Below are 72,089 nucleotides of genomic sequence, written 5' to 3' on the forward strand. Positions count from 1 at the left end.
TATAGAATCACCCCTGGAGATACCAGGAGTCCTCTAGCTATAGAATCACCCCTGGAGATAACAGGAGTCCGCTAGTTATAGAATCACCCCTGGAGATATCAGGAGTCCTCTAGCTATAGAATCACCCCTGGAGATAACAGGAGTCCTTTAGCTATAGAATCACCCCTGGAGATATCAGGAGTCCTCTAGCTATATAATCACCCCTGGAGATAACAGGAGTCCTCTAGCTATAGAATCACCCCTGGAGATAACAGGAGTCCTCTAGCTATAGAATCACCCCTGGAGATAACAGGATTCCTCTAGTTATAGAATCAACCCTGGAGATATCAGGAGTCCTCTAGCTATACAATCACCCCTGGAGATAACAGGAGATAACAGGAGTCCTCTAGCTATAGAATCACCCCTGGAGATAACAGGAGTCCTCTAGCTATAGAATCACCCCTGGAGATAACAGGAGTCCTCTAGCTATAGAATCACCCCTGGAGATAACAGGAGTCCTCTAGCTATCGAATCACCCCTGGAGATAACAGAAGATATCAGGAGTCCTCTAGCAAAAGAATCACCCTGGAGATAACAGGAGATACCAGGAGTCCTCTAGCTATAGAATCACCCCTGGAGATAACAGGAGTCCGCTAGTTATAGAATAACCCCTGGAGATATCAGGAGTCCTCTAGCTATAGAATCACCCCTGGAGATAAAAGGAATCCTTTAGCTATAGAATCACCCCTGGAGATATCAGGAGTCCTCTAGCTATATAATCACCCCTGGAGATAACAGGAGTCCTCTAGCTATAGAATCACCCCTGGAGATAACAGGAGTCCTCTAGCTATAGAATCACCCCTGGAGATAACAGGATTCCTCTAGTTATAGAATCAACCCTGGAGATATCAGGAGTCCTCTAGCTATACAATCACCCCTGGAGATAACAGGAGTCCTCTAGCTATATAATCACCCCTGGAGATAACAGGAGATATCAGGAGTGCTCTAGCTAAATAATCACACCTGGAGATAACAGGAGTCCTCTAGTTATAAGATCACCCCTGGAGATAATAGGAGTCCTCTAGCTATAGAATCACCCCTGGAGATAACAGGGGTCCTCTAGCTATCGAATCACCCCTGGAGATAACAGAAGATATCAGGAGTACTCTAGCAAAAGAATCACCCTGGAGATAACAGGAGATATCAGGAGTCCTCTAGCTATAGAATCACCCCTGGAGATGACAGGAGATATCAGGAGTCCTCTAGCTATAGAATCACCCCAGGAGATAACAGGATATATCAGGAGTCCTCTAGCTATAGAATCACCCCTGGAGATACCAGGAGTCCTCTAGCTATAGAATCACCCCTGGAGATAACAGGAGTCCGCTAGTTATAGAATCACCCCTGGAGATATCAGGAGTCCTCTAGCTATAGAATAACCCCTGGAGATAACAGGAGTCCTCTAGCTATAGAATCACCCCTGGAGATAACAGGAGTCCTCTAGCTATAGAATCACCCCTGGAGATAACAGAAGTCCTCTAGCAAAAGAATCACCCCTGGTGATAACAGGAGATATCAGGAGTCCTCTAGCTATAGAATCACCCCTGGAGATGACAGGAGATATCAGGAGTCCTCTAGCTATAGAATCACCCCAGGAGATAACAGGATATATCAGGAGTCCTCTAGCTATAGAATCACCCCTGGAGATAACAGGAGATATCAGGAGTCCACTAGGTATAGATTCACCCCTGGAGATAACAGGAGTCCTTTAGTTATAGAATCACCCCTGGAGATAACAGGAGTCTTCTAGTTACAGAATCACCCCTGGAGATAACAGGAGTCCTCTAGCTATAGAATCACCCCTCGAGATAACCGGAGATACCAGGAGTCCTCTAGTTATATAATCGCCACTGGAGATATCAGGTGTCCTCTAGCTATAGATCCACCCCTGGAGATAACAGGAGATATCAGGAGTCCAGTAGCTAAATAATCACCCCTGGAGATAACAGGAGTCCTCTAGCTATAGAATCACCCCTGGAGATAACAGGAGATATCATGAGTCCTCTAGCTAAATAATCACACCTGGAGATAACAGGAGTCCTCTAGTTATAGAATCACCCCTGGAGATAACAGGAGATAACAGGAGTCCTCTAGCTATAGAATCACCCCTGGAGATAACAGGAGATAACAGGAGTCCTCTAGCTATAGAATCACCCCTGGAGATGACAGGAGATATCAGGAGTCCTCTAGCTATAGAATCACCCCAGGAGATAACAGGATATATCAGGAGTCCTCTAGCTATAGAATCACCCCTGGAGATACCAGGAGTCCTCTAGCTATAGAATCACCCCTGGAGATAACAGGAGTCCGCTAGTTATAGAATCACCCCTGGAGATATCAGGAGTCCTCTAGCTATAGAATAACCCCTGGAGATAACAGGAGTCCTCTAGCTATAGAATCACCCCTGGAGATAACAGGAGTCCTCTAGCTATAGAATCACCCCTGGAGATAACAGGAGTCCTCTAGCAAAAGAATCACCCCTGGTGATAACAGGAGATATCAGGAGTCCTCTAGCTATAGAATCACCCCTGGAGATGACAGGAGATATCAGGAGTCCTCTAGCTATAGAATCACCCCAGGAGATAACAGGATATATCAGGAGTCCTCTAGCTATAGAATCACCCCTGGAGATAACAGGAGATATCAGGAGTCCACTAGGTATAGATTCACCCCTGGAGATAACAGGAGTCCTTTAGTTATAGAATCACCCCTGGAGATAACAGGAGTCTTCTAGTTACAGAATCACCCCTGGAGATAACAGGAGTCCTCTAGCTATAGAATCACCCCTCGAGATAACCGGAGATACCAGGAGTCCTCTAGTTATATAATCGCCACTGGAGATATCAGGTGTCCTCTAGCTATAGATCCACCCCTGGAGATAACAGGAGATATCAGGAGTCCAGTAGCTAAATAATCACCCCTGGAGATAACAGGAGTCCTCTAGCTATAGAATCACCCCTGGAGATAACAGGAGATATCATGAGTCCTCTAGCTAAATAATCACACCTGGAGATAACAAGAGTCCTCTAGTTATAAGATCACCCCTGGAGATAATAGGAGTCCTCTAGCTATAGAATCACCCCTGGAGATAACAGGAGTCCTCTAGCAAAAGAATCACCCCTGGAGATAACAGGAGATATCAGGAGTCCTCTAGCTATAGAATCACCCCAGGAGATAACAGGATGTATCAAGAGTCCTCTAGCTATAGAATCACCCCTGGAGATACCAGGAGTCCTCTAGCTATAGAATCACCCCTGGAGATAACAGGAGTCCGCTAGCTATAGAATCACCCCTGGAGATAACAGGAGATATCAGGAGTCCTCTAGCTATAGAATCACCCCTGGAGATGACAGGAGATATCAAGAGTCCTCTACCTATAGAATCACCCCTGGAGATAACAGAAGATATCAGGAGTCCTCTAGCAAAATAATCACCCCTGGAGATAACAGAAGATATCAGGAGTCCTCTAGCAAAAGAATCACCCCTGGAGATAACAGGAGATATCAGGAGTCCTCTAGCTATAGAATAACCCCTGGAGATGGCAGGAGATATCAGGAGTCCTCTAGCTATAGAATCACCCCAGGAGATAACAGGATATATCAGGAGTCCTCTAGCTATAGAATCACCCCTGGAGATATCAGGAGTCCACTAGGTATAGAATCACCCCTGGAGATAACAGGAGTCCTTTAGTTATAGAATCACCCCTGGAGATAACAGGAGTCCTCTAGCTATAGAATCACCCCTCGAGATAACCGGAGATACCAGGAGTCCTCTAGTTATATAATCGCCACTGGAGATATCAGGTGTCCTCTAGCTATAGATCCACCCCTGGAGATAACAGGAGTCCTCTAGCTATATAATCACTCCAGGAGATAACAGGAGTCGTCTAGCTATAGAATCACCCCTGGAGATAACAGGAGTCCTCTAGTTATAGAATCACCCCTGGAGGTATCAGGAGATAACAGGAGTCCTCTAGCTAAATAATCACCCCTGGAGATAACAGGAGTCCTCTAGCTATAGAATCACCCCTGGAGATAACAGGAGATATCAGGAGTCCTCTAGCTAAATAATCACACCTGGAGATAACAGGAGTCCTCTAGTTATAAGATAACCCCTGGAGATAATAGGAGTCCTCTAGCTATAGAATCACCCCTGGAGATAACAGGAGTCCTCCAGCTATAGAATCACCCCTGGAGATAACAAGAGTCCTCTAGTTATAGAATCACCCCAGGAGGTATCAGGAGATAACAGGAGTCCTCTAGCTATAGAATCACCCCTGGAGATAACAGGAGATAACAGGAGTCCTCTAGAAATAGAATCACCCCTGGAGATATCAGGAGATAACAGGAGTCCTCTAGCTAAATAATCACCCCTGGAGATAACAGGATATATCAGGAGTCCTCTAGCTATAGAATCACCCCTGGAGATAACAGGAGTCCTCAAGCTATAGATTCACCCCTGGAGATAACAGGAGTCCTCTAGCTATAGAATCACCCCTGAAGATAACAGGAGTCCTCTAGCTATAGAATCACCCCTGGAGATAACAGGAGTCCTCTAGTTATAGAATCACCCCTGGAGGTATCAGGAGATAACAGGAGTCCTCTAGCTATAGAATCACCCCTGGGGATATCAGGAGATAACAGGAGTCCTCTAGCTATAGAATCACCCCTGGAGATAACAGGAGATAACAGGAGTCCTCTAGCTATAGAATCACCCCTGGAGATAACAGGAGATAACAGGAGTCCTCTAGCTATAGAATCACAAGTTGTCACGTTGGTATGAGAATTGTAGAAGACAGGCTCTCTATCTCCACGTGATATACAGTGGATGTAGCAGTGGGGAGTCATTCTCGGGGAGGCATTGTATTCATCCCTAATAGCACCTTATTCCCTATATAGTGCACTACAGGCTCTGGTCTAAAGTAGTACACGTCATGGGGAATAGGGTGCCATTTGGGATGTACTCACTCTCTTCCATGTGATCTATTGATACTGATAAGTCCGTGTCTGTTTTGTGTTGTGTGGTAATCTTCTGTCTAGGTCAGGATGTCGAGTCATGTTTATATTAACAGAGACCGAATATACAGTTGTTACTCTGTCCACTGGTACTGCCAGGCAGCACACGGGTAGTGTCCCAAAATCGCACCCTATTCCCTCTGGGCCCTGGTCAAAATATTCTTTATCCCCTTACACTGTGTACAAGACAGTAGTTTTGGAATTGTTAGTTAGATTACTTGTTATTACTGCATTGTCGGAACTAGAAGCACAAGCATTTCGCTACACTCGCATTAACATCTGCTAACCATGTGTATGTGACAAATAAAATTTGATTTGATTTGATTTGAAGTAGTCCACTAGGGCACAGTGTGTCATTTAGAAAGAAGAACGAACACTGAGAATGTGTGGAATTTAAAAGCTACTACTGCTCTGTTCTTCTATCTCCTCTCTAAACACATTCTTCACTAAAATGGATCCTGTGTGGCTCAGCTGTCCAAAGCACTGCATCACAGTGCAAGAGGTGTCACTACAGACCCGGGTTCGATCGCGGGCTATATCAAAACCGACCGCGATCGTGAGTCCCATAGGGCGGCGCAATAAAAAAAAAGTTGAAATCCATTCTATTCCCTGTCCTCATTTTAATACGACTTGTGCAATTGTATTTGCATGATGTCGGCATATATTTAGCTATTTGTTTAGTACTAAAGTGTGAAATAATTTCACGTTAGTGTAAAGCTATTTCCTTACTCCTTGAGGAGGGGAGGGATGCAGAGACATCGTTATAAGATGTGTGTTATATTAACTTGTTGCATGTGTAAGTTCTGATAATATATATTGTGGGCTCTTCTGACACGTCTCCATTACAGACAGGAAGTAACAGAATACTGTGACAGCTGCAGGAAACAGAGGGTGCGGCACAAATGGGACCTTAATCCCTATGTAGTGCACTATATTAGAGGGAAAAAGTAGTGCACTATATAAGGGAGAAAAAGTAGTGCCCTATATTAGGGGGAAAAGTCCTGCACTATATTAGGGGGAAAAAGTCCTGCACTATATTAGGGGGAAAAGTCCTGCACTATATTAGAGGGAAAAAGTCCTGCACTATATTAGGGGGAAAAAGTCCTGCACTATATTAGGGGGAAAAGTCCTGCACTATATTAGGGGGAAAAGTCCTGCACTATATTAGACGGAAAAAGTCCTGCACTATATTAGAGGGGAAAAGTCCTGCACCATATTAGGGGGGAAAAGTCCTGCACTATATTAGGGGGAAAAAGTCCTGCACTATATTAGGGGGGGGAAGTCCTGCACCATATTAGGGGGGAAAAGTCCTGCACTAGATTAGGGGGAAAAGTCCTGCACTATATTAGAGGGAAAAAGTCCTGCACTATATTAGGGGGAAAAAGTCCTGCACTATATTAGGGGGAAAAAGTCCTGCACTATATTAGGGGGAAAAGTCCTGCACTATATTAGGGGGGAAAGTCCTGCACTATATTAGGGGGGAAAAGTCCTGCACCATATTAGGTGGAAAAATTAGTGCACTATATTAGGGGGAAAAAGCAGTGCACTATATTAGGGGGGAAAAGTCCTGCACTATATTAGGGGGAAAAGTCCTGCACTATATTAGGGGGGAAAGTCCTGCACTATATTAGGGGGGAAAAGTCCTGCACTATATTAGGTGGAAAAATTAGTGCACTATATTAGGGGGAAAAAGCAGTGCACTATATTAGGGGGGAAAAGTCCTGCACCATATTAGGGGAAAAAGTCCTGCACTATATTAGGGGGGAAAAGTCCTGCACCATATTAGGGGGGAAAAGTCCTGCACTATATTAGGGGGAAAAAGTCCTGCACTATATTAGGGGGAAAAAGTCCTGCCCTATATTAGGGGGAAAAGTCCTGCACTATATTAGGGGGAAAAAGTCCTGCCCTATATTAGGGGGAAAAAGTCCTGCCCTATATTAGGGGGGAAAAGTCCTGCACTATATTAGGGGGGAAAAGTCCTGCACTATATTAGGGGAAAAAGTCCTGCACTATATTAGGGGGGAAAAGTCCTGCACCATATTAGGGGGGAAAAGTCCTGCACTATATTAGGGGGAAAAAGTCCTGCCCTATATTAGGTGGAAAAGTAGTGCACTATATTAGGGGGGAAAAGTCCTGCACCATATTAGGGGGGAAAAGTCCTGCACTATATTAGGGGGAAAAAGTCCTGCACTATATTAGGGGGAAAAAGTCCTGCCCTATATTAGGGGGAAAAGTCCTGCACTATATTAGGGGGAAAAAGTCCTGCCCTATATTAGGGGGAAAAAGTCCTGCACTATATTAGGGGGGAAAAGTCCTGCACTATATTAGGGGGGAAAAGTCCTGCACTATATTAGGTGGAAAAATTAGTGCACTATATTAGGGGGAAAAAGCAGTGCACTATATTAGGGGGGGGGGGGGGGGGGGGGGGGGGGGAGCAGTGCCTTTCTGTCACCCTCCCCTGGTTTTAGAGATCACATGACACGTCACCAAACTGTCTCTTTCTTCCTCATGTCTTTGATAATGAAAATGTCCCGCTTTTTAAAACGGGCAATATGCTTGTTTCCAATAGGGAGGAGGGAAAAAGAGGACATTGTTGTACATGTGATGGGTACATGCTTCATATTTGTGGATGAGCGCAAACCCAAACTGACCTTACAATCATGCCGGTGATTTTACAGAAACATTGTCTGTGTCAATAATCTATCAGAAACATTGTCTGTGTCAATAATCTGTCAGAAACATTGTCTGTGTCAATAATCTATCAGAAACATTGTCTGTGTCAATAATCTGTCAGAAACATTGTCTGTGACAATAATCTATCAGAAACATTGTCTGTGTCAATAATCTATCAGAAACATTGTCTGTGTCAATAATCTGTCAGAAACATTGTCTGTGTTAATAATCTATCAGAAACATTGTCTGTGTTAATAATCTATCAGAAACAGTGTCTGTGACAATAATCTATCAGAAACATTGTCTGTGTCAATAATCTGTCAGAAACATTGTCTGTGTTAATAATCTAACAGAAACATTGTCTGTGTTAATAATCTAACAGAAACATTGTCTGTGACAATAATCTATCAGAAACATTGTCTGTGTTAATAATCTATCAGAAACATTGTCTGTGTTAATAATCTATCAGAAACATTGTCTGAGTTAACAATATATTATTCATAATCTATTAAACAAAATTACCAGAGTTAATTATCTATTACCCAAGTTTATAATCTAGTATTAATCATATATTAAACATTGAGTTAATAACAATCAGAAACAAAAAGCTAGAAACACCACTAGTTGACCCAGAGATAATCCCTGTTAAAATCCTAAATGTTGTTCTCTCTCTACGTACATAATCCAGCCAGGCTAAAAGGGGGCACATAGCATTAGATATCTCCTCTTTCTACCTCATCCCCTGGCATCCTGTTTCCTGTCCATAGATCTGGTCTGATGAGTTACTAATTTGCTAGTCAAATTAGATTGGATGCATGTGGTGGAGGCTCAACTGCTCGTTTCAGCCTCTCATTCAACACAACACATGTAGATGGTAGAAGATTGGATTTGATTTGGTTACTATTCTGACATTCGGTCTGGGATATACAGGCAGCATGCTAGGTAGCTATAAAATTACTACAGTTGTGCTCTGGAGCAGGGCAAGGAGTTAAAGACTAAATCTCTGAGTCTTGGAGCAGAGTGAGCTGGCCCTGCCTTGGAATCTAAATCTCTGAGTCTTGGGGCAGAGTGAGCTGGCCCTGCCTTGGTATCTAAATCTCTGAGTCTTGGAGCAGAGTGATCTGGCCATGCCTTGGTATCTAAATATCTGAGTCTTGGAGCAGAGTGAGCTGGCCCTGCCTTGGTATCTAAATCTCTGAGTCTTGGAGCAGAGTGAGCTGGCCCTGCCTTGGTATCTAAATCTCTGAGTCTTGGAGCAGAGTGATCTGGCCCTGCCTTGGTATCTAAATCTCTGAGTCTTGGAGCAGAGTGAGCTGGCCCTGCCGTGGTATCTAAATCTCTGAGTCTTGGAGCAGAGTGAGCTGGCCCTGCCTTGGTATCTAAATCTCTGAGTCTTGGAGCAGAGTGAGCTGGCCCTGCCTTGGTATCTAAATCTCTGAGTCTTGGAGCAGAGTGAGCTGGCCCTGCCTTGGTATCTAAATCTCTGAGTCTTGGAGCAGAGTGAGCTGGCCCTGCCTTGGTATCTAAATCTCTGAGTCTTGGAGCAGAGTGAGCTGGCCCTGCCTTGGTATCTAAATCTCTGAGTCTTGGAGCAGAGTGAGCTGGCCCTGCCTTGGTATCTAAATCTCTGAGTCTTGGAGCAGAGTGAGCTGGCCCTGCCTTGGTATCTAAATCTCTGAGTCTTGGAGCAGAGTGAGCTGGCCCTGCCTTGGTATCTAAATCTCTGAGTCTTGGAGCAGAGTGAGCTGGCCCTGCCTTGGTATCTAAATCTCTGAGTCTTGGAGCAGAGTGAGCTGGCCCTGCCTTGGTATCTAAATCTCTGAGTCTTGGAGCAGAGTGAGCTGGCCCTGCCTTGGTATCTAAATCTCTGAGTCTTGGAGCAGAGTGAGCTGGCCCTGCCTTGGTATCTAAATCTCTGAGTCTTGGAGCAGAGTGAGCTGGCCCTGCCTTGGTATCTAAATCTCTGAGTCTTGGAGCAGAGTGAGCTGGCCCTGCCTTGGTATCTAAATCTCTGAGTCTTGGAGCAGAGTGAGCTGGCCCTGCCTTGGTATCTAAATCTCTGAGTCTTGGAGCAGAGTGAGCTGGCCCTGCCTTGGTATCTAAATCTCTGAGTCTTGGAGCAGAGTGAGCTGGCCCTGCCTTGGTATCTAAATCTCTGAGTCTTGGAGCAGAGTGAGCTGGCCCTGCCTTGGTATCTAAATCTCTGAGTCTTGGAGCAGAGTGAGCTGGCCCTGCCTTGGTACCACAACACAACTACTATGTCAGTATACCTGGGGAAACATAGGCTCACTGGTATTCAGATGGATATTTAATTAAGAGAGAAGGCTACAGACAGTGGCCAATAGTGTCATGACTCAAACCTTATTCCATATAGGACCCTGGTGAAAAGTAGTCTACTATAAAAACGAGTTCTCGCGACGAGACACAGCCCCCCCCCACACCAACAGTCTTTTTAAAAATACTTTTGAAACAGTATTTACATGAGCTTGATGTGTAAATGTTCCTACATCAGTATAGCAGGTATTGATATAGTATTGATTGTTACCTCATCAGTATAGCAGGTATTGATTATAATGTTACCTGATCAGTAGAGCAGGTATTGATTATAATGTTATCTGATCAGTATAGCAGGTATTGATTATAATGTTACCTGATCAGTAGAGCAGGTATTGATTATAATGTTACCTGATCAGTAGAGCAGGTATTGATTATAATGTTACCTGATCAGTAGAGCAGGTATTGATTATAATGTTATCTGATCAGTATAGCAGGTATTGATTATAATGTTACCTGATCAGTAGAGCAGGTATTGATTATAATGTTTCCCATCAGTAGAGCAGGTATTGATTATAATGTTACCTGATCAATAGAGCAGGTATTGATTATAATGTTACCTGATCAGTAGAGCAGGTATTGATTATAACGTTATCCCATCAGTAGAGCAGGTATTGATTATAATGTTACCTGATCAGTAGAGCAGGTATTGATTATAACGTTATCCCATCAGTAGAGCAGGTATTGATTATAATGTTACCTGATCAGTAGAGCAGGTATTGATTATAATGTTACCTGATCAGTAGAGCAGGTATTGATTATAATGTTACCTGATCAGTAGAGCAGGTATTGATTATAATGTTACCTGATCAGTAGAGCAGGTATTGATTATAATGTTACCTGATCAGTAGAGCAGGTATTGATTATAATGTTACCTGATCAGTAGAGCAGGTATTGATAATGTTACCTGATCAGTAGAGAAGGTATAGATTATAATGTTACCTGATCAGTAGAACAGGTATTGATTATAATGTTACCTGATCAGTAGAGCAGGTATTGATATGGGTGTGTCCATGTTTACTATTAGCAAGCATGCGGAATGTCATTCACCTATCAACTTCAGCCAATGAGCATGGCACACAAAGGCAATTCCACCACGCTTGCTGACTAACCTATGGGATCACTCGTACAGTAAACCACTTCACTGTAACCAACCACAGAGAAGAGGCCTACCCCAAACTACTCAATGCAATTCCATACTGTCTCGGAGTACAGGCTTAACTAGTGAATGAGAGCAGTCTATATTTGTGGCCGAGTTTCCAGTTTTATTAGTCGTATGTACAGGATACACATGGTATACACCGTCCAACCAAATGCTTGCGTGTAGGTTCTCTCTCTACAACGCAACAACCAATAAGAATGAATAAAGTATAACAATAGGAACATAAAGTAAATGTCTCAGTAGAATAGAATAAACATTTTCTCATTAGTATAATACAGGAAGGCACAGTTTATAGTCCCAATATTTACACCTGTATCAGGGAAAGGGGGGATTGAGGGGTAAGTATTTAAATGTTGCAGTATTAGCAATCATAATAAGAGTCTGGTAGCAACAGTTGTGATGTGTGTGTGTATACTGTACATCTGTGAGCTCTGAAACCAGATCCTATACATGCCAGATCTGTGTATGGGGGAGGGGGAGGGGGGGGGGGGGGTTTGAGCATGCTTGTTGTGTTAATTGAAGATAGGTACTTAAGTACTGGTATCTTACCCTCAATACTTTGGTATTATTTGCCTTGGGAGTAACCATGAGAGCGGTCAGAAGGCTAATCACCCAGGAAGTACCTTCTGGCCTGTGTTCCAAATGGCACCCTATTCCCTAGAGAGTGCACAACTATTGACCAATCATACGGCAGCACATCACATCCTGCCCAAAACAAACCGTCGGAACAAGAGAGGAATAAGGTTGTAAGCTTTTCTCTCCATTTTAGTTGGATCAGCTTAGCATTTGTTACTTTATTCAAACCATATTTATGAACTCTTTGACCATTCAGTTTGCCCAAGGCCTCATTGAGATAGAATATGATGTACAAGTCAGTGTGGAGAATCTTTAAAAAAATATATATATAAAAAATTAAAAACTTTTCCACACCTTCATAGACAAATCATTGACTACAGCAAAAAAAACAGAATATAAATTGTAGAGCATCATTGGTGTGAGGAGAGTGAAATGACGATCGTTTATCGGTTCCTGTGTTGTATGACAACATCGGTGGTGAGACTTAAACCCGTAGTTCAGAAGTTATGTTTGATACCATCAATAGGATTACAAGTGCTTACGTGCGACTTGGAGAGACTTGTGGGCATCCTTATTATCATTTCAGAAATCACAAGTTATTTCCCCAATGTTTTCTCCAAGCGAATGGACTAAAATGGTTTTGTTATAACCCGTTTAAGCAGGAAATTGGCAAGTCATTTGGAAACTACGAAGTAAAGACCCGAAAATAAGTCAACTGATTAAAAAAATACCTGCAAATGTCAAGGAAAAAAGCTGAAAACATGAAACAATAAAATGTCCCCATTATCCCCACAAGGACCAGGAGACCTCATTTATAACTAAAAATGTTCTTAAGATTTATACTTGGTCGTAAAATAATTTCCGACGGTGTGCTTACGTTTCAAGCATGAAGCACACACTGAGCATGAAAAACCTTGCTTAGGCAGCTTCTTAAGAGGCCCATTTGTAACTTACGGCACCTGTCGTCTATATAAATCTCTAATTAACGACACCTGAAATGTGCCTTACAAAGCAGCGATTTCCCCTTATAGAACGATAGCACAAACGAGGGTTGAGACAGGAATTAGCCACGGTCCGAAAGACGAGATCGCGGCGATGGTAGGAGGAGATTGAAGACAGGCGTATTATTCGTTGGGACTAAATAATGGATTGACAAACAAAGCCAAACAGGTATCTTTGGGAGTGTGTCACTGCTGCAGTGAACGAGGAGGGACAGCAAGACAGTACTGAGGCTGATGTGAAAAATAAAATAATCTGATCTTAAACTGCAAGGGGGAAATATAGTCATATATAAACCCGCAGGGAAAATCACTTACGTCAAGTCTAGACTCTGAGTAGAGAGATACGATCATTTTTATAAATAACTACTTATACGTGGTTTTCTGGGTAAGTTAAACTTTAAGATCAAAATTGATCGGAAGTCCGTTTTATAAATGAGGCCCAGAAGCTTTTTGTCAGAATGGAAGTATGGAAGAATGAAACAATGCCCCCCTCTGGTTCACAGCAGGCATCACACCTCGGTGTACAAAGGTTATTCAGTATTATGGACAAGTTAGAATGGGTAGCACTGACACCAGACGGCACATTCTGCACCCCAAATGGCTCCCTATTACCTATGTAGTCCACTACTTCTGGCCAAGGGTTGTACATCCCCAAAATGGCTCCCTATTACCTATGTAGTCCACTACTTCTGGCCAGGGGTTGTACATCTCCAAAATGGCCGGGGAGTGGTTGTACATCTCCAAAATGGGACCCAGTAGCTAAAACAGAACCAAAGAATGACAGCTTCATTCAGATTTATTAAAACATCATTGGCTTCTCGATGACAAAGCATTTTATCATATTGTTTCTGTATAAACAGGCCTATAGGACTCTCTTAACAGATCCTAGTTGAAGGAACGTCATTCAGTTGTCATTTGCACTGGGACTAGGACAGTACTGCCACGTCACTGACATTAAAGCCCACCTGTGAAGAGAGAGGGTGAGTTCCACCAATACAACCCGGGGCTCCATTCAATCCATATCACAGAAGATCAGCCTTACGTCATGATTCTAATTTAAAAAGGGAATGTTTCTGCGTTATTACGGACACTCCAGTCACGGTAAACGCTGCTCATGTCGCTCTATCGGAAATGGCATTGACATTTGTATCACTCCATCTGTAAAGCTTGAATAGAGGCCCCTAAACTACCTAAATATACCTACCTAAATATACCTACCTAAATATACCTTATCTGCAAGGCGACAATATGATGCTGTTTTTCTACCATGTCTGCTACCAAAACGACAACCTATCCCCAACACAGTGTTCCCCCTATGGATCCTGATCACGCCCTGGTCCTCCCCCTTACGAGCCCTGGTCCCCCTAACCCCTCCGAGCCCTGGTCCCCCCCCCCCTCCCCTTACGGGCCCTGGTCCCCCCCCCCCTTCGTGCCCTGGTCCCCCCTCCCCTTACGGGCCCTGGTCCCCCCCCCCCCCCCCCCCCCCCCCTTCGTGCCCTGGTCCCCCCCCTTCGTGCCCTGGTCCCCCCCCTTCGTGCCCTGGTCCCCCCCCTTACAGGCCCTGGTCCCCCCCTTACAGGCCCTGGTCCCCTCCCCTTCGTGCCCTGCCCCCCCCCCCCCTTACAGGCCCTGGTCCCCTCCCCTTCGTGCCCTGGTCTCCCCCCCTTCGTGCCCTGGTCCCCCCCCTCCCCTTACGGGCCCTGGTCCCCCCCCTCCCCTTACAGGCCCTGGTCCCCTCCCCTTCGTGCCCTGGTCTCCCCCCCTTCGTGCCCTGGTCCCCCTCCCCTTACGGGCCCTGGTCCCCCCCCTCCCCTTACAGGCCCTGGTCAAAAGTAATGCACTATATCTATATAGGGAATCATTTAGGATGCATATGATGTCACTGACAGTAAATCCATAGAAAGCTAATGGAGGTTGTTTGTCATGTTTCCTGTCAGAACAAATACATGTTTACAGCTGCACATGGACAGACAGTGAGTTAATGAACGACAGACATGCGTAAGTAAGCACTTTAAGAGATTGCTACTCCCCCTTCTGAGTCAATAATGACGTGTGTGTGTGTATAATTTCCTATCAGATAATTAGCTCATCGTGGGTGAGATGACTTGGTAAGATAGCAGCTAGTGAGACTAGACCAGACAATACCAGTAATACAACAATGAAAATAAAAAATAATCACAAAATAAAATAAAAATCACTAAAGCCCCCCAAAGCCCAAATCTCTTCACCCAGGATCCAATAAGTACACTGTTTGTCCCCTCGCTCCCAAGGGTTGAGACATCTCTGTCCCCTCTCTCCCAAGGGTTGAGACAACTCTGTCCCCTCTCTCTCAGATAGGCATCCATCTGCCTTCATCCCTCTTTTCCATCCCCATTCTCCTTCCTGCCCCCCCCCCCCCCCCCCCCCCCCCCCATCCCCCCATTCCCCTTCCTGCTCCTCCATCCCACTCCCCCCATCCCCCTCACCCATTCCCCAGTCTCTTAACCCAGAGTCTTAGCTAGTGGGCTGTCGACCAGTCAGTTTTTGAAGGCCCCATATCGGCTAGCTTTACTGATGAAGGCCTTCAGCAGCTCGTGGTCCATGTCGGCGAAGGCCTGCGTCTGCGTAACAGCTGTCAGGTGGTTGACACAGAACTTGAAGCAGAACTCTTCCAGGTCCTGTAGGAGGAACAGGGAGATGGATGGCTGGTCAGTGGTCAGCGCTGGGGACAGGAGAAGTACAACACAGAGGGCAGTGACTGGTAGAGGACCTACTGGTACAACGAGAACAACACAACGAGAACAACACAGAGGGCAGTGACTGGAACAACACAACTAGAACAACACACAGGGCAGTGACTGGGAGAGGTAACAACTAGTACAACGGACAGGACAGAGAGGGTCTGTGGGCTGGCTGGTCAGTGTTCAGGTCTACGGGAGGACAACAGAGAGGGTCTGGGCTGGCTGGTCAGTGTTCAGGGTCTACGGGAGGACAACAGAGAGGGTCTGGGCTGGCTGGTCAGTGTTCAGGGTCAACGGGAGGACAACAGAGAGGGTCTGGGCTGGCTGGTCAATGTTCAGGTCTACGGGAGGACAACAGAGAGGGTCTGGGCTGGCTGGTCAGTGTTCAGGGTCTACGGGAGGACAACAGAGAGGGTCTGGGCTGGCTGGTCAGTGTTCAGGTCTACGGGAGGACAACAGAGAGGGTCTGGGCTGGCTGGTCAGTGTTCAGGTCTACAGGAGGACAACAGAGAGGGTCTGGGCTGGCTGGTCAGTTTTCAGGTCTACGGGAGGACAACAGAGAGGGTCTGGGCTGGCTGGTCAGTGTTCAGGTCTACGGGAGGACAACAGAGAGGGTCTGGGCTGGCTGGTCAGTGTTCAGGGTCTATGGGAGGACAACAGAGAGGGTCTGGGCTGGCTGGTCAGTGTTCAGGGTCTACGGGAGGACAACAGAGAGGGTCTGGGCTGGCTGGTCAGTGTTCAGGTCTACGGGAGGACAACAGAGAGGGTCTGTGGGCTGGCTGGTCAGTGTTCAGGGTCTACGGGAGGACAACAGAGAGGGTCTGGGCTGGCTGGTCAGTGTTCAGGTCTACGGGAGGACAACAAAGAGGGTCTGGGCTGGCTGGTCAGTGTTCAGGGTCAACGGGAGGACAACAGAGAGGGTCTGGGCTGGCTGGTCAGTGTTCAGGGTCTACGGGAGGACAACAGAGAGGGTCTGGGCTGGCTGGTCAGTGTTCAGGGTCTACGGGAGGACAACAGAACGTGTAAAGCCTCTTACCCTGGCCTCGTACTTGACGGCAGCAGAGAGCAGTGTAATGGCGTTTTCCTCAGAGATGCCTCTCTTGATGGTCTCCTGACACAGTCTCTTCAGACGCGTCTCACGGTAGAACGTAGCTAAGTCCAGGAGACCTACGGTACACACAGGAGAGATACATGGAATACGGCCCAAATGGTGGCCCAGTCATTTTATAGTGATCTCCTTCTGAGTCCAGGTTAACGGTGGAATTCTAGTGCATTTACAATACTTTCTATAAGCTGTCATAACTCACACGAGGCCATAGATGCTGATTTTGGGTGAGTGTGTAGAGGCGGCAGGGTAGTCTAGTGGTTAGAGTGTAGAGGCGGCAGGGTAGCCTAGTGGTTAGAGTGTAGAGGTGGCAGGGTAGCCTAGTGGTTAGAGTGTAGAGGAGGCAGGGTAGCCTATTGGTTAGAGTGTAGAGGTGGCAGGGTAGTCTAGTGGTTAGAGTGTAGAGGTGGCAGGGTAACCTAGTGGCTAGAGTGTAGAGGTGGCAGGGTAGCCTAGTGGTTAGAGTGTTGAGGCGGCATGGTAGCCTAGTGGTTAGAGTGTAGAGGTGGCAGGGTAGCCTAGTGGTTAGAGTGTAGAGGTGGCAGGGTAGCCTAGTGGTTAGAGTGTAGAGGCGGCAGGGTAGCCTAGTGGTTAGAGTGTAGAGGCGGCAGGGTAGCCTAGTGGTTAGAGTGTAGAGGCGGCAGGGTAGCCTAGTGGTTAGAGTGTAGAGGAGGCAGGGTAGCCTATTGGTTAGAGTGTAGAGGCGGCAGGGTAGCCTAGTGGTTAGAGTGTAGAGGAGGCAGGGTAGCCTATTGGTTAGAGTGTAGAGGTGGCAGGGTAGCCTAGTGGTTAGAGTGTAGAGGCGGCAGGGTAGCCTAGTGGTTAGAGTGTAGAGGCGGCAGGGTAGCCTAGTGGTTAGAGTGTAGAGGCGGCAGGGTAGCCTAGTGGTTAGAGTGTAGAGGAGGCAGGGTAGCCTATTGGTTAGAGTGTAGAGGTGGCAGGGTAGCCTAGTGGTTAGAGTGTAGAGGAGGCAGGGTAGCCTATTGGTTAGAGTGTAGAGGTGGCAGGGTAGTCTAGTGGTTAGAGTGTAGAGGTGGCAGGGTAACCTATTGGTTAGAGTGTAGAGGTGGCAGGGTAGTCTAGTGGTTAGAGTGTAGAGGTGGCAGGGTAACCTAGTGGTTAGAGTGTAGAGGTGGCAGGGTAGCCTAGTGGTTAGAGTGTAGAGGTGGCAGGGTAGGCTAGTGGTTAGAGTGTAGAGGAGGCAGGGTAGCCTAGTGGTTAGAGTGTAGAGGTGGCAAGGTGGCCTAGTGGTTAGAGTGTAGAGGTGGCAGGGCAGCCTAGTGGTTAGAGTGTAGAGGTGGCAAGGTAGCCTAGTGGTTAGAGTGTAGAGGCGGCAGGGTAGACTAGTGGTTAGAGTGTAGAGGCGGCAGGGTAGCCTAGTGGTTAGAGTGTAGAGGTGGCAGGGTGGCCTAGTGGTTAGAGTGTAGAGGCGGCAGGGTAGCCTAGTGGTTAGAGTGTAGAGGAGGCAGGGTAGCCTATTGGTTAGAGTGTAGAGGTGGCAGGGTAGCCTAGTGGTTAGAGTGTAGAGGCGGCAGGGTAGCCTAGCGGTTAGAGTGTAGAGGCGGCAGGGTAGACTAGTGGTTAGAGTGTAGAGGCGGCAGGGTAGCCTAGTGGTTAGAGTGTAGAGGTGGCAGGGTGGCCTAGTGGTTAGAGTGTAGAGGCGGCAGGGTAGCCTAGTGGTTAGAGTGTAGAGGAGGCAGGGTAGCCTATTGGTTAGAGTGTAGAGGAGGCAGGGTAGCCTATTGGTTAGAGTGTAGAGGTGGCAGGGTAGCCTAGTGGTTAGAGTGTTGAGGCGGCATGGTAGCCTAGTGGTTAGAGTGTAGAGGTGGCAGGGTAGCCTAGTGGTTAGAGTGTAGAGGTGGCAGGGTAGGCTAGTGGTTAGAGTGTAGAGGAGGCAGGGTAGCCTAGTGGTTAGAGTGTAGAGGTGGCAAGGTGGCCTAGTGGTTAGAGTGTAGAGGTGGCAGGGCAGCCTAGTGGTTAGAGTGTAGAGGTGGCAAGGTAGCCTAGTGGTTAGAGTGTAGAGGCGGCAGGGTAGACTAGTGGTTAGAGTGTAGAGGCGGCAGGGTAGCCTAGTGGTTAGAGTGTAGAGGTGGCAGGGTGGCCTAGTGGTTAGAGTGTAGAGGCGGCAGGGTAGCCTAGTGGTTAGAGTGTAGAGGAGGCAGGGTAGCCTATTGGTTAGAGTGTAGAGGTGGCAGGGTAGCCTAGTGGTTAGAGTGTAGAGGCGGCAGGGTAGCCTATTGGTTAGAGTGTAGAGGTGGCAGGGTAGCCTAGTGGTTAGAGTGTAGAGGAGGCAGGGTAGCCTATTGGTTAGAGTGTAGAGGTGGCAGGGTAGTCTAGTGGTTAGAGTGTAGAGGTGGCAGGGTAACCTAGTGGTTAGAGTGTAGAGGTGGCAGGGTAGCCTAGTGGTTAGAGTGTAGAGGTGGCAAGGTAGCCTAGTGGTTAGAGTGTAGAGGTGGCATGGTAGCCTAGTGGTTAGAGTGTAGAGGTGGCAGGGTAGCCTAGTGGTTAGAGTGTTGAGGCGGCATGGTAGCCTAGTGGTTAGAGTGTAGAGGAGGCAGGGTAGCCTAGTGGTTAGAGTGTAGAGGCGGTAGGGTAGCCTAGTGGTTAGAGTGTAGAGGTGGCAGGGTAGCCTAGTGGTTAGAGTGTAGAGGCGGCAGGGTAGCCTAGTGGTTAGAGTGTAGAGGTGGCAGGGTAGCCTAGTGGTTAGAGCGTAGAGGCGGCAGGGCAGCCTAGTGGTTAGAGTGTAGAGGCGGCAGGGTAGCCTAGTGGTTAGAGTGTAGAGGTGGCAGGGTAGCCTAGTGGTTAGAGCGTTGGACTAGTTGCAACCGAAAGGTTGCAAGATCGAATCCCCCGAGCTGACAAGGTACACATCTGTTGTATCTGCCTCCTGAACAGGCAGTTTAACCCACTGTTCCTAGGCCGTCATTGCAAATAAGAATTTGTTCTTAAATAAAAGGTTAAATAAATATATGAACCTATGGCGTCCTCCGGAGGCAGGTTGATGGTGTCTGTGTAAAGGTATTCGAGGAAGGCCCTGTAGACCAGGTAAGAGAACTGGTGAATCTCAATAGACTCCTCGTCTGTCTCGTTCAGCAACACACGGAAATGTTCACACCTGAAAACATGGAAAGATGACAACGGATCAGTCACCGTGGAGATCAGTCACCGTGGAGATCAGTCACCGCGGAGGGTGACAACAGACCAGTCCCCGTGGAGATCAGTCACCGTGGAGATCAGTCACCGTGGAGGGTGGCGACAGATCAGTCACCGTGGAGATCAGTCACCGTGGAGGGTGGCGACAGATCAGTCACCGTGGAGATCAGTCACCGCGGAGGGTGACAACAGACCAGTCCCCGTGGAGATCAGTCACCGTGGAGATCAGTCACCGTGGAGGGTGGCGACAGATCAGTCACCGTGGAGACCAGTCCACGTGGAGGGTGGCGACAGACCAGTCATCATGGAAAATATGTGCCCTGATGTGAAGTTTGAATTCAGCCCATGTTGATCTCTGAGCTTAGCTAGCTGCATATTAGATGCACTACAGGACCAAAAGTATGTGGATACCTGCTCGTCGAACATCTCATTCCACAATGATGGGCATTAATATGGAGGGGGTCCCCCCTTTGCTGCTATAACAGCCTCCACCCTTCTGGGAAGGCTTTCCACTAGATGTTGGAACATTGCTGCTATAACAGCCTCCACTCTTCTGGGAAGGCTTTTCACTAGATGTTGGAACATTGCTGCTATAACAGCCTCCACTCTTCTGGGAAGGCTTTCTACTAGATGTTGGAACATTGCTGCTATAACTGCCTCCACTCTTCTGGGAAGGCTTTTCACTAGATGTTGGAACATTGCTGCTATAACAGCCTCCACTCTTCTGGGAAGGCTTTCCACTAGATGTTGGAACATTGCTGCTATAACAGCCTCCACTCTTCTGGGAAGGCTTTCCACTAGATGTTGGAACATTGCTGCTATAACAGCCTCCACTCTTCTGGGAAGGCTTTCTACTAGATGTTGGAACATTGCTGCTATAACAGCCTCCACTCTTCTGAAAAGGCTAGAGGTTGGAACATTGCTGTGGGGACTTGCTTCCATTCAGCCACAAGAGCATTAGTGAGGTTGGGCGATTAGGCCTGGCTCGCAGTCAGCGTTCCAATTCACCCCAACGGTGTTCGATGGGGTTGAGGTCAGGGCTCTGCGCAGGCCAGTCAAGTTCTTCCACACCGATCTTGACAAACCATTTCTGTATGGACCTTGCTTTGTGCACGGGGGCATTGTCATGCTGAAACAGGAAAGGGCCTTCCCCAAACTGTTGCCACAAAGTTTGAAGCATAGAATCATCTAGAATGTAATTGTATGCTGTAGTGTTAAGATTTCCCTTCACTGGAACGAATGGGCCCGAACCATGAAAAACAGCCCCAGACCATTATTCCTCCTCCACCAAACTTTACAGTTGGCACTATGCATTGGGGCAAATAGCGTTCTCCTGGCTTCCGCCAAACCCAGATTTGTCAGTCGGACTGCCAGATGACGAAGAGTGATTCATCACCAGAGAAACATTTCCACTGATCCAGAGTCCAATGGCGGCGAGCTTTACACCACTCCAGCCGATGCCTGGCATTGTGCATGGTGATCTTAGGCTTGTGGTCGGCTGCTCGGCCACGGAAACCCATTTCATGAAGCTCCCGACGAACAGTGCTTGTGCTGATGTTGCTTCCAGAGGCAGTTTGGAACTCGGTAGTGAGAGTTGCAACTGAGGACAGACGATTTTTACACGCTTCAGCACTTGGTGGTCCCGTTCTGTGAGCTTGTGTGGTCTACCACTCCACGGCTGAGCCGTTGTTGCTCCTAGACGTTTCCACTTCAAAATAACAGCACTTACAGTTGACCGGGGCAGCTCTAGCAGAGCAAGAATATGACAAACTGACTTGTTGGAAAAGATGGCATCCCTATAACAGTGCCACTACGGGCCATTCTACTTCCAATGTTTGTCTATGGAGATTGCAATGCTGTGTGCTCGATTTTTAACGCCTGCTAGCAACTGGTGTGTGGCTAAAATAGCCCGAAAACACTCATTTGAAGAGGTGTCCATATACTTTTGCAAATATGCATCTAGTTTCTACACGGAGTACACCAAACATTAGGAACACCTGCCTCCGGCACCTACTACCACTTCCCCGTTCAAGTGACACATCAATGTCTTGCCCATTCACCCTCTGAAAGGCACACATACACAATCCATGTCTCAAATGGAGTCCAATCCTTCTGTCCTCTCCTTCATCTACACTGAGCGACATACAATTAGGGATCGTAGCTTTCACCTGGTCAATCTATGTCGGGGGGGGGGGGCAGCAGGTGTACTTAATGTTTTGTAAACTCTGTGTTTCAAACATACACATTTGGAGATGTAAAATAAATACATTTCTTTACCTCTGATTTGGCAAATCGAAAACGATAGCGTTTAAGGCATGAGGATGTTGCGTGCGAGTTTATAAAAAAAGAACCAGAGGGGAAACACTAGCCGTGTCCTTCCTCATAGCGTCAACAGGAAGGACAGACACACCGAGACCGAATCCTAGTTTCATACAACGCAGTGGTAACAAACATAGCAGACTTGGGAGGAGACAAGGAAGGCAACTACTGGAAATCACCGTGTCATTTCAACACATTGTTTACAGAAATGTTTGTAGCTGTTTGTCGGGGAGTGGGGTGGCATAAAAAAAAAACTAACTCTGAACCTGTGGCAACATGTGTATAATTGAAAGAAGTTACCCGTTTTAGCCTGCAGGGGGTCTCGCCTTGACTAGGGGAGACGAGAGAGAGACTTGACTAGGGGAGGGGAGAGAGAGACTTGACTAGGGGAGGGGAGAGAGAGAGAGAGAGACTTGACTAGGGGAGACGAGAGAGAGACTTGACTAGGGGAGGGGAGAGAGAGAGAGACTTGACTAGGGGAGACGAGAGAGAGACTTGACTAGGGGAGGGGAGAGAGAGAGAGAGAGAGACTTGACTAGGGGAGACGAGAGAGAGACTTGACTAGGGGAGGGGAGAGAGAGAGAGAGAGACTTGACTAGGGGAGACGAGAGAGAGACTTGACTAGGAGAGAGAGAGAGAGAGAGAGAGAGAGAGAGAGAGAGAGCGAGAGAGCGAGAGAGAGAGAGAGAGAGAGACTTGACTAGGGGAGGGAGAGAGAGAGAGAGACTTGACTAGGGGAGGGAGAGAGAGAGAGAGAGAGAGACTTGACTAGGGGAGGGAGAGAGAGAGAGAGAGACTTGACTAGGGGAGGGAGAGAGAAAGAGACTTGACTAGGGGAGGGAGAGAGAAAGAGACTTGACTAGGGGAGGGAGAGAGAGAGAGAGACTTGACTAGGGGAGGGAGAGAGAGAGAGAGACTTGACTAGGGGAGGGAAAGAGAGAGAGAGAGAGAGAGAGAGAGAGAGAGAGAGAGACTTGACTAGGGGAGGGGAGAGAGACTTGACTAGGGGAGGGGAGAGAGAGAGAGAGAGACTTGACTAGGGGAGGGAAAGAGAGAGAGAGAGAGAGAGACAGAGAGAGAGAGAGAGAGAGAGAGAGAGAGAGAGAGCGAGAGAGAGAGAGAGAGAGAGACTTGACTAGGGGAGGGAGAGAGAGAGAGAGACTTGACTAGGGGAGGGAGAGAGAGAGAGAGAGACTTGACTAGGGGAGGGAGAGAGAGAGAGACTTGACTAGGGGAGGGAGAGAGAGAGAGACTTGACTAGGGGAGGGAGAGAGACTTGACTAGGGGAGGGAGAGAGAGAGAGAGACTTGACTAGGGGAGGGAAAGAGAGAGAGAGAGAGAGAGAGAGAGAGAGAGAGACTTGACTAGGGGAGGGGAGAGAGAGAGAGACTTGACTAGGGGAGGGAGAGAGAGAGAGAGAGACTTGACTAGGGGAGGGAGAGAGAGAGAGACTTGACTAGGGGAGGGAGAGAGAGAGAGAGACTTGACTAGGGGAGGGAGAGAGAGAGAGAGACTTGACTAGGGGAGGGAAAGAGAGAGAGAGAGAGAGAGAGAGAGAGAGAGACTTGACTAGGGGAGGGGAGAGAGACTTGACTAGGGGAGGGGAGAGAGAGAGAGAGACACTTGACTAGGGGAGGGGAGAGAGGGAGAGAGAGAGGCTTGACTAGGGGAGGGGAGAGAGACTTGACTAGGGGAGGGGAGAGAGAGAGAGAGACACTTGACTAGGGGAGGGGAGAGAGACTTGACTAGGGGAGGGGAGAGAGAGAGAGAGACACTTGACTAGGGGAGGGGAGAGAGACTTGACTAGGGGAGGGGAGAGAGAGAGAGAGACACTTGACTAGGGGAGGGGAGAGAGGGAGAGAGAGAGGCTTGACTAGGGGAGGGGAGAGGTCTGAGGAGGAGGAATGATTAAGTTCCTAACATGTATTCCCTACCAGTGACCGGCAGCTATCTCTCTGGGTCTCTCCAGTGACCAGACGGTGATCTGTGTTTTGCAAGCAGGCAGGTTGATAGTGTGGGGGGGGCACAGTGGTACAAATAACTAAATAACCTTCAGAGTGGTGTTGTACCTCAAATAAATGATGTATTTACAGAGGAAAAGTGAACGAACGTAACAACACTTCAGTAGAAATACTAAAAACACACAGCATATACCGAATAAATATGTCTCGGGTTAACAGTTGTTTGGATAAAAACGAAATGAACGTTATCATTGTATTAAACAAATAAATTTGATTTGATTTGATTAAACAGTGGTTCTGTGTGACCAAGGCCCATAAGGAGACCACCTGGGTCTGTTTGGAACCGTTTACACAGGCAGCCCAAATTCTGATCTTCTCCCCACCCTCCCAACTATTGTCAAATGAGCTGATCTGATTGGTATAGAAGATGTGAATTGGCCTGCCTGTGTAAACTCAAGTCCTTTTAGGTACCTGATCTTTAGGAGGGCTTTGTGTACGTGGATACACTTTCCATCCACAAGGAACTTGAGATCTGAGATGTCCGGGCTGTCAAACTCCCTCTTCAGAGACTGGGCCACCGTCAGATAGTCATCACCGTCTGAATAACACAGACCAAAAAAATCAGTCAGTCCTCTAAAAGAGGCCAGAGCAACGAAAACACTCAAACCCATTGGAAATACTTAAAATAGTATCTGATCCCAGGTCTGTAACCATCATCACATCCTGTACAGCCTCAGTCTTACCCACGGTTGAGGAGGTGTGTCAGTCTTACCCACGGTTGAGGAGGTGTCAGTCTTACCCACGGTGAGGTGGTGTGTCAGTCTTACCCACGGTGAGGAGGTGTGTCAGTCTTACCCACGGTTGAGGAGGTGTCAGTCTTACCCACGGTGAGGTGGTGTGTCAGTCTTACCCACGGTGAGGAGGTGTGTCAGTCTTACCCACGGTGAGGAGGTGTGTCAGTCTTACCCACGGTGAGGTGGTGTGTCAGTCTTACCCACGGTGAGGAGGTGTGTCAGTCTTACCCACGGTGAGGAGGTGTGTCAGTCTTACCCACGGTGAGGAGGTGTGTCAGTCTTACCCACGGTGAGGAGGTGTGTCAGTCTTACCCACGGTGAGGAGGTGTGTCAGTCTTACCCACGGTGAGGAGGTGTGTCAGTCTTACCCACGGTGAGGAGGTGTGTCAGTCTAACCCACGGTGAGGAGGTGTGTCAGTCTAACCTACGGTGAGGAGGTGTGTCAGTCTTACCCACGGTGAGGTGTACCCACGGTGAGGAGGTGTATCAGTATTACCCACGGTGAGGAGGTGTATCAGTCTTACCCACGGTGAGGAGGTGTACCCACGGTGAGGAGGTGTGTCAGTCTTACCCACGGTGAGGAGGTGTGTCAGTATTACCCACGGTGAGGAGGTGTATCAGTCTTACCCACGGTGAGGAGATGCCATGTGACAGCGGGCGTAGCGAAGCAAGCAAAGACATCGTCAGTGCTGGCGAAGTGAGTGAGGTGAGGGCAGGCTACAGCTTGACCCCTACACTGACCCCACATCAGCACCTGACCGCTCTGAGTCTTAGCTGCAGACGTATGGCTGGTGTGGCACGCTGCCACCTCCACCATCCTACAGAGTGACAGGACAGACGAGGAGGACAGACAGACAGGACAGACAGACAGGACAGACAGACAGGACAGACATCAGTCTTTTAGACACCTCGCTAGGCCAGACAACCTGACTGTGGCAAAGACAGGCCGGACAACCTGACTGTGGCAAAGACAGGCCGGACAACCTGACTGTGGCAAAGACAGGCCGGACAACCTGACTGTGACAAAGACAGGCCGGACAACCTGACTGTGGCAAAGACAGGCCGGACAACCTGACTGTGGCAAAGACAGGCCGGACAACCTGACTGTGGCAAAGACAGGCCAGACAACCTGACTGTGGCAAAGACAGGCCGGACAACCTGACTGTGGCAAAGACAGGCCGGACAACCTGACTGTGGCAAAGACAGGCCGGACAACCTGACTGTGGCAAAGACAGGCCGGACAACCTGACTGTGGCAAAGACAGGCCGGACAACCTGACTGTGGCAAAGACAGGCCGGACAACCTGACTGTGGCAAAGACAGGCCGGACAACCTGACTGTGGCAAAGACAGGCCAGACAACCTGACTGTGGCAAAGACAGGCTAGACAACCTGAATGTGGCAAAGACAGGCCGGACAACCTGACTGTGGCAAAGACAGGCCGGACAACCTGACTGTGGCAAAGACAGGCCGGACAACCTGACTGTGGCAAAGACAGGCCAGACAACCTGACTGTGGCAAAGACAGGCCGGACAACATGACTGTGACAAAGACAGGCCAGACAACCTGACTGTGGCAAAGACAGGCCGGACAACCTGACTGTGGCAAAGACAGGCCGGACAACCTGACTGTGGCAAAGACAGGCCAGACAACCTGACTGTGGCAAAGACAGGCTAGACAACCTGACTGTGGCAAAGACAGGCTGGAACAAAACAGTCTTCTTCAAGTGAAGGATTTCACTGAGCAGCATTAGAGTTCAATAGATACATAATGATCAACAAGCATTATTATAACAAAAAACGTAGACCGACGAGATAAATACAGGCTGGAACACAACAACAGTCTCATAATTCCAATGAGCAACCCAACCCAACCCCAACCCTTCCAGGGCTTTTTCACCACAACCTGAACCCTTCAAGGGCTTTTTCACCACAACCTCAACCCTTCCAGGGCTTTTTCACCACAACCCCAACCCTTCCAGGGCTTTTTCACCCCAACCTCAACCCTTCCAGGGCTAGTCACCCCAACCCTTCCAGGGCTTGTCACCCCAACCCTTCCAGGGCTTTTCACCCCAACCCTTCCAGGGCTTTTCACCCCAACCTAAACCCTTCCAGGGCTTTTCACCCCAACCTAAACCCCTCCAGGGCTTTTCACCCCAACCCTTCCAGGGCTTTTCACCCCAACCTAAACCCTTCTAGGGGTTTTCACCCCAACCTAAACCCTTCCAGGGCTTTTCACCCCAACCTAAACCCCTCCAGGGCTTTTCACCCCAACCTAAACCCCTCCAGGGCTTTTCACCCCAACCTAAACCCTTCCAGGGCTTTTCACCCCAACCTAAACCCTTCCAGGGCTTTTCACTCCAACCTAAACCCCTCCAGGGCTTTTCACCCCAACCTAAACCCTTCCAGGGCTTGTCACCCCAACCCTTCCAGGGCTTTTCACCCCAACCTAAACCCTTCTAGGGGTTTTTCAATGGAAAGATCTTTGCCAAGATACTGAAGTGACTCTAGCCCTGTTTATACCTGGTTCTAACTTGTGTCCTTCATCCTGATTTTGTCCATATTCTGATTGTGGCCACATTTGAAGACCGGTGTAGATAATCAAAAGACAAATTGTGATGTGATTACCTCCAGAGGGTAGTCTGTGATGTGATTACCTCCAGAGGGTAGTCTGTGATGTGATTACCTCCAGAGGGTAGTCTGTGATGTGATTACCTCCAGAGGGTCGTCTGTGATGTGATTACCTCCAGAGGGTCGTCTGTGATGTGATTACCTCCAGAGGGTCGTCTGTGATTACCTCCAGAGGGTCGTCTGTGATGTGATTACCTCCAGAGGGTCGTCTGTGATGTGATTACCTCCAGAGAGTCGTCTGTGATGTGATTACCTCCAGAGGGTAGTCTGTGATTACCTCCAGAGGGTAGTCTGTGATTACCTCCAGAGGGTAGTCTGTGATTACCTCCAGAGGGTAGTCTGTGAATACCTCCAGAGGGTTGTCTGTGATGTGATTACCTCCAGAGGGGAGTCTGTGATGTGATTACCTCCAGAGGGTAGTATGGGTCTGGATATCTTACAAGTGTAGACAGATCTGGACAAAACCATTTAAAATCGCCATTATCCTACCCTCTAAAATCACTGGTAGGTGGCACCATTATCCTACCCTCTAAAATCACTGGTAGGTGGCACCATTATCCCACCCTCTAAAATCACTGGTAGGTGGCACCATTATCCCACCCTCTAATATCACTGGTAGGTGGCACCATTATCCCACCCTCTAATATCACTGGTAGGTGGCACCATTATCCCACCCTCTAAAATCACTGGTAGGTGGCACCATTATCTCACCCTCTAATATCACTGGTAGGTGGCACCCTTATCCCACCCTCTAATATCACTGGTAGGTGGCACCATTATCCCACCCTCTAATATCACTGGTAGTTGGCACCATTATCCCACCCTCTAATATCACTGGTAGTTGGCACCATTATCCCACCCTCTAAAATCACCGGTAGGTGGCACCATTATCCCACCCTCTAATATCACTGGTAGGTGGCACCATTATCCCGCCCTCTAAAATCACCGGTAGGTGGCACCATTATCCCACCCTCTAATATCACTGGTAGTTGGCACCATTATCCCACCCTCTAAAATCACTGGTAGGTGGCACCATTATCCTACCCTCTAATATCACTGGTAGGTGGCACCATTATCCCGCCCTCTAAAATCACCGGTAGGTGGCACCATTATCCCACCCTCTAATATCACTGGTAGTTGGCACCATTATCCCACCCTCTAAAATCACTGGTAGGTGGCACCATTATCCTACCCTCTAATATCACTGGTAGGTGGCACCATTATCCCGCCCTCTAAAATCACCGGTAGGTGGCACCATTATCCCACCCTCTAATATCACTGGTAGTTGGCACCATTATCCCGCCCTCTAAAATCACCGGTAGGTGGCACCATTATCCTACCCTCTAATATCACTGGTAGGTGGCACCATTATCCCGCCCTCTAAAATCACCGGTAGGTGGCACCATTATCCTACCCTCTAATATCACTGGTAGGTGGCACCATTATCCTACCCTCTAAAATCACCGGTAGGTGGCACCATTGACTGAACACATCACTATATTTCTTAGAATAAATAAATATTTTGAAAGAGTAGCTGTGAAATAATTTGCACAAAAGGGACCAAGGAAATCTGGTCACAACGCAGACTCAGTCTACACCACGTGTAGACAACTTGTGTGGAAATGACGGCACCTTCAGAATGTGGACAAGATCGTGACAAAAAGGACCCATGTTCACACCAGGTTTAAACGGGGCTATTGCCAATGAATCGTATGCCACCACTAGCATCATCAGTATGGGGAAGACGAGACCAAGAGAACACACTAGCGACACCTTGCATATAAATGAGTTTCTTCATTTCATTTGACAAGGACAAGGTGAGATTTCAATCCAGGACCTGGGGGTTTAACATGTCACCAAAGAACAGATCTCTTTGCAGTGTGTAACAAGCACCACTTCCACTAAAGTTTTATGTCAAAGCGTAGGCTAATGTCCACGGTAGCTCCATGAACACACCAGGATAATACTGCTCCATGAACACACCAGGATAATACTGCTCCATGAACACAGCAGGATAATACTGCTCCATGAACACACCAGGATAATACTGCTCCATGAACACACCAGGATAATACTGCTCCATGAACACACCAGGATAATACTGCTCCATGAACACACCAGGAGAATACTGCTCCATGAACACACCAGGATAATACTGCTCCATGAACACACCAGGATAATACTGCTCCATGAACACACCAGGATAATACTGCTCCATGAACACACCAGGATAATACTGCTCCATGAACACACCAGGATAATACTGCTCCATGAACACACCAGGATAATACTGCTCCATGAACAGACCAGGATAATACTGCTCCATGAACAGACCAGGATAATACTGCTCCATGAACAGACCAGGATAATACTGCTCCATGAACAGACCAGGATAATACTGCTCCATGAACAGACCAGGATAATACTGCTCCATGAACAGACCAGGATAATACTGCTCCATGAACAGACCAGGATAATACTGCTCCATGAACAGACCAGGATAATACACCAGGATAATACTGCTCCATTAACAGACCAGGATAATACTGCTCCATGAACAGACCAGGATAATACTGCTCCATGAACAGACCAGGATAATACTGCTCCATGAACAGACCAGGATAATACACCAGGATAATACTGCTCCATTAACAGACCAGGATAATACTGCTCCATGAACACACCAGGATAATACACCAGGATAATACTGCTCCATGAACAGACCAGGATAATACACCAGGATAATACTGCTCCATGAACAGACCAGGATAATACACCAGGATAATACTGCTCCATGAACACACCAGGATAATACTGCTCCATGAACACACCAGGATAATACTGCTCCATGAACACACCAGGATAATACTGCTCCATGAACAGACCAGGATAATACTGCTCCATGAACAGACCAGGATAATACTGCTCCATGAACAGACCAGGATAATACTGCTCCATGAACAGACCAGGATAATACACCAGGATAATACTGCTCCGTGAACAGACCAGGATAATACACCAGGATAATACTGCTCCATGAACAGACCAGGATAATACTGCTCCATGAACAGACCAGGATAATACACCAGGATAATACTGCTCCATGAACACACCAGGATAATACTGCTCCATGAACACACCAGGATAATACACCAGGATAATACTGCTCCATGAACAGAGCAGGATAATACACCAGGATAATACTGCTCCATGAACACACCAGGATAATACACCAGGATAATACTGCTCCATGAACAGACCAGGATAATACACCAGGATAATACTGCTCCATGAACAGACCAGGATAATACTGCTCCATGAACAGACCAGAATAATACTGCTCCATGAACACACCAGGATAATACACCAGGATAATACTGCTCCATGAACACACCAGGATAATACTGCTCCATGAACACACCAGGATAATACTGCTCCATGAACAGACCAGGATAATACTGCTCCATGAACAGACCAGGATAATACTGCTCCATGAACAGACCAGGATAATACTGCTCCATGAACAGACCAGGATAATACACCAGGATAATACTGCTCCATGAACAGACCAGGATAATACACCAGGATAATACTGCTCCATGAACAGACCAGGATAATACACCAGGATAATACTGCTCCATGAACAGACCAGGATAATACTGCTCCATGAACAGACCAGGATAATACTGCTCCATGAACACACCAGGATAATACTGCTCCATGAACAGACCAGGATAATACACCAGGATAATACTGCTCCATGAACACACCAGGATAATACACCAGGATAATACTGCTCCATGAACACACCAGGATAATACTGCTCCATGAACACACCAGGATAATACTGCTCCATGAACACACCAGGATAATACTGCTCCATGAACACACCAGGATAATACTGCTCCATGAACACACCAGGATAATACTGCTCCATGAACACACCAGGATAATACTGCTCCATGAACACACCAGGATAATACACCAGGATAATACTGTGAAATCAGAACGATATGAAAGAATGAAACTCTAGACATCACCCTAGCCTACCCTGGAGGCCGTCCTACCCTGGAGGCCGTCCTACCCTGGAGGCCGTCCTACCCTGGAGGCCGTCCTACCCTGGGGACCTGGAGGAGGTCCTGACTGGGACAGAGGAACTCACCTCTCCTTGTCTGTGTTGATGAGTGTAGGGACAGCCTGGTTACTCTTATTGCCTGTCCCCAGCTGGCCATAAGAGTTGGCCCCCCAAGCGTAAATAAAGCCCTCGTCTGTCAGCGCCAGCGTATGTGCGTAGCCACAAGCAACCTGCACGGCACAGAGAAACAGGAAGTCAATATTCAGAACTTCCTATGTCATTACCCTGCATCTTCCTACCTGCACAGCACAACCAACCATGAGTCCCACACACAGCTAACAGAGTAGGTTTGGGTTGACTCCTCACCTGTATAATGTGGACTCCTCACCTGTATAATGTGGACTCCTCACCTGTATAATGTGGACTCCTCACCTGTATAATGTGGACTCCTCACCTGTATAATGTTGACTCCCTGTAGAGCTGCGATCCTACACGGGGTCTGCTGGTTCCCATTGTTGCCCAGACCAAGCTGCCCGTTGCAGTTATAGCCCCAACCATAGGTCTGCAAACAGATCGCAGATTACAGTCCTACAGATAGCAACAGGACGGGGTTGTAGTCCTACAGATAGCAACAGGACAGGGTTGTAGTCCTACAGATAGCAACAGGACAGGGTTGTAGTCCTACAGATAGCAACAGGACAGGGTTGTAGTCCTACAGATAGCAACAGGACAGGGTTGTAGTCCTACAGATAGCAACAGGACAGGGTTGTAGTCCTACAGTGAGCAACAAGACAGGGTTGGAGTCCTACAGAGAGCAACAGGACAGGGTTGTAGTCCTACAGATGGCAACAGGACAGGGTTGTAGTCCTACAGATGGCAACAGGACAGGGTTGTAGTCCTACAGATAGCAACAGGACAGGGTTGTAGTCCTACAGATAGCAACAGGACAGGGTTGTAGTCCTACAGATGGCAACAGGACAGGGTTGTAGTCCTACAGATGGCAACAGGACAGGGTTGTAGTCCTACAGATAGCAACAGGACAGGGTTGTAGTCCTACAGATAGCAACAGGACAGGGTTGTAGTCCTACAGATAGCAACAGGACAGGGTTGTAGTCCTACAGATAGCAACAGGACGGGGTTGTAGTTCTACAGATAGTGTAGTCCTACAGATAGCAACAGGACAGGGTTGGAGTCCTACAGATAGCAACAGGACAGGGTTGGAGTCCTACAGATAGAAAACAGGGCAGGGTTGGAGTCCTACAGATAGCAACAGGACAGGGTTGGAGTCCTACAGATAGCAACAGGACAGGGTTGTAGTCCTACAGACAGCAACAGGACAGGGTTGTAGTCCTACAGATATCAACAGGACAGGGTTGTAGTCCTACAGATAGCAACAGGACAGGGTTGTAGTCCTACAGATAGCAACAGGACAGGGTTGGAGTCCTACCGATAGCAACAGGACAGGGTTGTAGTCCTACAGATAGCAACAGGACAGGGTTGTTAAGTCCTACAGATATCAACAGGACAGGGTAGTCCTACAGATAGTGTAGTCCTACAGATAGCAACAGGACGGGGTTGTAGTTCTACTGATAGTGTAGTCCTACAGACAGCAACAGGACAGGGTTGTAGTCCTACAGATATCAACAGGACAGGGTTGTAGTCCTACAGATAGCAACAGGACAGGGTTGTAGTCCTACAGATAGCAACAGGACAGGGTTGTAGTCCTACAGATAGCAACAGGACAGCGTTGTTAAGTCCTACAGATAGCAACAGGACAGGGTTGTAGTCCTACAGATAGCAACAGGACAGGGTTGGAGTCCTACCGATAGCAACAGGACAGGGTTGTAGTCCTACAGATAGCAACAGGACAGGGTTGTTAAGTCCTACAGATATCAACAGGACAGGGTAGTCCTACAGATAGTGTAGTCCTACAGATTGCAACAGGACAGGGTTGTAGTCCTACAGATATCAACAGGACAGCGTTGTTAAGTCCTACAGATAGCAACAGGACAGGGTTGTTAAGTCCTACAGATAGCAACGGGACAGGGTTGTCCTATCCTACAGATAGTGGGACGATAACCCTGCCCTGTTGCCATCTGTGGGACTATATAAATACAATCCATCCTAACTCACTGACTTCATTGGATGCGTCAGCAGCCTGCCACGGCTCAAAAGCACAAATTATATTTTTTTGGACAGCCATTATATGTACTGTCTTTTACACTGCCTGCAGCCGAATCAATAGTTGATTACGAAAACAGACTCTTCTGCTGCTGCGACTTCATCAACTACCGATCAATGCATCGATTTCTTACGTTTTCCATCCTCTGTGTTTCTGCCACACAGACAAACTCGGCCTGGACAGGAACATGACCGTATAATGCTCGTTGTATTCAGGATTTACACTTCGGTATCCTTTACCTCTCCATTGTCCAGCACAGCCATGGAACAGAGCTGACCACAGGCGATATTAACCACCACTTTGTTCTGCAGGCAGCTGCTGACCCGACGCGGCGTGGGCTGGTTGGCCGTCGACCCTGACCCCACCTGGCCAGAGTTGTTGTAGCCCCATGCAAACACCTTGGGGGGGGGGGGGGGGGGGGGGGGGGGTCAGAGGTGAAAAAGGTTAAAAAAAGGTCACAGAACCAGAAAATGAACAACAAAAGCTGAACATTTAAGAACAGATATCTACCTAAATGACCTCAACCTTTTTGCTGTGAAAGAACACCAAAACAAGCTGCACTGAAGTCTAACACCAAACTAACAAAAGCTGTGTTCACAAATGGCAGTTAAATCCTATTTATAATGAACAAAAAAAAATATATAGAAAACGCAAAACATGTAACTATTTCACCGATTTTTACCGAGTTTACAGTTCAGGTAAAAATCAGTCGATCCAAATAAATGCATTAGGCCTTAATCTATGGATGCCCAGTCATGTGAAAGTGGTGCAGCCGTGGGCGGAGCCTGGGAGGGGCATAGGCCAACCCAGAATTAGATTTCCCCCACAAAAAGGCCTTTATTACAGTCACAATTGCTCCTGGGCTGTCCGGGTGGCTGGTCTCAGAAGATCCCGCAGGTGAAGAAGACAGATGAGGAGGTCCTGGGCTGGCGCAGCTACACGTGGTGGTCTACGGTTTTGAGGCTGATTAGACGTGCTGCCAAATTCTCTAAAAATTATGTTAGAGGCGGCTTATGGTTGAGAAATGAACATTCAATTATCTGGCAACAGCTCCGGTGGACATTCCCTACAGTCAGCATGCCAATTGCACGCTGCCTCAAAACTCAAATCTGTGGCTTTGTGTTGGTTGACAAAACTGCACAATTTAGATTGGTCTTTTATTGTGCCCAGCACAAGGTGCACCTGTGTAATGATCATGCTGTTTAATCAACTTCTTGATATGCCACACCTGTCAGGTGGATGGATTATCTTGGGAAAACGAGAAATGCTCACTAACAGGGATGTAAAGAAAATTTGTGCACAATGACAGAAATTATATTTTTTTTGTGCATATAGAACATTTCTGGGATCTTCTTAGTTCAGCTCATGAAAAACGGGACCAACACTTTACATGTTGCGTTTAGCCAGGAATCTGATACAAATTCAAACCATTTTTTTTTGTTAAACTTCTCGAGAAGTAGGAGTGTCTTTAAATCCCCAAGGTCCTTGACCCTCTTGAGAACCACAGATCAAAAAGACATGCTATTTCCTTACAGGGTCAACATGGCTGATTGTGTGATTGTGTCTTGTTGTCTGTATGCCTCTGGGACCGATTTGTAAGCCCCAAAATAAATCAGCGTTATCTTCAGTATCTGAGCTCTGATCAAGCGATAAAGTGGCGTTCACTTTGGGGAGCTTTTTCCCACCAGAACACTTTGGAGGAGCAGTGACCAAATCTCTCGCGGCCATTTTAGGGATGTGTCAACCCGGAGTAAAATATACAGTACAAAATAGTACAAATAAAGAAAACCCCTTAAAAGAGGTGTGTCCAAACTTTTGACAGGTTCTGTACATCCACCTCCTTCTCGTTGAAAGGCGGTACAAGTTCCGACCGAGATCAAACTCTGTTCATGGCTCATGGTGGCGTGACTGGATACTGAGTGCTTTGTTCATGGTGCAGGGTGGCATGACTGGCTACTGAGTGCTTAGATCGATCGATCGCTCTCTCTCTCTCTCTCCCCCCTCTCCCTCCCTCCCTCTCCACAATCTCTCTCCCTACCCCTCTCCCTCCCTCTCTACCCCCTCTCCCTACCCCTCTCCCTCCCTCTCTACCCCCCCCCCCCCCCCCCCATAGCCACTCTCAATAACACCGCCTATAGCCACTCAATAACACCGCCTATAGCCACTCAATAATACTGCCTATAGCCACGTCATTATCCCTTCCCTGCCTACAGCCACGTCATTATCCCCTCCCTGCCTACAGCCACGTCATTATCCCCTCCCTGTATATACACACACCTCTGGGCCCTGGTCATGGCACATACCTCTGGGCCCAATACCTCTGGGCCCAATACAGTGCCTTGCGAAAGTATTCGGCCCCCTTGAACTTTGCGACCTTTTGCCACATTTCAGGCTTCAAACATAAAGATATAAAACTATTTTTTTGTGAAGAATCAACAACAAGTGGGACACAATCATGAAGTGGAACAACATTTATTGGATTTTTCAAACTTTTTTAACAAATCAAAAACTGAAAAATTGGGCGTGCAAAATTACTCAGCCCCTTTAATTTCAGTGCAGCAAACTCTCTCCAGAAGTTCAGTGAGGATCTCTGAATGATCCAATGTTGACCTAAATGACTAATGATGATAAATACAATCCACCTGTGTGTAATTAAGTCTCCGTATAAATGCACCTGCACTGTGATAGTCTCAGAGGTCCGTTAAAAGCGCAGAGAGCATCATGAAGAACAAGGAACACACCAGGCAGGTCCGAGATACTGTTGTGAAGAAGTTTAAAGCCGGATTTGGATACAAAAAGATTTCCCAAGTTTTAAACATCCCAAGGAGCACTGTGCAAGCAATAATATTGAAATGGAAGGAGTATCAGACCACTGCAAATCTACCAAGACCTGGCCGTCCCTCTAAACTTTCAGCTCATACAAGGAGAAGACTGATCAGAGATGCAGCCAAGAGGCCCATGATCACTCTGGATGAACTGCAGAGATCTACAGCTGAGGTGGGAGACTCTGTCCATAGGACAACAATCAGTCGTATATTGCACAAATCTGGCCTTTATGGAAGAGTGGCAAGAAGAAAGCCATTTCTTAAAGATATCCATAAAAAGTGTTGTTTAAAGTTTGCCACAAGCCACCTGGGAGACACACCAAACATGTGGAAGAAGGTGCTCTGGTCAGATGAAACCAAAATTGAACTTTTTGGCAACAATACAAAACGTTATGTTTGGCGTAAAAGCAACACAGCTGAACACACCATCCCAACTGTCAAACATGGTGGTGGCAGCATCATGGTTTGGGCCTGCTTTTCTTCAGCAGGGACAGGGAAGATGGTTAAAATTGATGGGAAGATGGATGGAGCCAAATACAGGACCATTCTGGAAGAAAACCTAATGGAGTCTGCAAAAGACCTGAGACTGGGACGGAGATTTGTCTTCCAACAAGACAATGATCCAAAACATAAAGCAAAATCTACAATGGAATGGTTCAAAAATAAACATATCCAGGTGTTAGAATGGCCAAGTCAAAGTCCAGACCTGAATCCAATCGAGAATCTGTGGAAAGAACTGAAAACTGCTGTTCACAAATGCTCTCCATCCAACCTCACTGAGCTCGAGCTGTTTTGCAAGGAGGAATGGGAAAAAAATTCAGTCTCTCGATGTGCAAAACTGATAGAGACATACCCCAAGCGACTTACAGCTGTAATCGCAGCAAAAGGTGGCGCTACAAAGTATTAACTTAAGGGGGCTGAATAATTTTGCACGCCCAATTTTTCAGTTTTTGATTTGTTAAAAAAGTTTGAAATATCCAATAAATGTCGTTCCACTTCATGATTGTGTCCGACTTGTTGTTGATTCTTCACAAAAAAATACAGTTTTATATCTTTATGTTTGAAGCCTGAAATGTGGCAAAAGGTCGCAAAGTTCAAGGGGGCCGAATACTTTCGCAAGGCACTGTACCTCTGGGCCCAATACCTCTGGGCCCAATACCTCTGGGCCCAATACCTCTGGGCCCAATACCTCTGGGCCCTGGTCAAAAGTGATGCACTATAAGAAATAGGGTGCAATTTGTGACGCATCCCTACCTCTCCGTCGGTAGTGAGGGCGATGGTGTGGTGAGAGCCACAGGCCACCTCCGTCACCCTCTTGTTGAGCAGGTTAGTGGAGACCTGGGCTGGGGTCAAGCCATGGTTGGTGGTCCCATTTCCCAGCTGGCTGTAGCCGTTGTGTCCCCAGGCAAACACCTCTCCGTCTACACAGCACGTATAATAGATTGATTTGATTTAGTTGACAAATGTCCACATTTACAGGTCAGAATTAACTTCAATCCAATGTCCACCTTCTACGGAGTAAAAATGGGAAAAATACTAAATCTATTTCTTGACAAAAAAAAACTATACAAAAATATATGGTCCTAAATATATATTTATATTTAACAAGCAACAAAATGTACCAAACATGATTTAGATCGTCTCATCTCACCGGCAGTAGCGATGACGACATGTGGTCCGGTTCCGTAGCTCAGAGAGACTATTTTCTTCCCACATAGCACGTCGATCCTGCGGGGCTCTATGGTACTCTGCAGGTCCCCCAGACCCAGACAGCCACTACAGTTGGTGCCCAGGGCAAACACCTGTACAATGAGGAGCAAAACAACTTGTCTGAGCCCCAAATTACAACCTATTCCCTATGGAGAGTGCACTAATTGTGACCAGAAACCCATATGGCTCAGCTTAGTTTCTATGAGCTTAAAAAGATGGGGAAAGGAAGGGGGGAGGGGGGGGGGGGGGGGGGGTACCTAGTCAGTCGCAAAACTGAATGCATTCAACTGAAATGTATCTTCCACATTTGATGCCTAGGGAACAGTGGGGGTAACTGCCTTGCTCAGGGGTAAGAATGATAGTAAAACTATATAGGCATGTTGTTGTCACATAACGGATTCTTATCGTGTTATTTCCATGATAAACATCTAGGGCCCGTTTCCTGGGTAATCCTATTCTTGAACTAAAAAGCACGCATGGAGAAATTTCTTGCAAGACCATAGAATTTTTATTTATCTCCATCAGCTGCTACCTACTCTTCCTGGGGTTCGGCAAAATGTCTTTCCTCAAAGCTGGCTTTCCTCAAAGCCAGTGGCATGTCATTAGTAAAGATTGAAAAATAATTCAGGGGCCTAGACAGCTGCCCTGGGAAATTCCTGATTCTCACCTGGATTATATTGGAGAGGCTTCCATTAAAGAACATCCTCTGTGTTCTGTTAGACAGGTAACTCTTTATCCACATTATAGCAGGGGGTGTAAAGCCAAAACACATACGTTTTTCCAGGAGCAGACTATGATCGATAATGTCAAAAGACACACTGAAGTCTAACAAAACAGCCCCCACAATCTTTTAATAATCAAATTCTCTCAGCCAATCATCAGTCATTTGTGTAAGTGCTGCTTGTTGAGTGTCCTTCCCTATAAGCATGCTGAACGTTTGTCGTCAATTTGTTTACTGTGAAATAGCATTGTATCTGGTCAAACACCAAGTTTACTAAGGGTTGGTAACAGGCTGATTGGTCAACTATTTGAGCCAGTAAAGGGAGCTTTACTATTCTTAGGTAGAGGAATGACTTCAGCTTCCCTCCAGACCTGAGGGCACACACTTTCTAGTAGGCTTAGATTGAAGATATGGCAAATAGGAGTGGTAATATCGTCCTCTATTATCCTCAGTAATTTTCCATCCAAGTTGTTAGACCCCAGTGGCTTGTCATTGTTGATAAACAACAATATATTTTTGTTCACCTCTTCCACACTCACTTTATGGAATTTAAAAGTACAATTCTTGCCTTTTATGATTTGGTCAGTTATACTTGGATGTGTAGTGTCAGCGTTTGTTGCTGGCATGTCATGCCTAAAATTGCTAATCTTGCCAATTAAAAAAAATAATTAAAGTAGTTGGCGATATCAGTTGGTTTTGTGATGAATGAGCCATCTGATTCAATGAATGATGGAGCGGAGTTTGCTTTTACCCCGCCCAAAATGTAACTTAAGATGCTCCAAAGCTTTTTTTACTATCATTCATCCTGGTTTCATAGTGTAGTTTCTTCATCTTTTTAATTCAGTTTGGTCACATGATTTCTCAATTTACAGTACGTTTGCCAATGGGTTGTTCAGCCAGACTTATTTGCCATACCTTTTAGCCTCATCCCTCTCAACCATACAATGTTTCAATTCCTCATCAACACACGGGGATTTAACCGTTTTAAAAGGTCGTTTTCTTAATGGGTACGTGTTTATTAAACAACTGGAATAAGCACTTTCATAAATCCTCATTACACACCACAGACCAGCAAATAGTCTTTACATCATCAACATAGGAATCACTACAAAACATATTGTGTGACCTCTTATACACTATATTAGGCCCAGCCTGACCTCTTATACACTATATTAGAACCAGCCTGACCTCTTATACACTATATTAGGCCCAGCCTGACCTCTTATACACTATATTAGAACCAGCCTGACCTCTTATACACTATATTAGAACCAGCCTGACCTCTTATACACTATATTAGAACCAGCCTGACCTCTTATACACTATATTAGAACCAGCCTGACCTCTTATACACTATATTAGGCCCAGCCTGTCCTCTTATACACTATATTAGGCCCAGCCTGTCCTCTTATACACTATATTAGGCCCAGCCTGTCCTCTTATACACTATATTAGGCCCAGCCTGTCCTCTTATACACTATATTAGGCCCAGCCTGTCCTCTTATACACTATATTAGGCCCAGCCTGTCCTCTTATACACTATATTAGACCCAGCCTGACCTCTTATACACTATATTAGGCCCAGCCTGACCTCTTATACACTATATTAGGCCCAGCCTGACCTCTTATACACTATATTAGAACCAGCCTGACCTCTTATACACTATATTAGAACCAGCCTGACCTCTTATACACTATATTAGAACCAGCCTGACCTCTTATACACTATATTAGAACCAGCCTGACCTCTTATACACTATATTAGGCCCAGCCTGTCCTCTTATACACTATATTAGGCCCAGCCTGTCCTCTTATACACTATATTAGGCCCAGCCTGTCCTCTTATACACTATATTAGGCCCAGCCTGTCCTCTTATACACTATATTAGGCCCAGCCTGTCCTCTTATACACTATATTAGACCCAGCCTGACCTCTTATACACTATATTAGGCACAGCCTGACCTCTTATACACTATATTAGGCACAGCCTGACCTCTTATACACTATATTAGAACCAGCCTGACCTCTTATACACTATATTAGACCCAGCCTGACCTCTTATACACTATATTAGGCACAGCCTGACCTCTTATACACTATATTAGGCACAGCCTGACCTCTTATACACTATATTAGGCCCAGCCTGACCTCTTATACACTATATTAGACCCAGCCTGACCTCTTATACACTATATTAGGCACAGCCTGACCTCTTATACACTATATTAGGCACAGCCTGACCTCTTATACACTATATTAGAACCAGCCTGACCTCTTATACACTATTAGAACCAGCCTGACCTCTTATACACTATATTAGGCCCAGCCTGACCTCTTATACACTATATTAGGCCCAGCCTGACCTCTTATACACTAGATTAGAACCAGCCTGACCTCTTATACACTGTATTAGGCCCAGCCTGACCTCTTATACACTATATTAGGCCCAGCCTGACCTCTTATACACTATATTAGGCCCAGCCTGTCCTCTTATACACTATATTAGGCCCAGCCTGACCTCTTATACACTATATTAGAACCAGCCTGACCTCTTATACACTATATTAGAACCAGCCTGACCTCTTATACACTATATTAGGCCCAGCCTGACCTCTTATACACTATATTAGAACCAGCCTGACCTCTTATACACTATATTAGGCCCAGCCTGTCCTCTTATACACTATATTAGGCCCAGCCTGTCCTCTTATACACTATATTAGGCCCAGCCTGTCCTCTTATACACTATATTAGGCCCAGCCTGTCCTCTTATACACTATATTAGGCCCAGCCTGTCCTCTTATACACTATATTAGGCCCAGCCTGACCTCTTATACACTGTATTAGGCCCAGCCTGACCTCTTATACACTATATTAGGCCCAGCCTGACCTCTTATACACTATATTAGGCCCAGCCTGACCTCTTATACACTATATTAGAACCAGCCTGACCTCTTATACACTATATTAGAACCAGCCTGACCTCTTATACACTATATTAGAACCAGCCTGACCTCTTATACACTATATTAGGTGCAGCCTGACCTCTTATACACTATATTAGAACCAGCCTGACCTCTTATACACTATATTAGGCACAGCCTGACCTCTTATACACTATATTAGAACCAGCCTGACCTCTTATACACTATATTAGAACCAGCCTGACCTCTTATACACTATATTAGAACCAGCCTGACCTCTTATACACTATATTAGGCACAGCCTGACCTCTTATACACTATATTAGGCCCAGCCTGACCTCTTATACACTATATTAGGCCCAGCCTGACCTCTTATACACTATATTAGGCCCAGCCTGACCTCTTATACACTATATTAGGCCCAGCCTGACCTCTTATACACTATATTAGGCCCAGCCTGACCTCTTATACACTATATTAGGCCCAGCCTGACCTCTTATACACTATATTAGGCCCAGCCTGACCTCTTATACACTATATTAGGCCCAGCCTGACCTCTTATACACTATATTAGGCACAGCCTGACCTCTTATACACTATATTAGGCCCAGCCTGACCTCTTATACATTATATTAGGCCCAGCCTGACCTCTTATACACTATATTAGGCCCAATTAACATTTATCCAGATACTGACTGTCTATAGCAGCTTCACACCAGAATGGGCTTTAGGTGAGGCAGATGGACCTGTAGCCATATTACTTCAACAGTATTTAACATTATCCAGATACTGACTGTCTATAGCAGCTTTCCACCAGAATGGGCTTTAGGTGAGGCAGATGAACCTGTAGCCATATGACTTCAACAGTATTTAACATGAGATCCTCTTTAATCTTTACAGGAATGTGGATCTGAATATATGAGAAACAGCAACACCTCCACCATTGAAATTCCTATATTTTTTTGTTGTTGTAAAAGTTTAGCCTGGGTGCCCACTTTTAAGTTTATAAAGACACTTGCTGACAAAAGTAAGTAAGATCATAGCCTGGGTGTAAACTGGGTCCTTTATTGAGAAAAACAAATGGATCAGTGTGTTAAGACACCGTCAGACATGAACAGAGGCTTTCAGATGGATCAAAAAACACAGGGCTTTACAATGGCTAAATATAGCCTCACTATCTGCTTGACCCAGTCTCTGGAACTATCGCTCGCTGACTGACCTCAGGCTGTCTCCCACACGGTATTCCCTATACGGCGCCTCGCAAACGTATCCTTTTACGAGGATTTCTTCACGTTTTACTGTGTTACAAAGTGGGATTCAAATGTTTATTTCTTGTGAACAATCTACACAAAATCCTCCAATGTGAAAGTGGAAGAAAATTATTATTTACTTTTTACATAAAAAAAAAAATAATGTAATTCTATAAACTAAAATATAGTCATTCCATGAGTATTCAGCCCCCTGGTTTTGGCAAGCCGAAATTAGTTCAGGAGGTAAAATGTGGCTCCACTAATCACCGAATAAGTTACACAAACTCTCTCAGTGTTAAAGAATAGGTGATGACATGATTTAGAAATGACTACACTAAGAAATTATCTTTATGTCCTGAATAGAAGGTGTTATATGTTTGGGGCAAATCCAACACAACACATCACTGAGTACCTCCTCATATTTTCAAGTATGGTGGTGGCTGCATCATGTTATGGGTATGCTTGTCATCAGCAAGGACTAGGGAGATCTTCAGGAAAAAAATAATGGAAAAGATCTTAGCACAGGCAAAATCCAAAAGGAAAACCTGGTTCAGTCTGCTTTCCACCAGACACTGGGAGATGAATTCACCATTCAGCAGGACAACAACCTAAAGCACAAGGCCTAATATATGTACTAGAGTTGCTTACCAAGACAATATTGAATGTTCCTAAGATGCCTAGTTACAGCTTTGACTTAAAATAAATTAAAAAAATAATAAAATAAAAATATACATTATTTTTTTTATTAATTGGCTTAAATCTCTCTATTTTTATTATTATTATTATTTATTTGTGTGTGTGTGTAACCTGTTGACAAAATAAGACAATTTAATCCCTTTGTAACACAATAACATGTGAAGAAATCCAAGGGGTCTGAAACATTTTGCAAGGCCCTGTATGTAGGGATTTGGCCCTGTATGTAGGGATTTGGCCCTGTATGTGGCCCTGTATGTAGGGATTTGGCCCTGTATGTAGGGATTTGGCCCTGTATGTAGGGATTAGGCCCTGTATGTAGGGATTTGGCCCTGTATGTAGGGATTTGGCCCTGTATGTAGGGATTTGGCCCTGTATGTAGGGATTAGGCCCTGTATGTAGGGATTTGGCCCTGTATGTAGGGATTTGGCCCTGTATGTAGGGATTTGGCCCTGTATGTAGGGATTAGGCCCTGTATGTAGGGATTTGGCCCTGTATGTAGGGATTATGTAGGGATTTGGCCCTGTATGTAGGGATTTGGCCCTGTATGTAGGGATTTGGCTCTGTATGTAGGGATTAGGCCCTGTATGTAGGGATTTGGCCCTGTATGTAGGGATTATGTAGGGATTTGGCCCTGTATGTAGGGATTTGGCCCTGTATGTAGGGATTTGGCCCTGTATGTAGGGATTAGGCCCTGTATGTAGGGATTTGGCCCTGTATGTAGGGATTTGGCCCTGTATGTAGGGATTTGGCCCTGTATGTAGGGATTAGGCCCTGTATGTAGGGATTTGGCCCTGTATGTAGGGATTATGTAGGGATTTGGCCCTGTATGTAGGGATTTGGCCCTGTATGTAGGGATTTGGCCCTGTATATAGGGATTAGGCCCTGTATGTAGGGATTTGGCCCTGTATGTAGGGATTTGGCCCTGTATGTAGGGATTTGGCCCTGTATGTAGGGATTTGGCCCTGTATGTAGGGATTAGGCCCTGTATGTAGGGATTTGGCCCTGTATGTAGGGATTTGGCCCTGTATGTAGGGATTTGGCCCTGTATGTAGGGATTTGGCCCTGTATGTAGGGATTTGGCCCTGTGTGTAGGGATTTGGCCCTGTATGTAGGGATTTGGCCCTGTATGTAGGGATTTGGCCCTGTATGTAGGGAATAAGGTGCCATTTGGAGTGTTCTGCCTCAGTGTGACAAACAACATGGCCTCTATTTCTAGCCACATATCACTCTGAGGATGCTGCTGATTACTCAGTCAGGCCTAGCCTATACGTTGTCACAAGTAGCCTACTAGGTCTTGTCCAAGTACTAAACACAATTATTTCATATTTCATCACTAGCTTTAAGCACCAGCTGTCAGAGCAGCTCACAGATTACTGCACCTGTACATAGCCCATCTATAATTTAGCCCAAACAACTACCTCTTTCCCAACTGTATTTATTTTATTTATTTATTTTGCACCCCATTATTTTTATTTCTACTTTGCACATTCTTCCACTGCAAATCTACCATTCCAGTGTTTTACTTGCTATATTGTATTTACTTTGCCACCATGGCCTTTTTTTGCCGTTACCTCCCTTATCTCACCTCATTTGCTCACATCGTATATAGACTTGTTTATACTGTATTATTGACTGTATGTTTGTTTTACTCCATGTGTAACTCTGTGTCGTTGTTTGTGTCGAACTGCTTTGCTTTATCTTGGCCAGGTCGCAATTGTAAATGAGAACTTGTTCTCAACTTGCCTACCTGGTTAAATAAAGGTGAAATAAAATAAAATAAACACTAGGCCTAACACCTATCGGACCGTGTTAGAATATAACTTTGAGCTTGTCTATTACATAGTAGTAGTATATCCGAGTCCCAAATTGCACCCTATTCCCTACATCGTGCACTACTTTTGACCAGAGCCCCATGAAACCCTATGTCAAAAGTAGTGAACTATATTGGGACTACGGTACCATTTGGGAAGTAACCCATGTCCCCTGCTGCTGAGTCAGACGGGGCCCCTACAGTGCGTACCTCATCGTTGACGGTGACATAGAGGGCTTCGTTGGCAGCGCTGCCGAACACACAGGCCTGTCGTATCAGACGCAGTTCCTCTGGAGGCAGGAGAGCAAACACTGGCCACTTCCCCACGTCCAGCATAATACTACTCAACAAGGACAAACAGGCAGAAACGTCAGGGTAGCATCGAGCATACTACTACAACAACTACTACTACTACTACTACTACTACTACTACTACTACTACTACTACTACTACTACTACTACTACTACTCAACTAGGGCAAACAGGCAGAAACGTCAGGGTAGCATCAAGCATAATACTACAACAACTACTACTACTACTACTACAACAACTACTACTACTACTACTACAACAACTACTACTACTACTACTACTACTACTACTGTTACTACTACTACTCAACTAGGGCAAACAGGCAGAAACGTCAGGGTAGCATCAAGCATAATACTACAACAACTACTACTACTACTACTACAACAACTACTACCACTACCACTACTACTACTCAACTAGGACAAACAGACAGAGCCACTTTCCCCATCCATCATCAGCATAGAATAATGTAACAATAACAGTTGTTGAATCACTAATTAAATGAAAACAGTTGGCACACAAACAACATTCTCCCTGAGCAAAAAGGAATTCCAACAACGTACATCTGTCAACACAGGAATGGGGGAATTCCAAAAATGAACAGAAAGTTATTCCCATGGATTTATCAAGTATCATAAGTGTCCGTTTAGAGTGAGTGAGGAGAGTTTCAGAGTATAAATGGTCCATCAAACGGCACCTTATTTGCTCCACTGATAACAGTCTGAAAGAAGTCACTGTAAAAAACATTTTTTTTTTAAAAAAGGTCAAGTCTGGACAAGCCAGAATGTTGAATAGAATATTTAAACACGTACTTCCCCGGGTGTCTGTCCTTTTTTGGCGGTAGGAGGTGGAGATATAGTAACCATAGGAAAAGTGTGCTGGTAGGTTCTGTTGCTTGTATTTCTCATCTCCTGGCGGATTTCACAACGCACAATATGTAAACAATATCTTAATGTAACCGAACGTTGTCAGCCGTAACGCGTTTCCCTCGCTATCAGCTGGAAGTGCTAGTAAACTTTGCCAGATGATTGCGCGGGACAACTTTAGGTCTGTGCTTCGGTTAAATTGGGAAATATTAACATATTGTGTAAATCATGTGTGCAAATTCCTCAAGCATTGAAAATGCAAACCAGAAATACCTTTACGGGAAAAGATTGCAGTCAGAGAGCAGTATAACTGCAGTATAACTCCAATTAGTGGAATATACTGCTTCCAAAATAAGTTTTTTTACTGCAGTATAATAAAGTTAATAATAAGTAAGTATAATAAGTATAATAAGTATAGTAAGTATGGCAAGTATAATAAGTATAGTAAGTATAATAAGTATAGTGAGTATAATAAGTATAGTAAGTATAACAAGTATAGCAAGTATAATAAGCATAATAAGTATAGTAAGCATAATAAGTATAATAAGTATGGTAAGTATGGTAAGTATAATAAGTATAGTAAGTATAGTAAGTATAGCAAGTATAATAAGTATAATAAGTATAGTAAGTATAATAAGTATAGTAAGTATAATAAGTATAGCAAGTATAATAAGCATAATAAGTATAATAAGTATAATAAGTATGGTAAGTATAATAAGTATAGTAAGTATAATAAGTATAGTAAGTATGGCAAGTATAATAAGTATAGTAAGTATAATAAGTATAGTAAGTATAATAAGTATAATAAGTATAATAAGTATAGCAAGTATAATAAGTATAATAAGTATAATAAGTATAATAAGTATAGTAAGTATAATAAGTATAGTAAGTATGGCAAGTATAATAAGTATAATAAGTATAATAAGTATAGTAAGTATAGTAAGTATAATAAGTATAGTAAGTATAATAAGTATAGTAAGTATAGTAAGTATAGTAAGTATAGTAAGTATGGTAAGTATAATACGTATAGCAGGTATAATAAGTATAGTAAGTATAGTAAGTATAATAAGTATAATAAGTATAATAAGTATGGTAAGTATGGTAAGTATAATAAGTGTAGTAAGTATAATAAGTATAATAAGTATAGCAAGTATAATAAGCATAATAAGTATAATAAGTATAATAAGTATAATAAGTATGGTAAGTATGGTAAGTATAATAAGTATAGTAAGTATAATAAGTATAGTAAGTATGGCAAGTATAATAAGTATAGTAAGTATAATAAGTATAGTAAGTATAATAAGTATAGCAAGTATAATAAGCATAATAAGTATAATAAGTATAATAAGTATGGTAAGTATAATAAGTATAGTAAGTATAATAAGTATAGTAAGTATGGCAAGTATAATAAGTATAGTAAGTATAATAAGTATAGTAAGTATAATAAGTATAATAAGTATAATAAGTATAGCAAGTATAATAAGTATAATAAGTATAATAAGTATAGTAAGTATAATAAGTATAGTAAGTATGGCAAGTATAATAAGTATAGTAAGTATAATAAGTATAGTAAGTATAATAAGTATAGCAAGTATAATAAGTATAATAAGTATAATAAGTATAATAAGTATAGTAAGTATAGTAAGTATAATAAGTATAATAAGTATAGTAAGTATAGTAAGTATAAAAAGTATAAGTATAATAAGTATGGTAAGTATGGTAAGTATGGTAGGTATGGTAAGTATAATAAGTATGGCAAGTATAATAAGTATGGTAAGTATAATAAGTATGGTAAGTATAATAAGTATAGTAAGTATAATAAGTATAGTAAGTATGGCAAGTATAATAAGTATAGTAAGTATAATAAGTATAATAAGTATAATAAGTATAGTAAGTATATTAAGTATAGTAAGTATAGTAAGTATAATAAGTATAGTAAGTATAGTAAGTATAATAAGTATAATAAGTATAGTAAGTATAATAAGTATAGTAAGTATAATAAGTACAATAATAATAATACATTTATAATTCTGCAATTACTGCATCCAAAATACCACAGTCACCTGAAGTTACAGCACTTTTAATTCAGTTTCAAAACAGCAATCTTTTTGTACGGATAAAAACCAACATTTTTATTTAACCTGTATTTTTTATCAGGGAGTCATACCGAGACTACGGTATTTTTTGATTTATTTATTACATTTGAGCTCTGAAATACAGACCAGCACACTGAAATGCGGTTTAAGAACACTACTGTGTGGCTATTTTGTCTCAGATTACCTCCTACATAAAAAAAGGGTCAAAAATCATCAGACAACAAGTAAAGTACATTCAAATGAAGTTTATTCAACAGTCTGACTTGTGATTGAACTGTTCACAAATGGGAAGCCTGTTAAGAGACGAGAGAGAAAGACAGAGAAAGACAAAGACAGAGAGACAGAGAGAAAGAAAGAGACAGACAAAGAGAGACAGACAGAAAGAGAAAGACAGATAGAAAGACAAAGAGAGAGACAGAGAGAAAGAAAGAGAGACAGACAGAAAGAGAGAGACAGAAAGAGAGACCGACAGAAAGAGAGAGAGAGAGAGGAGTCTTCCACTCTCGGATTCATAGTGGCTACCTATTCCCTGTGTTTACGTCGGGCTTTCCAGTTTGCCCACTCTTGTCGCCTCTCAAGTCCATCGTAAATCTTTTTGAGAGTTTATCCCCTACGCTAAGCTAGTGAGACCAAAGATAGTACAGTAGGAGGTATGAAGATAAGCAGGAACTGACACCCCCCGAGTCACACTTGTAGGCGATGTCATGGCGACGTTGGCTAGCTAAGATCATGCGCAGAAACACGTCATTTAGAAACTGTAGTGGCTAAGTTAACGCCAAAAAACAAAACAAAACACACTAAATTGCTTAGTTATTGAATGTCATTGTAGATGTTTATACTATGACTGACTGACTGACTCCAACGTAAACAAGACTCGGATAACGTTACCCGAAGATGTTTTCTAAAGTAGCGTACGCTAGCTAGCATAGCTTACCCCGGCGTTGTTGTGCTATTCGTCAACGATGTCGTCGGTTCAGACGGTGATGTCGGCGACTCCCTAACATTTTCATATGGCAAATCGAGTTAAAAAGCGATCACATTTCTGGAAGACAGAGGATTGCGTGCCAACCAACCGTGACAATACAGTGCGGATCCCTTCTCTAGCCGAGGAAGCTGCTTGGCTATTCAGTAGAGATGTGCAGTTCACGAACGACTCTTTTTTTTACTGATTCAAGAGTCATGATTCATTTTCCCGAGTGATTCAATCATTTTAGTTGTTCGTTTGACCTGCTGTCAGGCCTCAATTAAATCATACAACAGGATAAATACGCACTCCACCGGGAAAAAAAACACGAAGAAAAAAGTAAATAAAACATGTTTTGAGCTGATAATTGATCACATGGTGCAACAATGGATGCAATTCATGTATTATTGAATGTTATGGACACAGCTTTGTGGAACCAAAATATACACTAAACATACCTCCCGTTGTCAACGAACTCGAGAACGAATCGTTTGGGGTGTTGCAGTTGGAACCATAATCACCTTCATAGCAGTCAGGCAATGCCTTCCACCAAGAGTCGTTCACAAACTAGTCCAGCTGCTGACACAACTAGACCTTGTTTCAAATGTATCAACAAATACATGTACATTGTTTATTAACGCACACTTTTACAAGTCTCAGTCACAAATAACAGATCCAATAAACCCCTTGTGGTGAACGAGAGACTTGTAAAATCATGACGAATTTCCAGTTCATTATTCACCGGTAGAGAGTCCTGCGTGCCCTATGCATTATTTTCTCAAATGAACGAAATGAGTCGAAAGATTCGTTCTTTTGACTGAATGAGTCGACAAGATCAGTCAGTAAAAAGGTCCGAACGTCCCATCACTACTATTCAGACAGTACAAGTTGACTGCCGAGTTCATATCTTCCTCGATGGGGGCGTTCTCGTTCGTGTTACATTCAAGCACATCCGTCCTGCGCATTCGTCAGCAAGATGTGATTGATGGGCACACTGCTACAGGATGATTTGAAATCATTCCTTTCCAGTAGCCTAAAATATGTTTTTTTTAGATGTAGACAATACGATTTTAAGGGGGCTGCTTTGTAGCCACCGCACCTCCACCATTGTAAAACATATTTTGGAAGCTATAGATAATAGAAATGCATTTATTAATGTCTACATTCGTTTTTGCCACGTCTATTCTATTACAGACACTTAAATGCATACTTTAACATTGATGTGAGCTAAACATAATATCAAACATTTTTCCTTAAAGTATAATTTTTTAGAGAGTACTAATGTTACCGTCCCCACGACAACAAAACCATACTTAAATACATTTAATTTAGTCCTTGAAACGTTAAATTGAAATACTGTAAAAGTCCATTCATTCCCATGGAGGACTGTTCCTACTGGGGAGTACCCATATGGCCGACTAGTGACTTCAAAGCCTCTTAATTGCCAATACACAGCATCCACTATCCAGGGTTTATATACATCGTAGCCTAAAATACATGTCAGTGAAGGGTTAATTGAGAGATACTTACAGTATATTTAAGATAAGAGAATCTTGGCACAATATTTTTTTTCTTCCCTTTTGGGACCCATAACATAATAGATTTACCTTTTAAGTAAACATTACATACTATATTTTACCCCTGCCTTACATTAATTGATTACTAGAATATCTAAATGTCCAATAATCAATTTTTTGGTTACCTAAAGGGGGAAAAAATAAAATGTACCCAAGATTTGATCTGCAAGCCATAGGTTTGTGTTTCTCAGTAACAAGTGTGCAAATATGTCATTTAAGCTACTGGAAAGGAAGGACTTCTCAAGTAAAAAGTCTATGCTCCGTATAGGCCTAACATCAGGGATTTTCATCTGGTTGTTTACTTTGGATCGATGGATGTGTATGAATAGATTTTTTTCCCATCCTTAGCAAATCTCTGAGGACAACGGTCTACTGTACACTGTGTGCAGAGAATGTCTCCGACTGTAGTCATAAACCAGCCACCAGAGTTTATAATAATAACAATTAATTGAATTATTGACTGATTTGTTGTTGCAGAAAAAGTATTTGTCTCACCAACAAATAAACAAAGTTTTGAAAATGGAAAGTCAATAGGCAAGTGTTTATGAATGCAGAAATACAGGCCATACAGACACACGTTTAGACACATTCTCTTGACTTAGTGTCTGGCGACTAGGAATGCAGGGGGGGGGGGGGGGGGGGGGGGGGCTATACAGGCGTCTTTTTTCAATTTCATCTTTAAAAGGACACATGTAGCTTTACTGGAAGAGCCAAACTAAATGGGCGGGGTGAACGACAACATGTTATTAAACTACCAACCGGGGAGACAGAAAGTCAAGTGCATCTAGGGTTGATCCTGCAAACAACAGTCCTCAGCTCAGCCTACTCCACTCTGGAATGAAGTCTCGCTGTGGCAGTACACCCCTGGATCTGAGATGAACAGCTGCTGATCGTCAATACAGTGTTGACTGAAAAGTCAGGGTGCTTCTCATCATTAGTGTATCACAGTAGGTACAAATCAAATCATGGTCATTTTTTTGTTTGTTTTAAGATTGATTGTTGTTGCAGCTTATGGCTGTGTTTTGACATTTGCTACAGAATGTGTTGTACAATGTGTATGGAAGATTATTAAGAAAATGCACACACAAAGTGTTGAGTATTTAAAGCTTCTAAATGCTGCGTTATGTATGGGACAATTCTTACAATATTGAGAGTCCATGGGATGGTGGTGTGAAGTATTTTGGCAGGTAACAGCCTCCTCAAATGTATAGCAGAAATTATTTACACTCAGGCCATTTGGCTTTTAACAAATCTCCTGAACTAACCAGGTTTACCATTTTTAGTTATTCTTCTGCTATTATTCTTTTTTTTAAATTTTACTTAAGGGTTATAGTTAATCACTCTCTTCTCCCACTATTTCTCGTTCTCTCAGTTGTTATTGTTAAGAATTTTTTCCTTATCACAAGTGAAAGCACGTTTACAGTGCAGGGCAAGAGAGGACTGTGGTATTTGAGAATGTTTGACTTTGGAGAAGCAAAACTCAATTGCGGCCCCAGACGATGTGGTAGATCAGTGATAACTGAACAGGTTTGGGGTTTCTATTACTATTCTATTACTATTGATGGTAATGTGTCATCAGGATGAAAGGAAATGGTATTTAGAAGTCTAAAAAAGTCTCGTGACAACCACAGATATGAGGAAAGGCTTTGAAACACTCTTGTGGTCTGAAAGCGGATCGAGTGAGTTTGAAACGTGCTTGTTGCACTCCAGAAACTTCCACGTGAATTCTTTCACCCGCCCGCGAAGGAACACTTCCTGCTGCTGTGTAACTGTTGCCATCACAAATCTTGATTTCACTCCCCCCCCCCCCCCCCCCCCCCCCCCCCCCCCCCCCCCCTCCCCCCATTACTTCACTCTCTTTTTTGTGTGGACTCAAGGAATAGTGCATGTAGCAACAACTAATGGGGATCCTAATAAACTGATCTCTCACTCTGCCTCTTTCTCTCTCTCTCTCTCTCTCTCTCTCTCTCTCTCTCTCTCTCTCTCTCTCTCTCTCTCTCTCTCTCTCTCTCTCTCTCCCTCTCTCACTCTCTCTCTCCCTCTCTCTCTCTCTCTCTCTCTCTCTCACTCTCTCTCCCTCTCTCTCTCCCTCTCTCTCTCTCTCTCTCTCTCTCTCTCCCTCTCTCTCTCTCTCTCTCACTCTCTCTCTCCCTCTCTCTCTCCCTCTCTCTCTCTCCCTCTCTCTCTCCCTCTCTCTCTCTCTCTCTCTCTCTCTCTCTCTCTCTCTCTCTCTCTCCCTCTCTCTCTCCCTCTCTCTCTCTCTCTCTCTCTCTCTCTCTCTCACTCTCTCTCTCCCTGGCTATTTCTCTTTCTTTCTCCATGTTGTAGGAGCACTCTAAAGTGAAGAAATCAGTCATCATGGAAGATGGAAACTTGTCCTCTGACTGCTCCATCAGCATGTTCAAACACAGAGTCTACCCACCCGTATACCTAGTCATCTTCCTCCTCGGCCTCACCTTCAACCTCGTCTCCCTCTGCTTCTTCGTCAGTGTCTGGAGGAGTAAGAAAAAGTTTACTCCCGTCAACCTGTACATGGTCAACCTGCTGGTGTCAGACTTGATGCTGGTGTGCTCCCTGCCACTCCGGGCCTTCTACTACTACATGGAATCTAGCTGGGTGTTTGGAGACATCGCCTGTCGCGTTATGTCCTACATCTTCTACATCAACATGTACGGGAGCATCTACTTCCTCACGGTGCTGAGTGTGGTTCGTTTTGTGGCAATCACCCAGCCGTACAGGTATATGAGCATGCAGAATAGCCGTAATTCCTGGCTGGTGTGTATATTGGTCTGGCTGCTGGTGTCGCTAGCCTCCATCCCTATGCTGACTTCAGGGACCGTCATAGATGCTTATGGTAGAACCAGGTGCTTGGAGCTTAATCCAGAATACAAGCTCATTCACATCCGCACACTGATCATAGCCAACCATGCCACCTTACTTCTGGGCTTCATCGTGCCCTTTGCAGTGATCTCTATCTGTTACATCTTTGTGGTGCGTAGCCTGCTGAAGCTGAGGAAGGTTGAAGGAAGGCCGAAATCCCAATACAAGAAGTCCATGTCCCTGGTTGTAATAGTCCTTAGCATCTTCCTAGTGTGTTTCCTGCCCTACCACGTCATGCGGACTGTCTTCCTGGAAGCTGAGATGCAGATGAGGGATAAAGGGTATGGAGATTCCTGTAGGTACATAGAGCGTGTACGTAAAGCAGCTGTTCTCACTTTGTGTCTGGCTGCGATGAACAGCTGCTTGGACCCACTTCTTTATTTCTTCGTTGGAGAGAACTTCAGGGTTTTCTGTCAGGGTGCTTACAAAGAGACGGAGGCAAAGTCACTGGCTAAGACAGAGGGAAAGAGGAAGGGTCTGACATCAGGGCTACAGGAAGGAACACGTCCGACAACAGAGCTACAGGAAGGAACACGTCTGACATCAGAGCTACAGGAAGGAACACGTCCGACAACAGAGCTACAGGAAGGGACACATCCGACATCAGAGCTACAGGAAGGAACACGTCCGACAACAGAGCTACAGGAAGGGACACATCCGACATCAGAGCTACAGGAACGAAACGCTCCAAACAGCTCCAGACCTGATAGTTAGCCTGGGACAGGTTGGAAGTGAAATATGACTATATTTGATGGCTTTGAGAAGAAACTCTAGAGATGGTTATTTTCTGCTGACAACCCTAGAAGACAATATACAGCTAGGTATATCAATACAAATGATGTGTCCCATTGTGTTTGTGTATCCAGTCCCCTCATCATTCATTTTTTTAAATCTAATTGTTGTTGGCCTAACAGGTTTACTATCAGAATATTCTGTGACTTGTCCAAGCCTGAACCGTTGCAATATATAACATTTACCTTAGTCATGTTCAAACAGCAACTTCTGGAGAAACCAGACACACCCACCATACAGACCGACAGGATTGGACAGCTCTGTAGGTTCTGAATGGAAAGCACCAATCAGCATGAATGAGTGATAAAGTAGAGGTCACATCAAACAAAAACTTTATTTGTCGCATGCGCCGAATACAACAAGTGTAGACCTTACAGTGAAATGCTGAATACAACAGGTGTAGTAGACCTTACAGTGAAATTCTGAATACAACAGGTGTAGTAGACCTTACAGTGAAATGCTGAATACAACAGGTGTAGTAGACCTTACAGTGAAATGCTGAATACAACAGGTGTAGTAGACCTTACCGTGAAATGCTGAATACAACAAGTGTTGACCTTACCGTGAAATGCTTACTGACCAGCCCTCTTCTTGAACTGTAGTGTTAAGTTTAAAAAATATTTACCAAGTAGACTAAAATAAAAAAGTTATAATAAAAAGTAACACAATAAGAATGACAATAACGAGGCTATATACAGGGGGTACCGGTACAGAGTCAATGTGGAGGCTATATACAGGGGGTACCGGTACAGAGTCAATGTGGAGGCTATATACAGGGGGTACCGGTACAGAGTCAATGTGGAGGTTATATACAGGGGGTACCGGTACAGAGTCAATGTGGAGGTTATATACAGGGGGTACCGGTACAGAGTCAATGTGGAGGTTATATACAGGGGGCACCGGTACAGAGTCAATGTGGAGGCTATATACAGGGGGTACCGGTACAGAGTCAGTGTGGAAGCTATATACAGGGGGTACCGGTACAGAGTCAGTGTGGAAGCTATATACAGGGGTCACCGGTACCGAGTCAGTGTGCGGGGATACAGGTTAGTCGAGGTAATTTGTACATGTAGGTGGGAGTGAAGTGACTATGCATAGATAATAAACAGCGAGTAGCAGCAGTGTACAAAAAAGGAGGTTGGCAGTTGTTTTAATTGTTCAGCAGTCTTATGGCTTGGGGGTAGAAGCTGTTGAGGAGCCTTTTGGCCGGCCCTAGACTTGGCACTCCGGGTGCTTGTCATGCGGTAGCAGAGAGAACAGTCTATAACTTGGGTGACTGGAGTCTCTGACAATTTTATGGGCTTTCCTCTGACACCACCTATTGTATAGGTCCTGGATGGCAGGAAGCATGGCCCCAGTGATGTACTGGGCCGTTCGCACTACCCTCTGTAGCGACATACGGTCGAATGCAGAGCAGTTGCCATACCAGGCAGTGATGCAACCGGTCAGGATGCTCTCGATGGTGCAGCTGTAGAACCTTTTGAGGATCTGGGGACCCATGCCAAATCTTTTTAGTCTACTGATGGGGAATAAGCATTGTTGCACCCTCTTCACGACTGTGTTGATATGTTTGGACCATGATAGTTCATTGATGTGGAGATCAAGGAACTTGAAACACTCCACTACAGCCCTGTTGATGTTAATGGGGGACTGTTTGGCCCGCCTTTTCCTGTAGTCCACGATGAGCTCCTTTGTCTTGCTCACATTGAGGGAGATTTTGTTGTCATGGCACCACACTACAAATTATTTGACCTCCTCCTTATAGGCCGTCTCATCGTTGTCGGTGATCAGGCCTACCACTGTTTTGTCGTCAGCAAACTTAACGATGGTGTTGGAGTCGTGTTTGGCCATGCAGTCGTGGGTCAACAGGGAATACAGGAGGGGGCTAAGTACACACCCCTGAGGGGCTCCAGTGTTAAGGATCAGCGTTACCTACTCTTACCACCTGGGGGCGGCCCATCAGGAAGTCCAGGATCTACTTGCAGAGGGAGGTGTTTAGTCCCAGAGTCCTTAGCTTAGTGATGAGCTTCTTGGGCACTATAGTGTTGAACGCTGAGCTGTAGTCAATGAACAGCATTCTCACATAGATGTTCCTTTTGTCCAGGTGAGAAAGGGCAGTGTGAAGTGCGATTGAGATTGCATCATCTGTGGATCTGTTGGGGCGGTATGCAAATTGGAGAATGCTGTTGATGTGAGCCATGATCAGCCTTTTAAAGCACTTAATGGCTACTGACGTGAGCGCCACAGGGCGGTAATCATTTAGGCAGGTTACCTTCGCTTCCTTGGGCACAGGGACTATGTTGGTCTGCTTGAAACATGTAGGTATTACAGACTTGGTCAGGGAGAGATTGAAAATGTCAGTGAAGACACTTGACAGTTGGTCCACGCATGCTTTGAGTACACATCCTGGTAATCCGTCTGGCCCAGCGGCTTTGTGAATGTTGACCTGTTTCAAGGTTTTGTTCACATCAGCTACCGAGAGCATTATCACACAGTCCTCCAGAACAGCTGGTGCTCTCGTCCATGCTTCAGTGTTGCTTTCCTCGAAGTGAGCATAAAAGGAATTTAGCTTGTCTAGTAGGCTTGCGTCACTGGGCAGCTCGCGTCTGGGTTTCTCTTTGTAATCCGTAATAGTTTTCAGGCCCTGCCACATCCAACGAGCGTCAGAGCCAGTGTACTAGGATTCAATCTTAGTCCTGTATTGACGCTTTGATTGTTGGATGGTTCGTTGAGGGCATAGCGGGATTTCTTATAAGCATCCGGATTAGTCTCCCGCACCTTGAAAGCGGCAGCTCTAGCTTCTTGCTTGATGCGGATGTTTCCTGTAATCCATGGCTTCTGGTTGGGATATGTACGTACAGTCACTGTGGGGACGACGTTGTCGATGCACTTACTGATGAAGCCGATGACTGAGGTGGTGTACTTCTCAATGTCATTGGATGAATCCCAGAACATATTCCAGTCTGTGCAAAACAGTCCTGTAGCGTAGCATCCGTATCATCTGACCACTTCCGTATTGAGCGAGTTACTGGTACTTCCTGCTTTAGTTGTTGCTTGTCAGCAGGGATCAGGAGGATAGAATTATGGTCCGATTTGCCAAATGGAGGGTGAGGGAGAGCTTTGTATGCATCTCTGTGTGTGGAGGAAAGGTGGTCTAGGATTTTTTTTATCTGGTTGCACATGTGACATTTTGGTAAAAATTTGGTAAAACTGATTTAAGTCTGCCTGCATTAAAGTCCCCGGCCACTAGGAGTGCCGCTTCTAGGTGAGCATTTTCTTCTTTGCTTATGGACTTATAGAGTTGGTTGAGAGCGGTCTTAGTGCCAGCATCGTTCTGTGGTGGTAAATAGACGGCTACGAATAATATACATGAGAACGCTCTTGGTAGATAGTGTGGTCTACAGCTTGTCATGAGGTACTCTACCTCAGGCAAGCCATACCTCGAGACTTCTTTTACTTAATATTAGACATCGCGCATCAGCTGTTATTGACAAATAGACACCCCCACCCCTCATCTTACCAGAGGTAGCGTCTCTGTTCTGCCGGTGCATGGAAAATCCCGCAAGCTCTATATTATCCGTATCGTCATTCAGCCACGTCTCGGTAAAACATAAGACGTTGCCGTTTTTGATGTGCCGTTGGTAGGATAATCTTAACCGCAGGTCATCAGTTTAGTTTCCAATGATTGCACGATAGCAAGAAGAACTGAATGGCAATGAGAGTTTTCTCACTCGCCTACGGATTCTCAGAAGGCTGCCCGATCTGCACCCGCTTTTCCTGCGTCTTTTCTTCACGCAAAAGGCGTGGATCTGGCCCTGTTCCAGTGAAAGGCGTGGGTCTGGCCCTGTTCCAGTGAGAGCAGGATATCCTTCTCGTCAGACTCGATAAAGGGAAAAGTTTCTTCCAGTTCGCGGTGAGTCATCGTTGTTCTCATGTCCAGAAGTTATTTTCTGGCATAAGAGACAGTCGCAGCAACATTATGTACACAATAAGTAAAAAAAAATATTTGTGAGTTTTTACTGCTATTCAGTGTTATTACCCCCTAATGCAGTACAGGGTCTGTGGAATATGAGTCACTGTTGATAATGAATCTATTAGAGGTGAACTATGGCCATCCATTGATGATGAATCTATTAGATGTGAACTATGGCCATCCATTTTAGGGATTCATATTTTACTGGAAATCTAGTAAATATTTATACCGGGAATAATTATAGTTGATCCGCAAGAGTCCTGGGAAATACCGCAAAAACAGGAAGTGCACATTTAAATAATTTAAAACCGAGGCATAGTCACAACATTAAAATCCATCCGTTTACATGCCGGGCTTAGCCACCATCTATTTGTGAACGTTTATACCGTGCTGACACAGTTGAGCCACAGTCGGATTATTGCATTCGAGACCTGTGTAAAATTGCCTCTTGTGTTATGTTTATTTTTGTCTGCATAAATAATGACAGAGGGCTCAGGACTTTGTAAAAAAAAACAAAAAACGATGATACATTTATCTTAGAAAATGAACTTCCAGGCCTAAATGAAGTGCAGTAACAGTGTATATGCCAGGCTATGACAATAGCCTAACAAATAATAAAATATATTATACCATGGCATTGTTGTATATTATTTTCCGATTGGCTTGAAGGGGATTCTAGAGCGTGCATTATGTCCCTTTATAAACTGGGTGGCGAGAGCCCTGAATGCTGATTGCCTGACAGCCGTGGTATATCAGACCGTATACCACGGATATTACTGCTCTAATTACCTTGATAACTCGTTTATAATAGCACTAAGGCACCTCGGCGAAGGCTGTATCCAGGTGTTGCGTTGTGCTTAACAGCCCTTAGCTTTGGTATTGTAATGGCTCGATCTTCTAAACACAGGGTCGTTACAGTTTTTTGGCCATATACCCCTACCACGGTATATTTGGAATTCAATGGCTATTACTTCATTTTTTACAAGTTTTGTTTTAGCTGCTTTTTGAAAGCAAAAGTCGAATTGAAAACCCTATTTGTTTTGTTTAATTTGATTTTCATAATAGCAAACTAGGACGGATAGTTTGGTCAACTAAACTAGCAAGTCTATGGTTACCACGGCAACGACTGTAGCTATCTAGTAGACTTGCTAGCTACTTCAGTGGATGTTGAACACATTTCTAGTGGCAAATGTGTTAAATTATAGCCATGGTTTTAAAGGGATAGGACGTTATGCTTCTGTGGAAAATAATCAAACTCAGTAGGAAGCAGGTGCAGAAGGAGCGTTTGATACAAGGTACAAAAAAAGAGACCAAAACAGGAGACGCGAACTGAACATGAAAACAAACCAACACTGTCTGATGACTGAGGCTACAGAGGGATAAATAAAGAGAAGATAATCAAGGTGATGATGAAGTCCAGGTGTGCGTAATAATGGTTGCCAGGGCCGGTGGTAAGTTGAATATCCCTTACATACAATATTCTTTTGAATAACAAACACATTACAGGTGAAAAGAGCCTACAGTAACACATAATGGCCCATCTGGGATGTTTATGAGGGGGATTTGAGTGTGTAACATTGGGCTAGGGAACTTGTAGCTTCTCTCTAAGTGCGCGTTCGCAAAAAACATAAGAGCGCTGATGGACTCTGATCTCAGACGATTTCGTAGCTTGGTGACAAACTGTCCACCGATATAAGGTCCTTTCTGCCTCCAAGATGTCGCCTTTATGGTGGGAAGTGCCTTAACCAGCTGTTGGAGGTGTCCCGATCTTTATTTGTTGCATCAAACAATACCAGTTCCTTACATAGCAGCGGGAAGAAGGGATACTGAAAAATATTATATATATTGTTTTATGGAGAACTTTTTTTATAATCTCACAAAAGTAGTACACTGGGTCTTTACACGTTCTGTATTAGTAGATCTATAGCTGTCTGTAGCACAGGCAAGTTATTATTTATAAAGAATGTGATCCTTGGAGAATCTTGTGCATGTCATCACTTCTCTCCCATGTCAGGGAGGGGGGGGGGGGGGGGTCAGTTGTCATGGAGATCACTTGTTGTACGTTTTTGGCCTCCCCTTGTGCACTTCAAGATGCTCCCTACACAGTTTAAATTACTCAAAGGTTAAACTACATAAAATATTCCAAGGGACCTCACCACTGTGAAAGAGGTGCAATCAGGATGAGGGGACGTTGACCCAATGATTTTGGACATGTCCATAGTTACATGCTTACTGGGCTTATCTAAAGCCTTAGATAAGAGTCATAGTCTCAGAGCCATTGATCACTCTATTTGGCTACAGTTGGTGGGAATTACCAGGAAGGGAAGACTGTCTCTCTTATTAGCCAAAAGGCTCATATTGTAAATTTGGAAATTGGAGACTGTACCTACCTTTGAAATGTGGTTACGGGATTTAGGGAATGTAATACATATGGAGAAGATTCGATACAACACCTCCAATAGAAGTCCAATGTTATAAAAATAAATATTTCAGCCGATACTGGTTAAATGGTCTCTTCCCCCTTCATGATGATCTGCTGCTACTGTGTATCATACACCACTGAATATGTACTTGTACAATGTTTGTATCTCTGTCTTCTTTTTTTCTGTTGGAAAATAATAAACATATTAAAATAATAATCATATTAAAATAATAAACATATTAAAATAATAATCATATTAAAATAATAAACATTAAAATATTTATCATATTAAAATAATAAACCAATTCAAATAATTAACATATTCAAATAATTAACATATTCAAATAATTAACATATTCAAATAATTAACATATTCAAATAATTAACATCATCATAATAAACGCCATCTTTCGGGCCTGCTCTTACAGGGCTTTATTTAGGTCCTACAGGGCTTTATTCAGCTCCTACAGGGCTTTATTCAGCTCCTACAGGTCTATAGGGCTCTCTGACTCTGCATCTTCCTCCTTGGCCTCGAATAGCAGGTCTTCGACAAGGCCATTTGCTGCGATGGCATACTGAAGACGTCGTCGGGTAGTTTGCTCAGAACAGATGGATTCAGGAGGTACCTGTAAATATTTAAAAAAAATACGACGAAATCACTTTCACATAGGTACTGGCATAGTCTGATGATTTACCGAAGATAGAATCATAGGCAATCGTTGTAGCCTAAACTATGAGTGTTTTAATAATAGGGAATAAAACATCTTTATTACACTATATGCTAGTGTAACCGGTGTGAAATGGCTAGCTAGTTAGCGTTGTGCGCGCTAATAGCGTTTCAATTGGTGACGTCACTCGCTCTGAGCCCTTGAAGTAGTTGTTCCCCTTGCTCTGCAAGGGCCACAGGTTTTGTGGAGCGACTGCTTCGTGGGAGGCAGTTGCAGATGTGTGCAGAGGGTCCGTGGTTCGAGCCCAGGTAGGGGCGAGGAGAGGGACAGAAGCTATACTGTTACACATTGGAATAATAAAATATAAATTAGATACATATGCAAGCCTATGCCTGAAGAGGAAGACCAGGTTATTTTGCATCCACTGGCTGAATCTAGTCTCGACGGTATCTCCAGGCAGATCGGGGCTCAATCCGGCATGGACCGAAAGATTCCATCTGCCACGATGAGTGGCGTCCCGCTGGCAGAGTTACTCCACAGCCATTTTGACAGGTTTTCAGACTAGGTGAGATTAGCTCTTACAAAAGTTTCAGCTGCCCAAATCACTCACAAGAAGTCCTGGATTGACATCAATTAGAGCCTTGCACACTGATCTGTGCAACAGCACATATCGCTCCACCCATAAAGGCGAGACCGTTCCAGCGGGTTCGACTATCCAATATCGGGGTCGGTTCATTCTCCATCTCCTGTTGCACGTAGGCCTGAAGCTTATCATTGCTGACTGTGGCCCTGTGAAAGTGACATGCGATCTTTAGGATCCTCTCCACTGTGTTGTACAGATCATCTCGCACGTGGGACAGGGCTCCGATTCCCTCTTCTTCTTCCGTCAGTTCCATCATCATCCCTGCTGTCATCATCACTGGTAAGTGGCTGCTGTAACGGATGTGTAACGGCTCTCATTTGCTTTGGACGACAAAGGACACAGTGCTGTTCTCTTCCGCGGTTTATTCTGCAGACACAAACACAACACAAACACAACACAAACACAACACAAACACAAACACAACACAATGTGTAAACTTCAGAGCAACTGAAAATTCATCATGAAATCTCCATCAAAGTTGAACAACTCTATCTTTTTTTATAATAGTTGTAGAAAAGCTTCTTTCTTTTTTTTAAACACAAAAAAAAACAGTTACCTTTTATTTAACTAGGCAAGTCAGTTAATAAGAACAAATTCATACTTACAATATGTATCATGACATCTCCAACAACATGACGACAGAGGAGCGCTCAACTTATTATGTCTCCATCTGGTGGTCATGACACAGCACCGCAGCACATGGCCTCCACCTATACAGTCACATAACATTGGTCCATAACAGTTTGGGAGCACGTACCTGAAGACACACACACACACACACACACACACACACATAACACAATGTGTAAACCTCAGAGCAACTGCAAATCCGTCATGAAATCTGATTGACATGAAATAAAAACACATTTACACTTCACGAGGTGACTAATCTCACTAGCAGGGAAAGTACAGGATGGACGCTAGCTAGCCTTTAGCGTACATGTCCATACAACTGTAAATACAGGGAACAACTCTGAAACACTATCATATAACAGGTCAACATCGATAGTGATTATAAAACAATATCGTTTTCAGCCTTAACATACATTAGGTATCATTTTAAAAGTGAAAACACTGGGCGCAGCATGGAGCACGATACATAACCTCCCAATCAAAGTTGAGCAACTCTTTGGCTGGATGCTGCGTGATCATGCAGACGTAATATGAGATATATGACGTAATATGCACAGAGAGGCAGTTGCACAAATAATACAGCAGGTGGCTCCACAACTACACATACATACATACATACATACATACTGCACATACATACATACAAACATACGGTGGGGCAAAAAAGTATTTAGTCAGCCACCAATTGTGCAAGTTCTCCCACTTAAAAAGATGAGAGAGGCCTGTAATTTTCATCATAGGTACACTTCAACTATGACAGACACAATTAGAAAAAAAATCCAGAAAATCACATTGTAGGATTTTTTATGAATTTATTTGCAAATATTGGTGGAAAATAAGTATTTGGTCACCTACAAACAAGCAAGATTTCTGGTTCTCACAGACCTGTAACTTCTTCTTTAAGAGGCTCCTCTGTCCTTCACTCGTTACCTGTATTAATGGCACCTGTTTAAACATTCAACATTGGCCATGCTGTCAGTCCAGCATGGTTTCTGCTACTTGCAAAACAACTGGAAACTCAGAACTGGGAAATCTCAGACTTCAGTGAGCTCAAGACAACTGGGAACTCTGCAAAAAATGAGCTCCGACTGGGAAAATGCGTTTTGAACGATCATCCAACTCAGAATTCCAAGTCGGGAACTCAAGCCTCTTTCTAGAGCTCTGTCCTGAAGATCACTAACGTCATCATACGACCTTGTTTTTTCCTGAGTTCCCAGTTGTCTTGAAAGCACCATAAAGCCAGAGAATGACAGGCTTTGATGACAAAGTTTGATGGCAGAATTTGTCCACGAAGGACTGCCGCGCCACCTTCCTGTTCAAGTGAGCACAGCACAACAAGGTGAGTCCAAAAATGTCTTGTACTCTGCTGCATAAAATATGTAATATGCCAGGGAGATGTGTATACTATAGCTAAGGAAATAATACTAAGTGTATGTTGTGTAGTAAGCTGTTAGTTGCCCATATGCCTTACCTTAATCATTTGGTCTCTTTTCCCATTATAACTTAGCCTACTGTTCTTTTGGTGGTGCACCTGTAGACTATAGCCTGTTTTAGAGAAACATTATAAGAGCTTTCATTGTCTGCTTGTATGCTGCCTTTATTTATCCTACGGTTCTGACTTGGTGTACAGGGAGAATGCTGTAAGAACGGCCCGTGTTCTGAATTCTGTCTCTGTACATTTAAAAAATGACAAACAAATAGTTTATTGACTACGTCCTTCCTAGCTCGCTCATTAATTTCTTAATCAAAATTACGGATGGCCTCTTATCCGTTCGTTGTCTCCTTATGCCATAGTTTGTGCATCTCAATTGTCAGTAGAAACCACATTTGTTTAAGCAAGTCAGCCATATCAGCTATGTTTTTAAAAAGGCAGTAAATGAGGCTGAATTAACCTTTTCCCTGCCAGACAAGGCTCTGCTGATAGCCAGGTGTAGCAGTGGTAAGGTGTTGGGACTGCTGTTGGGACAGCTTTATGTAGGCACTAACAGTTTGTGGGCACCGTTTGTCACCATTATAGTGCAATTAATGTATTGTTTAGAGTTGTGTTGTGTAGTGGCTTTGCTGGGATACATCTACAATTTTTTTGGGGGGGGGTGGGGGGGGGAGTTTGCCCCACCAAGATGTACATGCTAAAATCGCCACTGCTATTGAAATCCAAGATGGTGTAGCAGTCAAATGTCTTTGTCCTCGTCTTGTCCCATGTCCCGTGTATATATCTTTTATATATTTTTTCTTCTCCTATCTTTTTTAAAATCATTTTCCTAAACCTCAACTTCAATATACTCTCCTGCATCCCGCCTCACCCAATGTGGTGTGGGTCTGCTATTTTCAAAAATATATTTCTTTACTTTCGAACCGGAATCCCCCAACAGAATGCTAGCCAGCTAACTAGCTAGTAGTCAGCTAACCACTGCTAGCGGTCATCAGGTAATCTCTAGTTCGGAAATCTCTCGCCAGTTTGCACAACGCGATTCAAACCAGAGCATACCGGACTTATTTCTCTCCATATCTCCGGATTCCTACCACAAGCTCTGAACCTTTTCACCTGGATCATCGCAGCTAGCTAGCTGCAATCCGAGTTGCTACTCCTGGCTAATGTCTCTGTCCCGAAGCAAGCACCAATTGGCCTGGAGCTAGCCCATGCTAGGCACATCTCCCGGCTAGCCACTCCTTGGGTTACAATGCCTATTTTGCCAATTGGCCTGGACCCCTCTTCTACACAAAGCCCTGCTAATTTATCACGACTGGACTACCAACGTAATCTGCCTGAGGGTTCTTTTTTGCAACAGGCCCCTCCGTCGCGACGTCCCCTGAATGTCCATCTGCTAGCCTGCTAGCCGCGGCCCGCTAGTTTTCTACAGCATATCGGAATGTTAGTTGAATCGGTCCATCTGCCAATTTCTTGGGCCACTATACCTATTTTGCCAATTGGACTGGGCACCTTTACTACATGGAACCCTACAAATCCATCACGGCTGGTCTGCCGACGGAACCACACGAGGAGGCTACAACAGACTTCTTCTGCCGCAACACACCTCGAAGGCCCTTCGGCTAGCTTGCTAGCCGCGGCCCGCTAGCTGTCTGAATCGTCGTGTCTCCAGTCAGCTTAACGACTCACTGTCCCCTATGATCACTCGGCTACGCATGCCTCTCCCTAATGTCAATGTGCCCTGTCCGTTGCTGTTCTGGTTAGTGATTATTGTCTTATTTCACTGTAGAGGCTCTAGCCCTGCTCAATATGCCTTAGCTAACCCTTCAGTTCCACCTCACACACATGCGGTGACATCATCTGATTTAAATGATGTTTCTAGAGACAATATCTCTCTGATCGTCACTCTATGCCTAGGTTTACATTCCCTGTATTCACATCCTACCATACCTTTGTCTGTACATTATGCCTTGAATCTATTCTATCGCGCCCAGAAACCTGCTCCTTTTACTCTCTGTTCCGGACAAACGAGACGACCAGTTCTTATAGCCTTTAGCCCTACCCATATCCTACTTCTCCTCTGTTCCTCTGGGGATGTAGAGTTTAATCCAGGCTCAGCAGTGCCTAGCTCCACTCCCATTCCCCAGGCACTCTCATTTGTTGACTTCTGTAACTGTAAAAGCCTTGGTTTCATGCTTGTTAACATTGGAAACCTCCACAAGTTTGTATTATTCGCTGCCTTAGCACACTCTGCCAACCCGGATGTCCTAGTCATGTCTGAAACCTGGCTTAGGAAGACCACCAAAAACTCTGAAATCTCCATCCCTAACTATAACATTTTACGACAAGATAGAACTGCCAAACGGGGCGGAGTGGCAATCTACTGCAGAGATTGACAGAACTCTGCAGGCTTACTATTCAGGTCTGTGCCCAAACAATTCGAGCTTCTACTTCTAAAAATCCTCCTTTCCAGAAACAAGTCTCTCACTGTTGCCGCTTGCTATATGCCACCCACTTTCCTCAGCTGTGCCCTGGACACCCATCTATTTTCAGAGCTCGCGCTGCTAGGTGACCTGAACTGGGACATGCTGAATATTAGGATTTTTGTATTTTGAATTTTGCGCTTTGCAATTTCAACAGAGGTTGTCGAGGCGGGACGCTAGCGGAACACCTAGCCCAAAGAGGATTTATTAACTCTATCAGAGAAGTAGTTGGTGAACCAGGCGAGGCAGTCATTTGAGAAACCAAGGCTGTTGAGACTGCCGATAAGAATGTGGTGATTGACAGAGTCAAAAGCCTTGGCCAGATCGATGAGTACGGCTCTCCAATATCTCTCTTATCGATGGCAGTTATGATATCGTTTAGTACCTTGAGCGTGGCTGAGGTGCACCGATGACCAGCTCGGAAGCCAGATTGCAAAGCGGAGAAGGTACTTGGGATTCGAAATGGTCGGTGATCTGTTTGTTAACACGGCTTTCGAAGACTTGAGAAAGGCAGGGCAGAATGGATATAGGTCTGTAGCAGTTTGGTTCTGGAGTATCTCCCCCTTTTGAAGAGGTGGATGACCGCGGCAGCTTTCCAATCTTTGGGGATCTCAGACGATATGAAAGAGAGGTTGAACAGGCTAGTAATAGGGGTTGCAACAATTTCGGCAGATAATTTTAGAAAGAGACGGTCCAGATTGTCTAGCCCGGCTGATTTGTAAGGGTCCAGATTTTGCAGCTCTTTCAGAACATCAGCTATCTGGATTTAGGTGAAGGAGAAATGGGGAGCCTTGGGCAAGTTGCTGTGGGGGGTGCAGGGCTGTTGACCGGGGTAGGGGAAGCCAGGTGGAAAGCATGGCCAGCCATAGAAAATGTTTTCTTGAAATTCTCAATGATAGTGGATGTATCGGTGGTGACACTGTTTCCTAGCCTCAGTGCAGTGGGCAGCGGGGAGGAGGTGCTCTTATTCTCCATGGACTTTACTGTGTCCCAGAACTTTTTGGAGTTTGTGCTGCAGGATGAAATTTTATTTTTGAAAAAGCTAGCCTTTGCTTTCCTAACTGCCTGTGTATATTGGTTCCTAACTTCCCTGAAAAGTTGCATATCGCGGGGGCTATTCGATGCAAATGCAGAATGCCACAGGATGTTTTTGTGCTGGTCAAGTGCAGTCAGGTCTCTATCTGTTCCTGGTTCTAAAAAATGTTGACTGGGGCATGCTTATTTAAGATAGTGAGGAAAGCACTTTTAAAAATAACTAGGCATCTTCTATTGATGGAATGAGGTCAATATCCTTCCAGGATATCTGGGCCAGGTCGATTAGAAAGGCCTGCTCGCTGATGTGTTTTAGGGAGCGTTTGACAGGGATGAGGGGTGGTCGTTTGACCGCAGACCCATTACGGATGCAGGCAATGAGGCAGTGATCGCTGAGATCTTGGTTGAAGACTTTGGAGGGCAAGTTGGTTAGGATGATTTCTATGAGGGTGCCCGTGTTTACGGATTTGGGGTTGTACCTGGTAGGTTCATTGATAATTTGTGTGAGATTGAGGGCATCAAGTTTAGATTGTAGGATGGCTGGGGTGTTAATTAATTAAGTGTGGCAAATCGGAGGGCCTGTTGTCCGGACCTCTGGCAGTCTCTATGTGGGTGCCACAGGGTTCAATTCTTGGGCCGACTCTCTTGTCTGTATACATCAATGATGTCGCTCCTGCTGCTGGTAATTCTCTGATCCACCTCTACGCAGACAACACCATTCTGCCCTTCTTTGGACACTGTGCTAACTAACCTCCAGACGAGCTTCAATGCGATACAACTCTCCTTCTGTGGTCTCCAACTGCTCTTAAATGCAAGTAAAACTAAATGCATGCTCTTTAACCGATCGCTGCCCGTACCTGCCCGTCCGTCCAGCATCACTACTCTGGACGGTTCTGCCTTAGAATATGTGGACAACTACAAATACCTGGGTGTCTGGTTAGACTGTAAACTCTCCTTCTAGACTCACATTAAGCATCTCCAATCCAAAATGTAATCTAGAATCTGCTTCCTATTTCGCAACAAAGCATCCTTCACTCATGCTGCCAAACATACCCTCTTAAAACTGACTATCCTACCGATCCTCGACTTCGGCGATGTCATTTACAAAATAGCCCCCAACACTCTACTCAACAAATTGGATACAGTGCCATCCGTTTTGTCACCAAAGCCGCATATACTACCCACCACTGCGACCTGTACGCTCTCGTTGGCTGGCCCTCGCTTCATACTCGTCGCCAAACCCACTGGCTCCAGGTCATCTACAAGTCTTTGCTAGGTAAAGCCCCGCCTTAATATCAGTTCACTGGTCACCATAGCAGCACCCACCCGCAACACGTGCCCTAGTAGGTATATTTCACTGGTCACCCCCAAAGCCAATTCCTCCTTTGGCCGCCTTTCCTCACAGATCTCTGCTGCCAATGACTGGAACGAACTGCAAAAATCACTGGAGCTGGAGACTCTTATCTCCCTCACTAACTTCAAGCACCAGCTGTCAGAGCAGCTCACAGATCATTGCACCTGTACATAGCCCATCTGTAAATAGCCCATCCAACTACCTCATCCCCATACTGTATTTATTTATTTAGCTCCTTTGCACCCCAGTATCTCTGCTTGCACATTCATCTTCTGCACATCTATCACTCCAGTGTTTAATTGCTGTATCGTAATTACCTTGTCACTATGGCTTATTTTATTGCCTTACCTCCCTTATTTTACCTCATTTGCACATACTGTATATATGCTTTTTTTCCCCTACTGTATTATTGACTGTATGTTTGTTTATTCCATGTGTAACTCTATTGTTGTATGTGTCGAACTGCTTGCTTTACCTTGGCCAGGTCGCAGTTGTAAATGAGAACTTGTTCTCAACTAGCCTACCTGCTTAATTAAATAAAGATGAAAAAAAAATATATATATATATATATATATATATATATATATATATATATATATATATATAATAAATACTATGCAAGCCAGTCTTTATTGGCTAACAGTTGAGTAAAGATTGACTTGAATCACTTATTGTTTTTGATAAGAAACATTGAAACTCCCATCCATCTCATATGAACAGCATCCATCACAAGTGAACAGCAAACCTGGCTTTAAAAAAAACACATTTCTGGATTTCGGCTCCAGAGAAAACGTCTGTGATGCGCATGCGTACGAAGAGTTGTGTACATTCTTCTGCGAGTCAGTGCTAGAGACGGTTTGCGTTATGTGCGGACCGGAGCTGGGTTAACGATCACAAAAGTGTCAAGAATAGCAGCTCATTTAGCATTTTGTTTTTGTTGGGGGGGTGGGGAAACAGAAAATCTCGAAATAGCCACTTTAAAACATGTCACATAGCCAAAATCTGACTGACTACTTACTTAACGTGAGTTAACAGTACCTAGCCAGCTAACTACAACAGTATCAGGTGCTGCTTGCCTGTGCTAACTAATTATCTTTGACGATTATAGCTACTTACAGTAACTAGCTAACTTCATCAATATTAATCACATTGCTGCCGCCGAGCAAGGAAACAACTGTGGTGAGTAGCATTTGGTGACATACATTTGGTGCTAATTAGCAACTAGCGTAGATAGCTAACTTAGCTACATGAGACAGTCTTGACTTGTTGTGTAACGTTTAATGCTAGGAAGCTAAACATGAGTTTTAAGCTATCCGAATGTAGCTATCGTCAGTGTGAATGTTAGTGTCGCGTGTTGTTTTTGTTTATAGTCGCTATTAGCGTGTTAATAATAGCAGCTACATGTGTTGTAGGTAGGCCATTGTTAAAGCTAAGTTTTAGCTAGTTAGTTGGCTATTAAACGGCCTACTACAACACCTGTAGCTGGCTTTCACCATAGACGCTAACTGCTTTACCGCCAAGTATTGGCGATAGTATGTATCTGACCGGGGAGTTTTTGTTAAAACCCTCGACGAAAGGCTAAACATGAACACGCATCGATTGCGGTACGTTTTTGGGAACACATTTTAAAGGTTTAGGGTTTCCACACAGCCATGTTTTACAACCCTTGTTTACGGAATACAGACGGAAGATGGAGTGGACTGCCTGTGCTATCTGCTCTCTGAACACCTGTGTGTGTGGACGGAAGATGGACGCCACAGACGTCTTGTCACAAAAAATGCTGTAGGCTGTAACTGAAGTTAAAACCGGTTAAAACTAGGAGTGTAAAGGTTCACCAAACCCATGGTTCGGTACTATTGCGGTTTAGGTCCACGGTGCGATTATCGGTACAGAGATAAAATGAAATGGCCTTCACAATGTTCTTTGCGTAGTCTTTTTATTATCACATTGTATTTATCACATGCACCTTCCCGTGGAAATGCTTAGTTACAAGCCTTTTAACCAACAATGTAGTTAAATAAATAGTTAAGAAAATATTTACTAAATATACTAAAGTGTTTGTGTGTATGAGATTTTATATATATATATATATTTTTGTATTTATTTATTTTAGTAACACAACAAAATAACAACTACGCTACAGGTTATGTATAGGTAATGTGTTAATGTATTTATTGTGGAACCCCACTACTCTTCCTGGGGTCCAAACATATTAAAGCACTTACATTATTTTTTTTTTGTAAAACAGTACATATAATTTTATTATACCACTACATATCTAGAAAACCAA

The 72,089-nt window shown here is 44.6% G+C and overlaps 3 protein-coding genes across 8 annotated transcripts in view; 2 read left to right on the forward strand and 1 right to left on the reverse strand.

The window, feature by feature from the left end:
- Window positions 1-15,236: 15,236 nt before the first annotated feature.
- On the reverse strand, window positions 15,237-50,709 carry rcbtb2 (regulator of chromosome condensation (RCC1) and BTB (POZ) domain containing protein 2). 4 transcript variants are annotated; one of them, XM_036965178.1, is made up of 12 exons: window positions 50,435-50,709; window positions 45,885-46,014; window positions 38,214-38,364; window positions 37,817-37,983; window positions 33,977-34,135; window positions 32,010-32,117; window positions 31,643-31,785; window positions 25,480-25,670; window positions 24,530-24,656; window positions 19,601-19,740; window positions 16,557-16,687; window positions 15,237-15,457 (listed from the first exon to the last, which is right to left on the reverse strand). In XM_036965178.1, exons 2-12 carry the CDS (start codon window positions 46,008-46,010, stop codon window positions 15,317-15,319), a joined length of 1,584 nt encoding a protein of 527 aa, XP_036821073.1. In that variant the 5' UTR covers window positions 46,011-46,014; window positions 50,435-50,709; the 3' UTR covers window positions 15,237-15,316. The 4 variants fall into 4 exon arrangements, with proteins under 4 accessions (XP_036821073.1, XP_036821072.1, XP_036821071.1 ...); XM_036965177.1 differs by having other exon boundaries at window positions 50,372-50,709; XM_036965176.1 differs by lacking the exon at window positions 50,435-50,709 and adding an exon at window positions 49,884-50,321.
- A 1,547-nt stretch (window positions 50,710-52,256) lies between these two features.
- cysltr2b (cysteinyl leukotriene receptor 2b) lies at window positions 52,257-55,223 on the forward strand. Of its 2 annotated transcripts, none has more exons than XM_036965784.1 (2): window positions 52,257-52,441; window positions 53,819-55,223. In XM_036965784.1, exon 2 carries the CDS (start codon window positions 53,849-53,851, stop codon window positions 55,082-55,084), a length of 1,236 nt encoding a protein of 411 aa, XP_036821679.1. In that variant the 5' UTR covers window positions 52,257-52,441; window positions 53,819-53,848; the 3' UTR covers window positions 55,085-55,223. The 2 variants fall into 2 exon arrangements, with proteins under 2 accessions (XP_036821679.1, XP_036821678.1); XM_036965783.1 differs by having other exon boundaries at window positions 52,257-52,437.
- A 3,432-nt stretch (window positions 55,224-58,655) lies between these two features.
- fndc3a (fibronectin type III domain containing 3A) overlaps window positions 58,656-72,089 on the forward strand; it is a 178,698-nt gene continuing 165,264 nt past the window's right edge. Inside the window, exon 1 of one of the 2 annotated variants that reach the window (XM_036965065.1) lies at window positions 58,656-60,586. The gene's annotated coding sequence lies outside the window, so the exon portion shown is untranslated. Of the gene's footprint in view, window positions 60,587-70,617; window positions 70,979-72,089 lie in introns of those variants that run through there. The other variant, XM_036965064.1, reaches the window with a different exon arrangement.

Source organism: Oncorhynchus mykiss, chromosome 27 (genome assembly GCF_013265735.2).
Source record: "Oncorhynchus mykiss isolate Arlee chromosome 27, USDA_OmykA_1.1, whole genome shotgun sequence".
Taxonomy (NCBI): domain Eukaryota; kingdom Metazoa; phylum Chordata; class Actinopteri; order Salmoniformes; family Salmonidae; genus Oncorhynchus; species Oncorhynchus mykiss.

Coding starts and splice junctions, on each gene's coding strand:
- cysltr2b (XM_036965784.1), top strand. CDS start 53,849: ATGGAAGATGGAAACTTGTCCTCTGACTGCTCCATCAGCATGTTCAAA.
- rcbtb2 (XM_036965178.1), bottom strand. CDS start 46,010: ATGCTGGACGTGGGGAAGTGGCCAGTGTTTGCTCTCCTGCCTCCAGAG. Junction 16,688..19,600: donor GCCTCCGGAGGACGCCATAG/GTTCATATATTT, acceptor TGTGTACCGTAG/GTCTCCTGGACTTAGCTACG. Junction 15,458..16,556: donor CCGTCAAGTACGAGGCCAGG/GTAAGAGGCTTT, acceptor TTCCTCCTACAG/GACCTGGAAGAGTTCTGCTT.